We start from the raw sequence: 72,089 nt of genomic DNA, 5'->3' as shown, positions 1-72,089 counted from the left end.
TGCCTTGCTTTCATCCATTATGCCCAGGGGTACTCAGTGGTGTATGGGCCAAGTCTTTCTGTAGGGTGTCTTGAATTTAAACATTATTGAGGGCATGGATGGCATTGGATTTTGGTGATTTTTGTGTGTTATTTGACTTTTTGGGGTGTTGTTGGGGCCTGGCCATGTGGGTGGGGGCCATTTTGAGGCCTGGTCCAGGCAGGGCCTGGCCATGTGGCTGGGGGACAAGGGGCCATTTTGAAGCCAGGAAGTGTGCTCAGGCCTGCACCCACTTTGCCTTGCTTTCATCCATTATGCCCAGGGGTACTCAATGGTGCATGGACCCAGTCTTTCTGTGGGGTGTCTTGAACTTAAACATCATTGAGGGCATGGATGGCATTGGATTGTGGTGATTTTTGTGTTTTTTTTACTTTTTGTGGTGTTGTTGGGGCCTGGCCATGTGGGTGGTGGCGATTTGAGGCCTGGTCCATGCAGGGTCTGGCCATGTGGCTGGGGTCAAGGGGCCATTTTGAAGCAAGGCAGAGTGTTCAGATCTGCACCCAGTTTGCCTTGCTTTCATCCATTATGCCCAGGGTTACTCAGTGGTGCATGGGCCAAGTCTTTCTGTAGGGTGTTGTAGTGTAGTTCCTAGTTTCCCACTAGGCCCTGCGCATTGGAATAACATAAACAGTAGTATCGACGTGGAACTGCAGATATTCCAGGCCTCCACTGACTATGCTAAACTTAATTGGGTTGTGTTACCAACTAGCTCAGAGGTCACTGGAAACGTTCTTCTCTGCATAGGAAGTGATCAGCTTCCTTGGCACAGACAAGAAGGGATTCAGTTTTCCAACAACCGTGCAACCTGACAACTTTGCTCCTCAGATCAAGAGTCAATCTCTAGGGTCGTGTGAAACAATAGACATGTATTTCACTCAGTCAGTCTAGTGCAGTTTACTTTCACGAGATGTAGAGAATAGAGAGACGGGCGTGTATCAATAAAGGTTAACATTTATTGAACAGTCTTTCTTCTCGTACAAGAGAAATGTATTGCCACAATTGCAATAACTGTTATTATAAAAAGTACGTACAGTAAGATAAGTATTGCGAAATAGAACTGTAAAAGCATTGGTATGGTTTCTTAGCCATACAATGGTTTAAAAGTAATAAAACATATATACAGTCATATATACATTAGGCTAACATACTCAACTGGTGCTTCTAACTAAGCCTACCCCAGTGTGCCTGACCTAAGCCTAACACGTGAAAAGGGGAGTAAGTAAGTAGCTTAAGTTAAGTTGGTTTTGCCAAGGTTTGTTTCAAGAATTCTCGTCTAAGGGTTTAGTCAACACCATACCTCTGAATAGAATGATGGAGGATTGGTATCTCCTTCAGGGGTCTCTCTCGATATCCCAGTCACCCGCGAGGGTAAACCGGAAGCGCCGGGACTGGATTTCTCTGCACGAGAAAGGCAGCGGCTCTCTTCAGCGCGTCGAGGAAGGAGGCGGGGGACAGCGTCCGCGGGCAGCTGGAATCTGCTGGATGTCTTCGCAGAGGACGGCTGTTCAGCTCCTTAAGCGTACTGCACCATAGTTCGCGCTGTAGCGGCGATAATGGTAATCAGCAGCTTCACCACCACAGGATAGCAGGCTGCAGCGACAGAGTGCTAGATTTACCAACACAGGGTCATGCAGGCAGCCAGCATCAGCAACAGTAGCTTGTAGCTCACAGCTCACATTGCTTAAGGCAACGTTGGTAATATTTATACCTGACAGGTGCCGGGTTTGACGCAAGTTTGCTGGACATAAGACGTCAAGTAAAGATGTCACTAGGAAGTGACAGTTATCAGTTGCTCATTAGAGTTCCATTACTAATCAAAACATAGCAAGCGGGGATTTCCAGGTTTGCTAAGTTTTTATCTTGTTGAAGAACTCGGAGTGTTATCTAGGAATATCAGATAGTGACTGCTGCTCTGTCATTGCACTAATTGGTCGCAAAGGAAGTAGCAGAGAGTCATGCTGGAATGTGGCTCTGTTCGTGTGAGGCCAGAGATGACTTTTCAGAAAATCGCACTTGAACGGTTATGCCAATATAGGGAATAAATGGATTTTTAGCCGAATAGGGGCATAAGGTCACAGTATCGATCAGGAACCTAGATAAGCACGCAACACCCACTCCACGTTTTCATGTCCATCAAAATCACTAAAACTAAGCAATTAGATGCATGTGTAACATTGCCCACCCCAAAATACATAAATGCATTCGAAATAGGCGTACTTGTAATACATGGAATTTAGGTACTGTACGTTTTTTAAAGCATAGTAATCATTCAAAAATTATTGCATATGAAATCAATGAACGATTATGCATAGAGAATTACACATGAAGTATCTCTGACAGAAGAAATGCGAGATAAATCATCACATAAAAATGCATTGTAATAACATGTGTGCTAGAGGCTGGTGTTATGTTGTTATGTCTCTAGATGTGTTTAGAAATAGAAGTGTGAAGCTTCTGTTCTCTAAGAATAGTTTTTACGTTAAGCAAAGAATTGTTCGTGCCAAAAAAAGGGTCAATATTAGAAAAATTGTCCAATTCAAAGAAAATAGATTTCCAAAGCTCCTGGCAGTTTTTGTTGATCAAAACTGAAGGCCGAATTCAGAGTTCATGGGAACGCTGTGTGTCGGAAAGCTTCTAAAAGTTATTGTTTCTCTGTGGGTGAGAACATCGTATCAGACAGGCTCTCAAAGAGTTGGTCTACAAATTCAGGTGATAGTTCAACCAAATTAGATAGCGCTGTAACTTGGCATGTGTGAGAATGATTGCTGTCATCGAAGGCAGGACCAGCAATGCTCACAGCACGTTGTACCTGGATGATGTTGCTTTTGTCACTCGCTCCACTGTTACCACTTGGCTGTAGTACAGGAGTCTCCACAAATGCCGTCATCAGGATTGGTAGCCGCTGGGGACAACACAATGCGTGAGCCGTTATTGGACTGAGCAAAGTATCGACGTCCATTGGTACTGCTGATGGAAGTGAAAGACAGATGTCCAACACGCATTCATCTCCGCAAAGCATACACCGTAGCACAGGTAAAATGCAATTTTGCCATATCGGTCTGAATGAAAGGAACCAGGTCATGTTTAGATCTCTCAGCCTGGCCAATCCGAGGACGTCAGTTATCCTGTCCCTGTAGCGCATTGCTAGGATTGTCTCTTCCATTCCCATGGGAGCTATGTCTGAGCCGAGGCTTGCCATAACGTAGCAGGAGGGTCAAAAATAGAATCCCTGCAACGAGTCCCAAAAATAGTGGTATGCCGCCAAAAATGGAGTGCACAAAATTAGGAAAGATTCCCAAAATTGCCTGGAAGGGTGTTAGCAGTCCCGTAAAGACTGTCTTAAATATGCCTGGGATGCTTGTTGCACTAGACATGTTAAGGAGTTGGCTGAATATTTCTACGAAATGCACGGGGCAATTTGTTGATAAAAGGTCATGAACTTCAGTAGCCGTCCTTGCGACTAGAAGATCATACGTCTCTTTAGATGACGTTATAGGCACTGTTGTCTGTAAAAGCACAGATTTCATTTTGCTTAATGTATCAATTCGTATAGAATAGAGATTCAGACGAGGCCAGAGGGGAGTCACTATGTCTGGAGGCCCGCTCGGGAACAATGCTTGCATACAGCATTTGACCATGGACGTAACATGTACTAGATAACTTGTCCCTGGCGCGAGGCCACAACACCTGTGATCCGTTCTAAGAATGTAACTCCCGTTTGCGAGTTGCATAAAGAAGGGCTCTATCTGAGTTGCAGGTGTGACTAGCTGGTGGCATGAAAGGTTGTTTGAATTCCCATCACATGCTCCGTGTAAATTAATACCCTGACACAAAAGTATACCGCTTAGTAAATGTTTACAGTTCTCACCACTAAGAAATACATTTTTGTCGCTGTCACTATAGCAAGAATGAGTGTATGGTAATTTCCATTCGGATTTTACATATCCTTTACCCAATTGTTCATACTGGCCAGCAGGTATGTACTCAAGGCACTTTTTAAATCGGAAAGTTGTTATCGGAATTGTGATAATTCTGTGTATTATCCATTCAATGACAGGACTCTCTGACATTGTCAATGGTAATCTCTCGAGTCTTTCGATGCTCAGGATTGTATAGTCTGCTCCTTTCTGTGCCAAACTGATCTGTTTATCAGTAAGGTTAAAACTGGAAAATAATGACGTTGTGTTGATTAAACGCCAAGGCACATAGCCTGAACGAAGGTTTTGCAGCGTCCAGCCTAGTTCTATAATAGAGCGTAATTGAGACTGGCCATGTTGTAACATTAGCAAATCTCTGTCTATCACATCAAAGGCAGAGGATACAATATTGTCCAACGAATATATTCTGGAAGACAGAGTCGTTAACCCATTGTCTACCACAGAAAGTGATTTCTCCAAATTAATACGATCAATTTCTTGTATTTTTTCAGCAGTTTCAATTTGCTTTACTTTCCAAGCCTCGTTGTAAGCAGCATAGATACTGGTCGCTATGAAACGCTTTTGACGCTGTTTGCGTGGTCCAAGAATGAAATCGCGCAAATCAGCACCATCTTTTAGTAAAGACAAGTGTTGCTTAATTTCAGCCAATGTGGATGTTGTTAGCCATTCAAGGCAGAGCTTCCCTACACTGTATGTTGTTATAATCCCTGGATATTGTCTCTGGGAATATCTCGAGTCTAATCTGGTCATTTTTAACCTCTGTGTTTTATTCAGGAATCTATCTTGACAGCTGTTTGTGTCTGTAGGCCAGATTAACCACTTTTTCCAATCAGGATGTGTTCTGTTGAAATGTAAAATTTGTGATACGTCTAACTCAATATCTGCGGTTGCATTTTCAGGTATTGGCTTTGGTATAGACGGTGTTTTAAGGTCTTTGTTCTTAGCTAGGCCAAGACAAGATGTTTGGTGTATTGTGTCATTTAAAAATAACATTTGTTCTGGTATCATGCAGGTTCTAAAAAGTGCTTCTATGCCTTGCACCTGCCAATCTTTTGTACCCCAAATTGTTTTTGTTTCAATATTATTTTTCCAATAATTAAAACCAAATGTCATCATTTTGTCATAAAATGCTTCTGAATATATCAATTTAGAATTTGTCAGCATTGTTTTCATTCCTGTTTTCTCTAACAGTTTATAATAAAACGTTTCTGCATCACTGGTGTTGAACCCTGAGAAGTATTTGAATTTCTCAAAAAATGCTTTAGAACTGCTTTTAGGTGGTGTAGAACAATGTTCCCATTGATTGTACATAAAAACATTTCTAGGCTGTGCAGATTTATGCAAGTAATGATCCCCATAGTGGGTGTAACAGAATAATTGCTCATAACTAGATGAACCTTGTAAATAATCATGATCTATGAATCTAGCTGACATTACTAAATCAGACATCATGTCATTAATACTGTTAAAGTCCCAATCATCAGAGAATGTACTTGTCACAAAGTCACTTAAGGAAACCTTTAGTTGATGAGGATACTTCAGGATTTCGACCGGACCATAGATCTCATAGTCTGTTTTCTCCCATACTACCCCACCAGGTATTAGAATTGCTGTGACATTTACTGTTGACAGTTCTCTTTTCTTCACGTGGGATGATCTGTGTGGTTTCAGGACTAGGTTGATGTTCTGACTTGCTGTGTCCATTGTAATATATTTTCCTTCAATGAATTTTCCCAAACACAGTACCATGATAAGCCAAAGCAGGAGGAAAAATACACCCAGACCGAACCAGAACTCTAGCCAAGGGGAAACAAGGTAGATTTCCTTCAGTTGACGAACGAGTTCCGTTGCTTTTTCTTTAAAGGACTTTTTTGTTTCTGGCATCACTTCGGGGTCGTTCAGATCTTCAGAGAAGTTGTCGAAGTTGATGAAATAACCAGAGGCAGTTCTGTCAATTGATGGGATTGTTCTTTCAATCTGTCTCTCGGTAGCACTTTCTGATGCCACATCATTGTAGACTGGTGTTGTTTCTTGACGAACTGTTTCAATCTGTGTTTCAAGAGGCACGAGTTCCATGGCATTATTGCATAGTCCTTCATTGTGCACTGCAGGCTGATCGAATGTGATGAGTCTTTCAGTTTGAACCTCTTGGATTGTTGCAAGTTTGGGTATTCTGTTGTTTCTTGGGAGTCCACTGGGCCTACTGTTGATTATAGGCCACATGCTTGTGGTTTTACCAGATCGATAGACACGACTCTGTTCTCCTTTTTACCAGCAAGGGGCGGTAGCACAACTGATCTTGTTCCGGTGACTGCTAAGACAGGTACTGCTTTTCTGTAAGAAGGCCCAAATTCCTTCTTAACCGCGATCTTTTCTCTGACTAGATCCCCAATCTTTGGAATCCAGACAGGCCTTGCTGGGGCTGTTGCGGGTGGTGCCTCGTCAGTGGTACTTGGCTGTTGCTTTAACTTTATGTTGCTTAATGATTTTCTTGTTTCATTCAGTTCCTGTAAAACAGCCAAACGATCCTTTACATCAAAGTGCTTTGTTTCTTCTTGTACCACTGACATCTGACTATCGAGGTCCTGAACGCGCATTCTAATTCCGAACAATAGTTCGTATGGGCTGAAACCTTTTAGAGAATTTCTTGGCATGTTGTTAAGACTAGTCTGGACACTTATTAAATGTTTGACCCACCCAGCGCCTGAACCTAATACCTTCGCTGTTATAGATTGCTTTATGTCACGTTTTTTTCTTTCTACCACACTATTCCCTTCGGGATGCGACGGACAAGAATACCGCAACCCAATTCCCATGCTGGCCATGGCCTCCTTATAGGCTCGAGAGCTGAAAGCAGGACCCTGGTCAGAATGGAACGTGGTAATTGCGTATGTGCCGATAAAGACTCGCAAATCTTTTATAACAGTTCTAGGCGTCAGCCGAGTGCTGGAGGACTCATTTTTAAAGTGCTTTTCGTCTTAACTAATTAATAGGACGCAGGTTGGGGTGCAGGCAGCGTTACGCTCTTTCTGACTGGTAGCCGGTAGCAAGGTTCGCTACTGCGATCCCTATTGCAGTTTTCACAGTTGTTTGCATATATTTGGTGTTCTACACTCATTCCCGGCCACCAGTATGCTGATTGTAATTCAGTCAGAGAAACCTTAATTGTTTGGTGTCTCAGACCCAAACCCATATGTGCATCTGCTATTAAAAATATTCTCCTGTTCGTGTTTGGAATTACTCTATCCCCCACTCCAGGGATTCGAGCAAAAGGAACGGAGTTTGCATCGATTATGTATGCATAATTGAGTGGATAGTTTACGGGTAGTGCTGCACAGTCGCCTTTTACGGTCGTTTTTACTGCCAGCATGGTTTCCCCCTCTATGTATTTATCTGTACGCTTTTTTGTGGCTACGGAAGCCGGTTTAGTTGCTTCCGCGGTGGCTGTATTAGCCAATGAATTCCCTGCAACGTGAACGCCATCACGTTGAAGACTCTGTGCGTGAATCACGTGAGTCTTTTGTAGTTCTTTGTATAAAAGAGCTACCTCGTTCCAGAGCTTTTTATGCTTTATTGTGGCACCTGTGTCATCTTTGTAATTGTTTTCGATCCAACTCTGCAGTTTATTGTTGTAAGAGTTGACGCAAAAATGAGAATCGCACACTATAAGTGTGGGGAATTCGCGTTCTGCATTTTCGAGCGCCATCTTTAAACATCTGATTTCAGTTCTTTGAGCCGAACAGTACTTTACTGATTCAGTTTTTGTTATTTTCGGTTTGATTTTACCGCACAGCCAACGACATTTAATGATCGCACATGCTGCATCGTAGGATTTTCTCTCTACGTTGAAATGCTGTACAGAGCTATCTGTATAGATTATACAGGCATATAATGGGAGAGGCAGAATTTCGATTGGCAGAGGATATTCTTCTTCATACTCTAAATCATTCAGTTCTTCGTATTGCGGGCCGAAATAGTATTTCACGTCTTCCGCTCCTAGAGAATCTATGCACTGTATCCATTTTGGATCCAGTGACACTGTAGGCAGGTTTACTGGGCTGAATAGCGCTTCGAAGGCGGATTCCGCTGTGAGGATGTTAATCCTTTTGCCGTGTGCTAGTTCTCGTTCATTTGCTAATGCGATTTGCACTGCGTTCACAGTTATTTCTGTGTGACTGAATGTTTTTTCTGCTTGTGTGTACAAGTGAGATTTAATTGAAATTGGTACCTTTTCTCCCTCATTAGAGGTTAGGTATGTGAATCCGCATCTTCCTGGGATGACTCGGATTACAAGATCGATCGTGTTGTCACGTGTATCTAATTTTGTTTTTGCTAACATGTCTGTTTGCAGTGATCTCAAAATTTCTGTGTGTTTTTGAGTCCAATTGATTTTTTCAAAATCAGGTTTAATTAGTTCGTAGAGAGGTTTAACCCTCTCTGCGTAATTTAGGATGTAAGTTCTTCCGAAATTCAGAAAACCTAGAATGGATTGTAAATTCTTCAGCGTTTTTGGAGCTTGGAGTACAGCGCACTACTCTAAGAAGTTGTTCGCTAGGCTTTTTCCTTCACTTGATAATTCGTACCCTAAAAATAGTACTGTCAGATGGGCAATTCGGGACTTTTTAAAGTTGAATTTGTAACCCTCTGCTGCGAACCCAAGTATGATGGTGTTCACTCTTTTCAAGTGAGTATCCAAGTCGTCGTCTGTGAGATAAATATCATCTACGTAAGATAATGCTTCATCATCATAGATTTGTAGTAACTCTGTTACCCTAGCTGAGAATAGTCCTGGGCTGTTCTTGAACCCCTGTGGGAGTCGACAGAATTTTTTCTGCGACCCAAATGCGGAGAAAGCGGTCAAATATCTGCTTTCTGGTGCAATGTTTTGACAAAAGAAACCGTTAGATATGTCTAATGTCGTTTTATATTTTTTCCTAACTATGTTATTCATTAGGGCTGCACTATGCGAGTTTTGTACTGCAAAAGTTTTGCAACATGTATTAAGATGTCTGTAGTCCAAAACTAGACGATATGAATTGTCTGGCTTGGAGACAGGAAACAAAGGATTGTTCATTTGAGAGGTGCATGTTTCAATCACCCCCTGGTACTCAAGTTGATCTAAGATCTCCCGTACCTGTTTTTTAGCTTCTTGCTTTATGGGATACTGCCGTTGGGCAGTTGGTTCACTTTTTAGTTGGATTTTGTGAGGAGGAGAGTCCTCATCCCATCCTACATGATTTTTATATAATGCAGGTGCCTGGGCTACTGCCCATTTCCGTGCATATGTATATTTTTTATGAATCGGTATGTGATTCGAGAAGGCAGGCATAATTACTTCTTCGCCACGAGGGCACTCCCTGACAAACTCCGGGGGCCAATCTTTTTCAGCTAACAGAATATCATAGCCTTTTGAGAGCTTATCCCAAAATAGACCCTTAATTTTCCTAGTCTTATCACCCTCCATACGCAATGTTATTTCGTATATTTTATGGGGCTCGCTAAGTCTGGTGTCGGCAGTTTCAACCTGAATGTACTCATTCGTGTCCACTGTCTCCAGATGACTCATCAAGTTCTTGCGCGCTATACTGATTTCTGCTCCACTGTCCAACATTGTCAATGCCCACTCCCTGTTTTTCAACTGTGTCCTCAGTATTCTCGGCATGGTTGATTACTCTAATACTGGCTACCTTCTTTTTAGGAAATTGAGATTTTTTACTCTGAGCAGGTTCCTTGTCTTTGAACTTGGTGTGCTCTCCTGGGTCTGACCGTCCTCTTCTTTCCGAATTCTGTGGAAAAGATCGAGAGGGACGTGTATCAATACTTTGATATCTATCAGGTTTTTTCAGATTATCCCTATTTCTAAGGTTATATCTTTTCTCAGAGGGCTCCCTCTGGGGAGACTGGCGTTCTCGAGTCGGAGTTCTTTCCCTCCGTCGAGGAGACCTTCCTCTGGTCTGGAAAACTTTTTCCTTGGGAGTGGATTGTTTATTTCCATCCCAGCTCTTTTTAGGAGTGTTTAAATTATTTTTAATAAATAATTTTTCAGGATTTTCGAGCAGTTGGGGCTTAACTGGTTTTCCACCCAAGCTGTCTCTACCTAATTCTTCATAGCATTTTTCTATGATGTTTGCAAGCTCAACAGGATCTTTTATATCTGTTTCCCTCAACTTCTGGCGAATCGCCACAGATGCTGCTTCTCCCTTTATGTTGGCTAATAATATAGCCGTGACCTGCTTGAAGTCTTTCAGTAATTTCATACCTAGATTTAAAGCGGGCTCTGGACCGAATTCATTTTGAATCTGTTTTAGCACTTCTGGTATTACCGCCATAGACGGCACACCGTGTGTTTTTGTGTAAATGGAAGCAAAGACTGTACCCCAAGTGTCACAGTCCTCCACGTGTGGTGCGATTCCCATAGGAAGGCAGATGGTCAAGATTCTGTGTTTCTCAATAGGGGTAGTATCAGGAAATACTGCCTCTATTTGAGTGATTTTCTGTGCTAACCAGAAAGGAATTTGTTCCCGTTTTACGGGTGTTTTACCAAGACATGACTGTATGTTCTGTGGTGTAATTTTATTTGTGTTCCCCTGATGAGGGGTCAGCTGGTGTGAATTAACAGCTGGCTGGACTGTTGCAGTCCGCATTACATATTGGACTAATTGCCTATGTATTTTTATTAGTGTTTTGAGCTGTGCTAACAGCTCTTCCTTAGACATTCTTGCAATGTCAGGATGTGGTGTGTAGCTGGCTAGAACCGGCCACGTTGCTCCTGGTCTTCCTAGAGTACCGAGCCTAGTTATGTGATCATTGTGTTTTAGGGCGCCATTAAACCAGAGCAGATGCTCTTGAAATTTAAGTGGGATTTCAATCTCCTCGAAAGGAGCGTACTCCCCCGGAGGTTCCTCTATTTTGTAATAGTGAAACTCTTGTGTTCTAGCGTTTGCCGCTGGAAAGTTTATCCATGAATAGAATACCTCTGTCTGCCGATACTCGTGAGCCTCTATCACGAAAATTACTGTACCACCTTGAGGTGTCAGTCCGTTTTCTATAAGTTTTAAAGTTATAGATCTTCTTAAGTTGACCGGGATGATAATAGCATCCGGGTCTGCTTGTTCGGGACCTTGCTGAGTCGCATCTACTGCGGCCCCAGAGGTTCCGTTTTCTACTGACATTTTAAAAAATGCAGGTTTGCAGAGTAGGTCTCCAAGGAGACAAAGATTAGGTGCACAATATTTTGGAACACTGTATCCTTCAACGTTGAATAAACCGGAGCTTTACATAGGAATCTCTTCCTACTAAGGTCGGGCGGATTTTAACCTTTCACCCACTCCAGACGTCTATTGGAGTATTTACGGGAGAAAGGGGTCTGTGAAATATGCACGACTGAGTTACTCTATAAGTCTTACGTTAGTTTATCGCCTTACCAAACGTTGGGCGCCATGTAGTGTAGTTCCTAGTTTCCCACTAGGCCCTGCGCATTGGAATAACATAAACAGTAGTATCGACGTGGAACTGCAGATATTCCAGGCCTCCACTGACTATGCTAAACTTAATTGGGTTGTGTTACCAACTAGCTCAGAGGTCACTGGAAACTTTCTTCTCTGCATAGGAAGTGATCAGCTTCCTTGGCACAGACAAGAAGGGATTCAGTTTTCCAACAACCGTGCAACATGACAACTTTTCTCCTCAGATCAAGAGTCAATCTCTAGGGTCGTGTGAAACAATAGACATGTATTTCACTCAGTCAGTCTAGTGCAGTTTACTTTCACGAGATGTAGAGAATAGAGAGACGGGCGTGTATCAATAAAGGTTAACATTTATTGAACAGTCTTTCTTCTCGTACAAGAGAAATGTATTGCCACAATTGCAATAATTGTTATTATAAAAAGTACGTACAGTAAGACAAGTATTGCGAAATAGAACTGTAAAAGCATTGGTATGGTTTCTTAGCCATACAATGGTTTAAAAGTAATAAAACATATATACAGTCATATATACATTAGGCTAACATACTCAACTGGTGCTTCTAACTAAGCCTACCCCAGTGTGCCTGACCTAAGCCTAACACGTGAAAAGGGGAGTAAGTAAGTAGCTTAAGTTAAGTTGGTTTTGCCAAGGTTTGTTTCAAGAATTCTCGTCTAAGGGTTTAGTCAACACCATACCTCTGAATAGAATGATGGAGGATTGGTATCTCCTTCAGGGGTCTCTCTCGATATCCCAGTCACCCGCGAGGGTAAACCGGAAGCGCCGGGACTGGATTTCTCTGCACGAGAAAGGCAGCGGCTCTCTTCAGCGCGTCGAGGAAGGAGGCGGGGGACAGCGTCCGCGGGCAGCTGGAATCTGCTGGATGTCTTCGCAGAGGACGGCTGTTCAGCTCCTTAAGCGTACTGCACCATAGTTCGCGCTGTAGTGGCGATAATGGTAATCAGCAGCTTCACCACCACAGGATAGCAGGCTGCAGCGACAGAGTGCTAGATTTACCAACACAGGGTCATGCAGGCAGCCAGCATCAGCAACAGTAGCTTGTAGCTCACAGCTCACATTGCTTAAGGCAACGTTGGTAATATTTATACCTGACAGGTGCCGGGTTTGACGCAAGTTTGCTGGACATAAGACGTCAATTAAAGATGTCACTAGGAAGTGACAGTTATCAGTTGCTCATTAGAGTTCCATTACTAATCAAAACATAGCAAGCGGGGATTTCCAGGTTTGCTAAATTTTTATCTTGTTGAAGAACTCGGAGTGTTATCTAGGAATATCAGATAGTGACTGCTGCTCTGTCATTGCACTAATTGGTCGCAAAGGAAGTAGCAGAGAGTCATGCTGGAATGTGGCTCTGTTCGTGTGAGGCCAGAGATGACTTTTCAGAAAATCGCACTTGAACGGTTATGCCAATATAGGGAATAAATGGATTTATAGTCGAATAGGGGCATAAGGTCACAGTATCGATCAGGAACCTAGATAAGCACGCAACAGTGTCTTGAATTTAAACATCATTGAGGGCATGGATAGCATTGGATTGTGGTGATTTGTGTGTATTTTTGTACTTTTTAGGGTGTTGTTGGGGCCTGGCCATGTGAGTGGGGGCCATTTTGAGGCCTGGTCCAGGCAGGGCCTGGCCATGTGGCTGGGGGACAAGGGGCCATTTTGAAGCCAGGCAGTGTGCTCAGGCCTGCACCCACTTGCCTTGCTTTCATCCATTATGCCCAGGGGTACTCAGTGGTGCATGGGCCAAGTCTTTCTGTGGGGTGTCTTGAACTTAAACATCATTGAGGGCATGGATGGCATTGGATTGTGGTGATTTGTGTGTGTTTTATCACTTTTTGGGCTGTTCTTGGGCCTGGCCATGTGGGTGGTGGCGATTTGAGGCCTGGTCCAAGCAGGGTCTGGCCATGTGGCTGGGGGTCAAGGGGCCATTTTGAAGCCAGGCAGAGTATTCAGAACTGTACCCAGTTTGCCTTGCTTTCATCCATTATGCCCAGGGGTACTCAATGGTGCATGGACTAAGTCTTTCTGTGGGGTGTCTTTATGTTAAACATCATTGAGGCCATGAATGCCATTGGATTGTGGTGATTTTTGTGTGTTATTTGACTTTCTGGATTGTTGCTGGGGCCTGACCATGTGGGTGGGGCCCATTTTTAGGCCTGGTCCAGGCAGGGCCTGGCCATGTGGCTGGGGGACAAGGGGCCATTTTGAAGCCAGGCAGTGTGCTCAGGCCTGCACCCACTTTGCCTTGCTTTCATCCATTATGCCCAGGGGTACTCATTGGTGCATGGACCAAGTCTTTCTGTGGGGTGTCTTGAACTTAAACATCATTGAGGGCATGGATGGCATTGGATTGTGGTGATTTTTGTGTGTTTTTTGACTTTTTGGGCTGTTGTTGGGGCCTGGCTATGTGGGTGGGGGCGATTTGAGGCCTGTTCCAGGCAGGGTCTGGCCATGTGGCTGGGGGTCAAGGGGCCATTTTGAAGCCAGGCAGAGTGTTCAGACCTGCACCCAGTTTGCCTTGCTTTCATCCATTATGCCAAGGGGTACTCAGTGGTGCATGGACCAAGCCTTTCTGTGGGGTGTCTTGAACTTAAACCTCATTGAGGGCATGGATGGCATTGGATTGTGGTGATTTTTGTGTGTTTTTTGACTTTTTGGCGTGCTGTTGGGGCCTGGCCATGTGGGTGGTGGCGATTTGAGGCCTGGTCCAGGCAGGGTCTGGCCAAGTGGCCGGGGGTCAAGGGGCCATTTTGAAGCAAGGCAGAGTGTTCAGATCTGCACCCAGTTTGCCTTGCTTTCATCAATAATGCCCAGGGGTACTCAGTGGTGCATGGGCCAAGTCTTTCTGTAGGGTGTCTTGAATTTAAACATCATTGAGGGCTTGGATGGCATTGGATTGTGGTGATTTTTGTGTGTTTTTTTACTTTTTGGGGTGTTGTTGGGGCCTGGCCATGTGGGTGGGGGCCATTTTGAGGCCTGGTCCAGGCAGGGCCTGGCCATGTGGCTGGGTGACAAGGGGCCATTTTGAAGCCAGGCAGTGTGCTCAGGCCTGCATCCACTTGCCTTGCTTTCATCCATTATGCCCCGGGGTACTCAGTGGTGCATGGACCAAGTCTTTCTGTGGGGTGTCTTGAACTTAAACATCATTGAGGGCATGGATGGCATTGGATTGTGGTGATTTGTGTGTGTTTTTTCACTTTTTGGGCTGTTCTTGGGGCCTGGCCATGCGGGTGGTGGCGATTTGAGGCCTGGTCCAGGCAGGGCCTGGCCATGTGGCTGGGGGTCAAGGGGCCATTTTGAAGCCAGGCAGTGTGCTCAGGCCTGCACCCAGTTTGCCTTGCTTTCATCCATTATGCCCAGGGATACTCAGTGGTGCATGGACTAAGTCTTTCTGTGGGGTATCTTTAAGTTAAACATCATTGAGGGCATGAATGCCATTGGATTGTGGTGATTTTTGTGTGTTATTTGACTTTCTGGATTGTTGCTGGGGCCTGACCATGTGGGTGGGGCCCATTTTTAGGTCTGGTCCAGGCAGGGCCTGGCCATGTGGCTGGGGGTCAAGGGGCCATTTTGAAGCCAGGCAGTGTGCTCAGGCCTGCACCCAGTTTGCCTTGCTTTCATCCATTCTGCCCAGGGGTACTCAGTGGTGTATGGACCAAGTCTTTATGTGGGGTGTCTTGAATTTAAACATCATTGAGGGCATGGATGGCATTGGATTGTGGTGATTGTTGTGTGTTTTTTGACTTTTTGGGGTGTTGTTGGGGCCTGGCCATGAGGGCGGGGCCCATTTCGAGGCCTGGTCCAGGCAGGGCCTGGCCATGTGGCTGGGGGTCCAGGGGCCATTTTGAAGCCAGGCAGTCTGCTCAGGCCTGCACCCAGTTTGGCTTGCTTTCATCCATTATGCCCAGGGGTACTCAGTGGTGCATGGACCAAGTCTTTCTGTGGGATGTCTTGAATTTAAACATCATTGAGGCCATAGATGGCATTGGATTGTGGTGATTTTTGTGTGTTTTTCGACTTTTTCGGGTGTTGTTGGTTCCTGGCCATGTGGGTGGGGGCCATTTTGATGCCTGGTCAAGCCAGGGCCTGGCCATGTGGCTAGTGGTCACTGGGCTATTTTGCAGCCAGGCAGTGTGCTCAGGCCTGCACCCAGTTTGACTCGCTTTCATCCATTATGCCCACGGGTACTCAGTGCTGCATGAAACAACTTTCTCTGTGTGGTCTCTCTTCTGTTAATGTAAACATCAATTTTTGATTAGAATTGCAATTTTTATTTTGGATCTTTGGGTGTGTTGTAATAATAATAAATGCCTAGTTGCAAATATTAATTGAAGCACGACATATGCAACATTTATTTAACTGATCTTCCTCTGGCTTCCTTTGCTTATAGGTGCGCAAGAGAACCACATCAGTCATCGTTCATCATCAGTGCCAGGAAGAATTCCTGCAGCGGTGTGTGCAGCACAATGTCACGTGTGGCCACAGACATCTCTGCAACTCATGCAACTGCGGCCTGCTGTTCTGACATCTGAAGAAGATGGGCCAAAAGAAAGGTGGTCGTAGCTCCTCTACCAAAAAAGTTGCCACTGCCAGTAAGAAGGAGCAGAAGAAGCAAGTGGCACCACTTACCAAGGAGACTGGTGTGCCCACAGACACTTTTTTTGGGGGAAAAAAACTACGCCTGCAGCAGCGGGGTCCGCCGGTGACCAAGCTGGGAGCAGCACCTCCGCTTCATTGGGCTAAGTGCCACCACGCCAAGTTAGGCCCAAGGCAATCAGTGCCGCAGAGGCAGCCACTTTAAGTGCTCAATCACCATTGACCAGTGATGTTGGCGTTGACTCATCGCAATAAAGTAGCATCCAATCAACGCAGGGTGTAACTCATCTGACGAGTGTTCAACAACTACAGCCGCAACGACAACCACAGGTGCAACAAGTACATGCGCAAGTACATGCGCAAGGATATGCGCAAGGAGATCCGTAAGTAGAGGCGCAAGTAGAGGCGCAAGCAGAGGCGTATGGAGAGGAGAGGCGCATGGAGAGGCACAACTGCCCACAATGATTGTTCCTCCAGAAGTAGCGGCACATGAGGAAATCAAGATTCATGCGGAGGTATCAGCCGAGCAAGCCTCTCCTCCGAGTCCTGATGATGATCCATTGTCTTCCAGATCCCCAGCAAGGAAAAGCTCAAGGAGGGTTAGTACAAGTTCTTCTTCAAGCCCCCTTCCTTCTGATGATCTCGATCGTGATTGGCACCCACCAATGCAGTCTGAGAGAGAGGCACGCCATGCGCCGACAACGTTTGGTAAAAGGAAGGTTCCCGCAAGGCTTCCACTTATGGGTGATGACGAAGAAGAAGCAGAAGTGGTGTATTCTGTTGCTGATGAACAGTCTAACGATGACGACCAGTCATCACAGTCATCACTCCAGCCCCCGCGGGCATGCAGCAGACAAACATTTTTACTCTATCCCGAAAGGCTGCCCTGCAGGATGTGGGCAGCGAGGCACTGGTACCACCACCAACACAGGTACTAACTACTACACCAACACGACCTACAGCGGGCATAATTTCTCGTCAGAAGGACCGGCAGGGACCTCCATCCAGCTCGACCTCCATTACCTCAAGTAGTGGTGCTGTAAGTGCACAACAGAGTCAAATTCTGTCACGCCCATCCTCCACTTCATCTGGCATAGAAAGTAGCACCTCCACCACCCCCAGAAATCTCAACTCCCCAGTTTGGGACTTCTTTAGTATTAGCCAAAGGGCGTATAACCTAGTCATTTGTTCGATTTGTAAACAAGTAGTTAGTCATGTAAAGCTTGGTACCAACTATGGTACCGGAGGCCAGAGAGGTCATCTCCAAAAACACCACATTATTCAGTGGGAGGCACACCTAAGTAACATTTTGAAAAAAAAGCAAAAACCACAAATCCAAATGTATCCATTGATATTGTATCTGATGATGACGAGGAGCTGATTGTGCAGGGGGTAGGAGAAGAACCGGGAGACATGTTTTCTGGTACACACAGTCCCCCTGGCAGCAGCACTGCATTGGTAGCGCCCACACCCTCCTCTACCCCAGCAACATCTAGGAGGCACAGTAAGAGTCTGGTAGAGACACCAATGCGAAAAAGTACATCAATGACCCTAACTGGGTTGAAGAAGTCTGGATCATCATCACATATTAAAATGGTCCAGACCACCGTTAAAAGCATGTTTTGATCGGAGGAGCCATTTGAAAGCAACCACTATAACGCTAAGCTGGCTAAAATGCTAGTGCTGGACCTTCTCCCTTTTTCTTTCGTGCAAGGGGTGGGTTTTCTAGAATTTGTGGCAACAGTCTGCCCTAAATGGACGGTTCCTAGCCGGTCCTATTTTGCCAGAGTTGCGGTTCCAGCACTTCATGAAGATGTGCTGGAAGTGATTGGGTCCGCTTTGCAGAAGAGTGCTGTTCACACTATCTACCTGACAGCAGACATGTGGACCAGTTGCCAAGCCGTGGATTACATGTGCATCACTGCACACTGGGTCTCTTTTGCAGGGGTTAGAGAAAAGATGTCTGCAGGTGTTCACCCGGCCACAATTTTTCAAGCTAGTCGGAAACATGCAACAGTAGGCTTGTTTGCCATGGAGAAATCTCATACTGCAGTAAACATTTTGGCGGAGTTTAACAGTAAGGTTTCTAAATGGCTGGTCCCAAGAAGTCGCATGATTGGTTATGTTTCCACTGATAATGGCAGTAATATAGTTAAGGCCATGCATGATGGTGGCTACTTCAGAGTGCTGTGTTTGGCGCACAGCATTAACATTATTGTTCAAGATTTCTTGAAAAAAGAAAACACAGTCATCAAGTTACTTACCACCTGCCGAAGAATCTGCACACATTTCAGCCTTTCTTTTAAAGCCCGGAGCAGCTGAGGATCATTCAACATGGCCTTAGAGTGCCAGTCAAAGGACTCATCCAGGAGGTGGCAACACGTTAGAACTTAACCTTCTACATGCTTGAGCGTCTGTTTGAGCAGTACTTGGTAATCAATGAGTATGTCACTAGCATTAACATATGGTCTGCTGCTATTAAAGACATGAAGCTAGAGGCGGATGAATGGGACCTAGTTAAAAGCCTGACATACATTCTTCGTCCTTTTGAGGTCTTCACGCGTGAAGTCAGCAGGGAGGACTGTAGTTTGGGCAAAGCTATCCTATTGTTGTGCATGCTAGGGCAACAACTGAAGGCGGTGTCTTCAACGTTCCGAGCTGATGTTCACAAACAAGACGCATATCAGTTGGCGGAGAGATTATTAGGCCGCCTACTTGACAATGAAAGGCTTAAAAAAATACATTCAGAACAACATTACATTTTTGCCACTATTCTGGATCCACAGTACAAAAAGGCACTGACCAGCAAAGTATTCATTCCTTTTGATGAAGATGTTTCAAAGTACAAACATTGGCTAGCTCTGTCAGCCACTCGGTTTGAAAAAGAGCGGCAGGAAATTGAAGGAAACACCACAAGTACTACTGAAGCAGCATGCCATCCTGGGTCAAGGTCCACTTTTGTGGCCGAAGGCAGTCACTTTCCCTCACAGCTGTTACCGACAGCAGCAACAGTATCCTCATCATCACCTGCACCATGCCCAGCCATAATATTGCCGGAAGCGGATTGGATAACTCAGCAAGGGTTTGCTTGCTCCAGTGTTGATGCAAAGGCAACACATGGGACACAAAGTGTAGCACCCCTGGAGGGCCTTGAGTGGATGGTGCAGGCCTATCTGGATGACCCAACAGAGGTCTACATTGATTGTGACCCATTGGTGTTTTGGTATGCGGAAAGCCCTCACTGGCCACTGCTCTGCAGGCTAGCTATAAATGATTTGGCTTGCCCACTCGCAAGCATGTCTTCGGAACGCGTTTTCAGTGCTGCTGGTGCCATTGTCACTTCAGAAAGGACCCGCCTCTCGCCCAAAAATGTGGAGAGGTTAACAATGATCAAGATGAATCAGCACTTCCTACCACCATATTACAAAATACGTGAATCCACGCAGTAAGAAGAGGACACCAACTTAGTTGAATGAAGCTCTTCTCTGTTAGCTGACCTACTCCATGTTCAATTCACAGAGTTTAAGGACGAGCTCTACTTCCCTGACAACTAGGCTTGAAAAACTTACTTTTAGTTTTCTTCCGTCCTTATTGACTTTTATTTCTGTGTGCCTTTCTCTGATTTGCAACTTTTAGCACAACAAAACTTTAAACACAACAAATCCATCAGCAGCACTGTCTTCGTCTTATTTTCCATATTGAAGGTGCCGCTGTCTGCATTCCTGAAGTTCACAAGTTCACAACTCAGTCATGCTCCTCTATCCTCCTCCTCCAGACTCACCCTATCCAATTCCCTCAAGGCAGATGGCCGGATTACGCAGAATCTAGAAACTGTCACTTCAGTTCGTACACGAGTCCCCTCAAAAGAAGTGGGACTGGAATGACTCACTCTGCTGACTGCACCTTCTGAAATTGACACGAGAGGCTGCCTGTGGCCGTTTACTTAAGAATACGATGATGACAAGTGGAACAGGTAGTGAATGATGAGATGGCATGCAGTGGACAACACTGGCTGTCTGGCTCTGATGAAAGCAATTGTTGTTTGTTTGTTTTGCATGAAGTGAATCCTATCTATGTGTTCTGTTAAGATTATTTAATCTTTTACACTCTAAATGTAACTCTAGTGTACTCTTTTACCTTGTTTAATACAAATTGTACTTCTACTGCAGGGGCCAGCCAATTCGTTGCATTTTTCAATATGGAAACTTTCCTTGGACTCACGGTGTGTGTAGACTGTGACTGCATGAACAACATTGAGTTTGCCAATATACCATGATGATGATGATGATGAGTTTTGATGATCAAAGTTACATAATATCTTCATTCTTTACACAGTCACTCACTGGGATGGATGAATCATCCTCGTCAGTTTACGGAAGTACGATGGCCGTTTCGTGAGTGGCAAACAGGTAAACAAGTCAACAACAACCACAGCAGACCTACATGTCTGTCTAGTCGTGGTATGGAGTGGTCGAGCCAGTGTAGTGTTATGCCAGAGAGTCAGAGTAGAGACCAGACAGCAGTTCATGTAAAATTGCGGCTATGTGGCTTGCTGCATAAAGTTAGATATGCTTTGTCTGTCTGTGTCAATGAGGTATGCTACATCATCAGGTTGGTTCACTCAGTGGTGCCTGCCTTGACCGTCTGCATGGCCCTGGCCTGCTGTGTGCTAATTACTATCCTTGAAAAGGAGACTCAGAGTACGCACTTCAACCCTTTCCGTGCTGCGAACGTCCAACGGTCGTCGCGTGCACTACCTCGCTGGTGCTGCGCACGACCGTTGGACGTCCGAATCCCGTTAGCGCGATCGAACGTCCGCACTGGGGCGGAATGTTCGACGCGCTAAACGGGTTAAAAATGATGCTTGATTGTAATACTGTTGTCTCTGAAACTGAAGTTGTTATTTTTGCACTAAACACCGTACCTTATATTTTTTTCTCTGTGGTGTTTTAATATCAATTCCTGTTTTTCCATCAACAATTACAGGCCAGCGGTTACCTTGTGCGATGATGAAAAATGATTAACCCAGGCTTACCATTAGCGATCCGCAATTCTGCTTCCACCAGGCAGGCAGTGGACAGTGTGTCTGGTCACCAAGATTGATCGACGGAGTGTCAAATGGAATGGAGGAGTACCTCGAATAAGAAGAATGGCTGGATGCATGCAACATGCAACTTCCCAAATTGAACAGGAGTCAGGGCAACTACAACATACAGTTACAGTATCCTCTTCACTTCTCCTTATCTTTTAAATAATGTTATTGTTGTGTACTTCTATGAGTGTGACTCTGTGCGTTAGTTTGCTCTCTGCTTGAAATTCATCCCTCCAGCTGTTTGATAAGTTTCTTTGCCATTTTTAAAACTGATTTAATGTACTAATAAGTGTTTATTCTCTCTGAGGACAGATAAGCAAGTAAAATTGCGTACTTACTGCAGCCCTGCACTGTCACATTGTTTCTTCATAGTTAATAAGTTGTAGTAAGTCCCTACTGCTTGGAAACAGGCTAAGCTTTTACCTCTCCTAAAGAAACCTGGCCTAGACTGGTCGGCCCCCGGGAACTATAGACCTATTTCCCTTTTACCGGCACTCACTAAAATCTGCGAGAAGGTGGCATTTCGACAACTAGAGAGGTTTGTTGAAACTTCCAATGCCCTCCACTCGGCCCAATCGGGCTTCAGGGCTGCTTACAGCACCGAGACAGCCCTCTTGGAGATGAGCGAGGCCATCCGGGACTGTTTAGACGGGGGCGGCAGAGCAGTCCTAATTCTATTGGACCTCTCTGCCGCGTTCGACACCGTCCCCCATGAGCTCCTCCTTAGCCGGTTAGCGGATATAGGTATCGGAGGGGTGGTGTTAGACTGGCTGTCTTCCTTCCTGTCGGATAGGACCCAGCAGGTCTGGTTGCCTCCCTATGCCTCTGAGCCTGAACCTCTGCTTACAGGTGTCCCGCAGGGCTCCACTCTTAGCCCCCTTCTGTTCAATGTCTACATTACACCTTTGATCTATTTAGCTGAACAGTTCGGGGCCAAGATTATTGGGTATGCAGACGATACCCAACTGTTGTTCACCTGGCCTGATGATAATCTGGATACCTCTACAGTTCATTTGTGTTTGTCCTCGGTATTTCGCTGGTTGACGAAGGCCCAGCTGAAATGCAACGAGGACAAATCTGAGGTTCTTTTTTATGGCTCCTTTCCCTCCTCGTTTATGAGCACTCTTTGGCCCTCTGACATTCCAGGCCCGAAAGAGATGGGGAGACCTGCCAAAAACTTGGGCATCTGGTTTGACGAGGACTTAAGATTTAAACATCACATTAAAAAACTGACTGGCACCTGTTTTGCGACTCTAAAAATGCTTCGCAAATTCTTTCCCTTGCTCCCTAGAGAAGCAAAGGAGTCTGTTGCGCGAGCACTTATATTGTCCAGGCTGGACTATGCTAATGCATTATTCAGTGGAATTCCTTCCTACCTGGTCAAGCGCCTGCAACTCATCCAGAACGCGACAGTCCGTCTTTTATTTAATATACCTAGATGGAAGAGCGTTCGTGCGGAGATGCGTACACTTCACTGGCTGCCGGTTGCACAGCGCATCAGGTTTAAGTCACTGGTTCTGGCATTTCGTGCTATTCATGATCAAGGCCCCCAGTACCTGAGAAAAAGATTTATTAGCTACATTCCCGCACGGACTTTGAGATCCTCCACCATGTTTCAACTGTCCCTTCCCCGTTTCAAGCGTGCCAGACTTGGTGGTCAGTCGATTGCGGTGGTTGTGGCTCGCGCCTGGAATGCTCTTCCTTTTCACCTGCGCTCCACACCCACTGTAGCCGCATTTAAAAAACTTCTGAAAACATATTTGTTTAACAGTGCTATTTAAGAGTTCATCTACCTCTGTGAGGGTCTGCTTTCTGCCTCTTTTATTTCCCCCGCGCCAGGATACTCCCCAGTAGCAGAGCGCGCTATAAAATGGTTTATAATTATAATTATAATTATAAGTACTACTTTTCAGTAACCTAACCATCCATTTAGCAAACAACTTCATGCATGCAGTAGTGCATGCACTTCCTTTATGTCCCTTAAAAGATGTATGGATATCTTCCTATCCAAAGATTTGTTGTTCTTCATTTGTTGTTTGTCCATGCTGTGTTTTTTTTCCTCTCTCCACAAAACTTTCCCAAAAAAAAACATTTCCATCCAAAAATGGTGTTCATTGAGATGTGACTAAATGACAACAATAATTCCACACACTTGCTGGGGAGGATAAGGTGCAAGCAACCTCCTCAAATCAATTTTAAGGCAGCTAGATAAATCCTAGGATATTGTAATTCTGCTTAAAAAACACCAATGAGTATTTTAAATCAATTCTGAATTTCATGCCCACCATCGATTGGATCCATCGTCAACAGCATCCTCCTACATGTCAAGAAATGTTACGCTGCTGTGTCACTGTTCTTGTTGTAGCCATAATCATCCATGCAAATATTGTTTGCCCATACTTATCTTCAGCATTGCTTAGGCTACAAATATACTGTTTCTTCTAATACTCCTCTCAGGCCACTCAATGTCTCATTTCATTTTTCTTTCATAAGCTGCTACTGTGGTACCACTCCTACTACCACCACAACAATGGAATTTCTGTCCTGGATGGATTTCATGGAAGACCGTATTCGCCATTTGCCATGCAGCCAGCGCTATGCCTAGCTCTATTCTCAAACACAAATCACAGGTAAGATAAGCATTTGGGGAGGTAGAATAATGGGCTAGGACTCGGAGGGGAGGAGAGACTGACAGTAGTACTAGTAAAGTACTAGTAGGCCAATTGAATTCACTAACTCTGTTAGTGGCACTTTTGTACATTTTTGGATGTTTTAGATAATCCATGCTGGTAAGTTTGCGGAAACCAAATGTGCAATAACCCCCGCCCACCGCCCCACAAAATAATATGAATTTGTACACTATGTTGATGTATGTAAAATAAATATTCATATTTTCCCTAACTAAAATAAACTAGTCAGAAGACCCAACCCACCCCCTCCCTACCCCAACAAATGTCCATATGAATGTCCAATTCCCACCCCCAACAGTCTATAAAAAAGGGGCAAGTGACAGTCACTTCCGGCGGTGTCCTGTGGACAGGTGCTCCCGCATCTCTTTGCGGAGGTCCTGGAGCTGGCGCTTCAGCTTCTCCACTGTGCGCTCCAGGTAGTCCACTCTCCTGCGTGGACGGCACTGACGTGCCATCCAGGCTCTGGGGGGCAGCTGGTGTTTTACTTGCTTCTGCGCGACGGTGGCGGGAGACTGTCGGACTACAACGCCGTAAAACTGGAGGCTGCTAGCTTGTGGCCCCGGGGGCACTGGAGGAGGATGCAGTTGTTGCCTCCTCCTCCTCCTTCTCCCAAGCCCACAGCCGCCGATATTCAGCGCAAATGGCCTCCAGCTTCTGGGCCCTGGCCCGGACAGCCATCTCCTTTCTGGTGCTCTTTTGTGGAGCATCTATATGAAGAAAGAAAGAAAAATACTGTAACCAATACTCTTTAACATTATCACAAAATAATTCAACAGAAAGTTGTCTCACATTAACAATAGCAACTTGCAAGCACAGTATAACATTTTGGCATGTATCTTTTCGCCGTTTTTGTAGGCCTGTAACATTAGTGGGAGTTTCAGGAATTCTACTAGCAGCACTATGGACTCACTACATAGTCAAAGCGTCAGGAAGTACACCAGTCTTTTTCTTGTTTTCTCTTGTTTTGCAAAAGAAAATACTTGTACGTGAACTTGTGGTAGCCGGCATAATGCCAGCTCACTCAGCTTGCACCCAAGAAAAACAGACACAAGCCATGATGATGCAGACTTGCATTACTTTAAGCAGTACATGCAGGTGGGGATAGGGAAGCTCTTACTTTTCTATAGGGGTAGCACTGGCCATACTCGGTTACATCAAGGGCTACTGCTCAATGTAATTTATATTTCGCACTGCCCCCCCCTGCCTTGACTACTACGAAAGGAAAATTAAGATTATTCTTTTCTGATCATATATCCTGCCGATCATATGATCTTTGCTTATATGATGGATGACTTTAGGTGCTTTATTTTGATAGATTGAGTGAACAACAGCGATAGTCCACCCATGATTGACACAGCTGAAAGAACATTATTAACATAGGGAGTGAGTGCGGTACCCATAATTGCCGGAGGAAGGGACTTGACTTGATATAATGTCAACTATACAATACATACACAATATATGCTGTGCTTGCAAAGTAAACTACTGTACTGTGCGTCAAGGGAGTATTTCTGAACAATCACAACTTCTAGTATTTGGATTTCCTCTGCTTTTGCTACTCTGGCACAGACATACTGTTCAAAGTAACACTCTTCATCCACTGAGCGTCTGCTCTACATACACCTCTGCTATCTATGAGGAAGAAGATACCATCCAGGCTTCTAAAGTAAACGTCTATCATTCTTCTTAATGTCTCTACTGTACCAACTTTACTTTTTATCAACAACCAACTAACACCATTTTCATTTTATTTGGTAAACCACCGTCTTGACTTGCATTTGAGTTTCACCCAAATGATATATTTCAATGCACACCACACATGCGTTTTCTGATTCACCCACACAGGCAGTCATCTTTTCTTTCTCCTCCGACCATCCTTGCTTCAAGCAGCCATGCCTCTCATTCCTTCCTATCAGCCACCTCTGCATGCATTCAAAAACGCGTATCATTCTTTACATTCATAAATGTTACAACTCGCTTGTCCTTCCTTACACCCTTCTTTCCCTTTTAGTTCATCACATACCTCAAGTTCATCTGATCTGACTTAGCTTCACGATAAAAGTTTCACAGCTGAGTTGAAGTCCAATAGAGGGGGCCATTACTTACTCGAGAACTACCGCCGCTAATGCTATTACTAAGTCAAGGGTGACTGTCTTGTCCGTGATTGGCAAAAAATATATAGTTCTACATTAGTAACTGTTCTTAACAGTACAGTGTACGTGTACTAGTGTACTGTCTACTGTACAGTACATCATACACCCCTTTGCAAACCTACTCTAAAATGTCAATAAGTAAGGACTTTAATAACTTACCACAGACTGCCGCTGCTGAGCCATCCCCCACAGCAGCTCCTCCTGGTGGCACTTGTGGCACCGCCTCATCAGCCCCTGGAGTAGTGGACGCCTCCGCGCAGCTGGCCCCGGCACTGGTGGTGGAAGGTGCCGCTTCCGATGTTGTGATGACGCCTAGAAAAAACATGTCATATTTTTAGATGCCATACATCACCCCCTATTTCGTCTCGTAATGGAAGAAAATGTTAATACATAAACAATTTCTAGTTATTGGGACTGAAAAAAAGTCACGGTTTTGGGGAGGGTGTTAACTTATATGCTTAGCCATAACATGCAACATTTTTTGGCACAACTGATTTTTCTAATCACAGACAGAAGATTCCATTGCCCTTCTGCCAACAAGAGCTTTTCAATTTTCACCACCTATTCCTCATCACCACAAGTACTTGAAGTTCCAACAAGGTGAGGGCTCCCGCACAGTTACTATAATAATTAGATGTGTTAAGTTGAAGTAGCAGCGCCGGGGATGCCTGGCTTCACCTTGGGGGTGCCCTCTCACAGGAAAAGCGGGGACGGGATCCCCAGCGGTATACAGCGCCAGGACGCCACGTAACGAGGTTACAGTGCGCTTTACAAGTATACATACATTATATTACATTATATTCTAGGGAAGGGTGTTTAAAGTTTAACGTCATCTATCACCACTGCTTGCTGGGAATACTGCGCTATTAAAAATAAAGAAATAGTTTTTTTATTTCTTATTTGAAAATAAAACTTTAAAACTAAAAAACACTGTGTGGTTTTTGTTCACAAGTGAGTGAGCGGAAGGGTTTGCAGTTGCACTACTGCCCTTTGCAAGCATGCTTCCATGACTCTGATAGGTCGGGACTCGGTAGTCTTCTTCTGTTCATCTGGGGCATAGAATCATTGGTCAGACACACTAGATAGTCGGTCAGGGGATTGGGGGTTCAACTTCTGTTCTGCCTGAGGTATGTGGAAAGTCAAACTGCACCTTTCATCAACAATGTCCTATTTATCTTGTTCATACTTCTGTATGTGCAGAATAGTCTCTGAAACACTAGTGGTATGGTATGTGCTCCTATCAAATCAAAAAGCCAACTACCAGCTTATTCTTGGTGGACATTGACATTTTGTTGTTGAGAATTGTCAAAGCACTAATATTAAGAAGACTGGAATAGACAGCAAGGGCAACCTAGAGGACTGCTCTCAGTGCCTAGAGCTATTGCTTGATCAGAGTTTTATTTAACACTGTTTGCCGACTGGGCAAGCTTAGCTACCTACACAGACCGACTCATAATAATAGTAAATAGTAGTAGTACAGAGAGTGATGGTAGAGAGGCAGGATAAGAATGTAGAAACAGTCTACAAGAAGATCAAAGACTATTTTGTAAAAAAAAGAATTAGGAAACAGTTTGGAAAGAATAGGTGCTGTAAAAGTTAGGGAAGTATAATTATTAATATTAACAACAGAACAACTTACTGGGGCCAGCAGAAGAGACCGCAGAGGACCGATCCTGCCCACCTTGTTCCGCTGGCGTCTCTGTCATGGTCTTCTTGCCCCTGGGAGGTGCTGATGATCATGAAAGCAACCCTTCTTACCCAACCACGTTTCAGATTGGCGACAGTGGGTGGTCACGCCATCTCTAATAACCTCCCAGCAGTCTGGAATAATCTATCGGCGGATTTGCGTAAGGAACCTAATCTGCTGTCCTTCCGGAGGAAGTTGAAAACTGTTCTTTTCCAGAAGGCCTGGTGTGGGCTATAATCCCTGGGAAGGGTCCTTTCAGGATTTCGGCGGTGTTTACCGGACAAGCGCTTAGAGACCCCTGGGTTATAACGCGCTATATAAATCGAAAGAAATAAAATAAATAAACACAAACATGGATGATTGCTTTTTTGAAATATTTGATTTCTTTGACCACAATCTAAAATTATCTCCGGGAAACAAATTACCAACAATTACACTATATGATCTGGTCAACTAGGATAGATATCACAGTATTGCTGGATTCGCAGACCGTCTACTTGGAAAGTTATGTAAATCACTAACTAAACCAACAACAAAAAGGTTCTACTATGACTGCCAGCACTCAGCAGCACGCGACGTGACAGACACAGTCCGTCATCATGTTTGCAGACCACTAAAAAATGTCCTACTACTAAATAACAAGTCATAATATACTCAACCTATCAATCCACAAATATCTCTTCTTAGTGGCAGCAGGAGTACAAAGGAAGGACTAGACTTGAGTCTCTAGTCTCTCTAGCATTACGCAGTTCTGTAAAGTACTACACTCATACATAATCAATCAGGCTAAACTAGCACAAAGTTGCCAACAAGTAAGAATAGTAGCAACGCCACTGAGCAGGCGAGCACCTGCAATCACAGAAGCTATTTAAACATTAATTTACCTGCAATGTAATCGAATCGGCAGCATTCTTGTTCTTCGGGAAAAACACATATTAGCAATATAACACAGAGCAGAAGAAAACAAAGTAGTTAATAAATAGCTACTCACCAAGGCAAGGGATCTATACGCCTAGCAGGGGGAGCAGGTCCTGCTCCCGTTCAAGGACGTCCAACCACCGGTGCGTCACCTCTTTGTAAGTGCGCCGGACCCCCGACTCCCTACACATGGCCAGAGCTGGCGATGGCTTCAGAGGCCTGCCCTTAACCCTGCCTGCCCCCTGCTCCAATGATCTTCGGGATGTGGCGCTGCACATAGAAGATAAGTGAGGCCACCTCCACCGCACTAAAGATCTCCCTGGCTTGCGTGTCCTCCGCCCTTAAGCGGGTGCAGGACCCTTCCCCTTAGACTTGCCGGCTCCCTTTGCCATGGTCCTGGGTGGAAGAAGAAAAGAATAGAGGAAAACAGTAAGTAAAAGAAAGGAGAGAGCTAAACAAACAAAACTAGTTATTAAAGTAACAAAAAGTTGAAAAAAAACACAAAATATAGATGTAGAAAAAGAGAGGGATAGATAATGAGTAAAAAGTTCAAAAAAAGTTCAAACAAACAAAGGATGGCAAAGATTAAAGCAGGATAGAAAAAGCATGCCCAGAACCATAGCAATGAATGAAAAACAAGATGGCCGCGCCCATTGAGGACCGCATGGGAAAGTTTGCACGATATTTCCCCCGCGAACACGCAAAAACGGACATGAACATGTAATTGCGGCCCGCACGTAGGAAATGCACAACGCGAGCATGCAACTGGCGCCCGGAAAGGGAAATACGCAACGAACACGCAAAGCGCCCCGCGAACGCACAAAAATAAAAAAAATCTGCAAATTCACACAAATTCTCATGAATTTGCGTACCGCGAATTCGCAAATTTCGCCCATACTTAATATTACTAAGTCCGGTTTACCATTAACAATTGAAAATTCTTTGGGATCCGAAGTCCGGTTGCTGAAGGAATCTGCTTTTTTCATACCAGATTTCTATCTCTGGGCTTGTTGTGGGTGCAGTGTCTGCTTCAAACTGGATTTTATTGTTAGATGTGGGAGAACACTGTAATTACCAAAGTACACACTCCACACACACCCCATCACTCAGAGCCTAAGTTAAGTGTCATTGAAGGCTTTCGACATCTTGAAAATGCCCTGTCACATGCTATTTTGGGCCTGTTTCAGTAGAGAAAACAACAACTCCTGTACTGTAAAAGGAGTTTCTACCAACTAGCTAGTACCAGACATAAATGTGGCATCATCAGAATGCTTTCTGGACCTACAAAAGATCATATGAAGAATGACCCTGCTGCCTGTGACCTGTGAGGACCTCTGAAAGACTGGACCTGATCCCGCTTGTGCCCGGTGCTAAGAAGTGAACTTCAATAATCATTTTGCTGACTTCTTGACTGTCTGCATAGAGACAAAAAGCTGCAAGAGGCCTTTTCCTATAAATACCTAGTAAGTCTCCAGGTGGCTCTCCGGAGTTGCTAGGGCCTTAGAAGTGTACTCTGGTGGTTGGTGTGGGTGTAAAAGATGAAGTTAGAAGGTAAACTCTTTCACTAGGAGAAAAACCTGGCTAGTACATCCGAGCCTTGGTCCATTGAAGTCAGCCTCAAATCTCATCTATGTCATGGTCCACCACAACTATTAACTGGGTTAGTTTTATTTTATTTATACTCAATATTAGAAAAACCCAGCATGGGGAAGGGGCTAGAAGGAGGCAAACTCTCCACCACCATGCACATTGTAGAACAACATAGTGTTTCTTAGAAAACCGTCACCCACCAGGATTGCCCCTTGGTGGCATGCTTCCTCATTGGGGTTCCTCCCGATCCGCTGCGGATCGAGGCATGCTGTGACCAAGCAAAAACACGGGAGCACTTGTAGATAAAGTCTATGATATAGACAGTGTTTGTGAGGGGTCTGGAATGCAAATGCTATCATGATAAAAATACCTGACTAGCAGGGCCCCTACTTTATTCCTGCCTCTAGTCGGTATAGTTAAATCAGGGGTTTTGATAGGAAGAAATAGGTAACAATTAGTTTATCTTAATTCGGTCAACATGTTTCAAGCCTTGCCCCTACTGGCTCTTCATCAGGACCTACAGGACACAAATTCCTATTGGTGTCACTCCTTAATGTTCCTGTATAGGAACACAATAATTGGCATGCCATCCAGATTCACATGCCATACGATAGGTTGATGTTAAAAGAAAGCTGTAACGTCACTGCATATCTGGAACAAGAAAAATAGAGTGGAGAGTTTAAAAATACTATCAGCCCTAGGCTGACATACATTGATGCTCATGAAAAAAGTAATCATGTGAACACAATAGTGTAGAAGTGCTTGTAAAACAAATAGATCAGGTGATCATGCTGTGTAAAAAAAGACATGGTCTAACACTCCATTCTGTTTTTCTTTTTCCAGATACGCAGTGAACTTCAATCTGGTGCAACCTGTCCTCCATTGGCCTCCCCCGTAATATCAGTCAAAGTATCCACCATGTCATGACAACAGTGAGGGTTCCATCAGAGGTCTTGAGCATGGGCAGGACTAACTTATTCAATACGACTCTGGGTCTTCATTCTGTTGCCTGTGTTGCATTGAAGGGATTTCTTTGATGCTTCAACCTGACTGTAGCAACTGGTCTATGTTGCTGTGTATTTACCTTCATTCCTTTTAATCCTCCATCATTAAGCACCAAACCCCTAGCTAGACATTAAAGACACAGACCCATCATAGATGAAGTCGTGTAAACGAATATTTATTCATTTATTCAACGTGCAATATAAGGCAGGTGTATCTTGTCTTTCTATAATTGAGTTATAGCTGTAGACGAAAGCATGCTTATTGCTGGATTACACTGCACATTATCATTGTAGAGATGAACCATTGACCTGACCTCTTGTATTTTGACCTCATCAACACATCTGTGCGAGATATTCTCCATTACTTTATGTTAGAAGAGGTATTCAGCTCTAAAACCAAGAAGCAGAAGAAAAACAGGAATAGTTGTTCATGGCTACTAATGAAGTCAGCATTAATAGCACATCAGGAAAAGCTCCTTCTTCAACCATGAGACAGTATTGATGGGTGATTGCAGGGCAGGGCTTGGACCACTCAATGCATGAATCTGAGATAAACCTCTGAGATGCCCAGGTGCTTAAGATGGCTGAATAGAGAAGCTGTTGTTTAAAAGCATGTCAGCCTGGATTGTACAGAGCACATTGTACACTGTGTCTCAGAGAGGCTTACATGAGTTCATATGATTCCTCATCACAAGACCAGAAACTGCATTCCACATACTTGTAGAGCCTTAGGAATGTGTAAACCAACAATTACTAAGCTGGAGTAGGAGTGCCTATGGGGTATGAACGAAGGTTTCAAGCTTTCAGGGCAGGGGCACACTTTAAACCATAATCGTAGACTTGCGATCCTGCCAGGTTGAAAACTCCAAGTTTGCAGAAATCTTGCGAAGCGCATCCTTTGAAGGTATACTCTCTCCCAGATTCACCTGTTGAAAAACACAAACAATAATCAGTCATTAACATTGCTGTTAGATCAATATTTTATGCATTTAGGAAGGAAATCACTTCCATCCCAGTGCCCAAGGACTCTGATTGGCTGCCGACCCACAACAGTAATTGTTGGAGGCCACCTGGGCCAGGTTCCAGGGCCTGGGGTTTATTGTTGAATTGTAAGCGTTACAAATGGTCCATACATGTCCTCATGGTGATAATTAAGAGCTCTGCATGGGACAAGGACACTGTCAGCCTGACTGGTACGTAATAGTCTCATATTATTTGATAGAGATTATGTGAGAAATCATGTTATGTTATACCGTTACTGGACTCCTTTTTTACTTTTTTACTTTGCAAAGAATATTAGACACTTCGCACATTTCATTCAACTGAAAACCAAGACTATTCAGTTGTTATTAATTAAAATGCAGCCATGAGGTTTACTACCTTCATGGCAGAAAGTATGATTTATTTTTATTTATTATCTCTGTGTGCAAACTCTTATGGTGGACTTAATTCCAGCTTACAACTAAAAATACCTGTGTACTTCAGTGGTGTGTTAATGAGTGTGAGTTCTCTCAAATAGCTTGGACTTGTACACATGCCAAGAGGCAGGTGTGTCATGGCTGGGTCTGACACCAGCAGCGAATTACTGAGCATTTACATTATGGGTATTTGAGACAGAGTGGCAAATGTTGTAATGTTGGATTAGCACCTTTCTAGTCACTTGACCCTCACTAACTTCCATATCTTCTCATTATTTCAGAGGGTATTATGAAGGGCTCCCTGGGGATGACCTGTATGATGGTCATGTAGTCACAGCAGAAAGGTAAGAATTGCAGAGAATGAGGGGATGGTATTGTTTGACATCTACAAATATATCCTATCATCTCTTCCCCCAACAGGCAGGACAACCAAATGTCAAATGAAAAGGAATCTTGTGGATGTAGTGTGCTTAGATTTTGTAGTTATAGGGTTGTACATCAACTGGCATTTTGGAGCTTTGGGAAAATCATATCAAACACAGTAATGGATCTCTTTACATGACAAGGATTTGTGTTCTAGTTCTAAATTTGGCATGAATGTGATGCCCTCTCTTGGTTGTAAACAGTGTTTGGCAGCTGCACCTATTGTATTCACATTTTCACCTTCAGTTCTGCAGATCATGGCATTGGATAAATACATTATGAGTAGGGCTGTGTAGACTTATTTTTCCAATCAATGGAATTAGTCATTACCTTTTTCTTATATCAATACTTGTGATACAATATAAAATGCCCTGAAATTCACTTGTGGAGGGATAACTCATTCATGGAAATTTTACAAATGGGTTTCTAACTTTTTAAAATGGGCTCACATTTTTTACTACCTTTACTTATGACAACCATGATAGTAATATTTTCAAATCCAGTAGACACTCTCCTGGGAATGATACACTCCAGTACTAATGAAATCATAAACATGTTTTTGTCTCACTCCAGTTGAATTAGTCATATGCATGATTTTGCTCATTTAGATTATCTGAAGTTATGACATTTATTATCACCTTTATGTCATTTGAAGGTTTGCCATCTATCGTCAAGAAGTGGAACCACCCTTCTACCCACCATCTTCATGTTAGCAAAGCACACCTGACATTTGGGTCTCAAATGGAAGCCTTGGTTGTGATTGTTCACCCCATCAGCCTCATGCTTCCTTAGATAGCAAAGTGCAGACCAAGCTCTGCTCAATTGGCTCTTATAGACCACAATGTTTCTTTCCAAGAATTGATAGGACTGGACACACTTTTTTCATCCTGGTCCTGAGAAATCTAACACAATATGTGTCCTGAACAGGCAGCTTGGCCAAAATGATTTACAATCTATAATTTGATTTGAAATGATTTCACTTGACTGTGTTTTTACTGACTTTGCTTAATCACATTAAATACATTTTCAAAGCCCAGGTTTAATTATCAGTAAGAAGTCATTAATGTGTGCATCTCATAACTCCCTGAACTGCATCATTCAGCCATGTCATGGTATATTATAACACGTAATGGAATGTAATTTGGATATTACACAAGCATGCTACAATAGTTGGCCTTCTGGCAGTAGCAACTGAGTTTTCCCAGTACAACAGGTGAATGACTTAGATTAAGACCTAAAGGACAAATGTTAGAGGAGCAAAGCTGACCGCTGGGATGTATAGATTACATTTTATCCTAAACAAGGGTTATCCATGTCCATTTAAATGCTTTATCAGCTATGCTCATAGTCTTTACTGGGAGACATTGACAAGCGCCATCCAATGCAGTGAAGGCCAAGCTGATGAAGGAGTCTGATGGAACTGTTGAAGTGCAGCGACTGCTATCAAGGGGTAGGATGGATGTAACAAGACACACACACCCCGGGAGCCTTAGACTTAATTTCACAAACACTGCTGTTCACAAAAAAACAAACATTTTTGAAAGGACATTGCCACCATATGATGACCGTCTGATCAGATACCAGGTTATAAACATAACCAAAAAAAACATAAGGTAGATCTACATGATGTGTGCTTTGTGTTTTGTAGAATATGATACTTGCTAAAGACATTCAGTGAGTTTCTATGAGTTGCAAATCACTTGCCTTGAATTACAATCTAAATTAATAGCTGGAATTCATGAAGAGTAGTGCTGCAGGATATATAACACTTAACTGCAAGAATTATTGAATCTCACCAGGCCTGGAGGCAGTTCCAGAGAAGCCGACACAGGCGTTCTGCTTCCCGGTGCACTGAACCACTCCAGTTGCTGTGCAAGGGTCCGCGGACTGGTCATTGAAACAATCTTCACACATGTATCCGTTAGGTGTGTTGTCTAAAGGAGGCACTGAAACATCCAAGTACAGGAATTGAGAAGCATATTTCTGTTCATTAAAATGGTGCTAAGTCATGTATCAATCACCATATTCTCACAATAATAGCTTTAGACACCCCACTTTGTATGCAATTACAGAAATGCTATATTTCTCTCTTGAGTCCCAGATTACTCAAATTAATGTTTGTCTATAAAAAGGATTTGTTATCAGTGAGTGCTGTAGAATTGTGATTGGTTTGAGTAGCTCACTAGCTTGATTTATGCTTCATGTATGTGAGTAGTATGGGCAACAATACACACACATATCAATGATGCGAAAATATGAAATGCACCCTTGCATTTTATGCTACTAAATCCAAATATAAATTGATTCTAAAAATATATAAAAAAATAGTAAGTCTAAAAAAAATAATTGTAAGAAGATTTAATACACTCATTTGTAACTTAGAAATTGAGGTAAAAATAAACTTAATGTATATTTATTTGCATTTTGAACATTCAATAATTGAATTAACATTATTTTCTATGGGGTTTTATCTCAATCTAATACATCCATTATTTTCTAATGGAAGGTGTTTCAGTAGCAATGATTGGCCCTGTGTGGTGCTGCACTTACTAATGTTTTAATATTTGTTTTTGATTAGTAACTTCCACTCAGATCTTGTGTCAGCCAAACGTTGCAAAGTTACTTAAAAGGTAATGTACCTTTGTGAATTGGGCTAATGAAGACTTACCCATCTAATGTTCCAATTTCATTGACGTTTTTTTAAATTTGTTTCACCATCTATGTCCTCTTACACACTCTCTACATTCTGCTCTACTTTGTGTCTTCCTTCCACCCCAGGGGTGGTTTCCACAATGTTCTAATTCTCCCCTCATTTCTACTTACTGGCAGATGCAGAGCAAGCCAGCCATGAAGCCGATGACACTTGACCCCTGCCTGGCTGGCACCTGGGCCCTTGAGGCCATCACATTTTGTGCCCAGCTCCAGTGTTGTTCAAGGCCCCACAGCTTATCCTCCTTTTCTTTCTCACCTTCTACTTCATCCTCCCTCTCACTCCCTTGCTCCCTATTGTTTCTCCACTCTCGTTGCCCTTTGCACCGCTATTTTCCTTATTTTCTAGACTATTTGACAGTTTCTCATAACACTCACCCTTTGCTGTCTACTTGCTCTGAGCTTTATCTCTCATTGTCACTTCTGCACTACTTTTCCTAGTCTCTCTTTTCCAACTCTTGCTGCTGCTGTCTGGTGCCTTCTTCCCACTAACACCCCCCCCCCCCCCAGCTGTGGGAGGATCTCACGGGCCTTCGGCTATTCCTTCTTTCCCATCAATTATGAAGACCACAACATTTCTGGCATTAGAACTGACTGCCACAGTTTATTCACATCATTAGTTGGTACACACTTGTCATCATGGTATTGGTCATAAACATGCTCAGTTCTGGCTTATTTTGGATTACAACGCAAGTCATCTCATAACAAGTTATACAGTGTACATCCTATACTTTATTCCATATTAATAACCATAACTTACCTATTCCTGCAATGCATCAACCTTAGAGTCATGATGTCCCTTCAAGGTTGTCATAAATTGCTTTCAATTGCTATGACAGCTCTACTTCTGTCACGTAGTCCACCCGGTTGCGGCTTCGGGGCTTCTACTTGCTACCAATTGTGTGGTGTTCATGTCCCTGTGGCCATGCCTAGGTGAAAAGTGCCTTGTCTGCCTAGCAGTGACCATTTCTTACTCTTTTGTGTGCCCTCAAGTATCTCTGCCATGAGGCATCCCAAGGTGTTGTCTGGGCGCGTTTCTCAAAAGTCCCTGCCTGGAGGCATGCCAAAGACGTTGTCTGGGCATGTATCTGAGTCCATGTGGTAATGCATCCAGAAGGACCTTGTCTGGATACTTTTCTCAAGAGTCCCAACTGTGAGGCATCCCAAGGACATTGTATGGGGACGTGACTCAAGAGTCACAGATATAAGGCATCCTAAATGACCTTGTCCGGGCACATGTCTCAAGAGAACCTGCAGTGAGGCATCCCAAGGACGTTGTCTGGGCACTTGTCTCAAGATTCACAGCAGTAAGGCATCCCAAGGAACTTGTCCAGGCACTTGTCTCAAGAGTATCAACTCTGAGGCATCCCAAGGACCTTGTCCAGGCACTTGTTTCAAGAGTCCCCACCGTGAGGCATCCCAAGGGCCTTGTCCGGTCACTTGTCTCAAGATTCCCTGTGGTAAGGCATCCAAAAGGACCTTGTAAGGGCACTTGAGTCTAGAGAACCTGCCGTGAGGCATCCCAGGGACATTGTCTGGGCACTTGTCTCAATAGTACCTTTAGTGAGGTATCCCAAGGACCTTTTACAGGCACTTGTACCAAGAGTCCCAGCCGTAAGGCATTCCACGCACCATATCCGGGCGCGTGTATCAAGTGTTACTGCCATGAGGCATCCTAGGACCTTGTCCGGGCACTTGTCTCTAGAGTCCCTGCTGTGAAGCATCCCAAGAACTGTGTACAGGCACTTGTCTCAAGAGTCCCCACCGTGAGGCATCCCAAGGGCCTTGTCCGGTCACTTTTCTCAAGATTGCCTGCCGTAAGGCATCCAAAAGGACCTTGTACGGGCACTTGAGTCTAGAGAACCTGCCGTGAGGCATCCCAAGGACATTGTCTGGGCACTTGTCTCTAGAGTCCCTGCTGTGAAGCATCCCAAGAACCGTGTACAGGCACTTGTCTCAAGAGTCCCTGCCATGAGGCCTCCCAAGGACCTTATTGGGGCACTTGTATCAAATGTCCATGCCCTTTAGCAATCCAAAGTCCTTGGTCCAGGTACCTATCTCAAGAGTCGCTGCCGTGGGGTATCCAAAGGACCTGTTCAGGGTACTTTTCTCAAGTGTCCCTGTCTTGAGGCATCTAACGGACCTTATCCGGGCATTTGTTTCAAGAGTTCCAACTGTGAGGCATACCAGGCACCTTGTCCAGACACTTGTCTAAAGAATCCCTGATGTAAGGCATCTTAAGGACCTTGTCTGGTCACTTATCTCAAGAGTCCCTACTGTGAGGCATCCCAAGGATCTTGTTTAGATACTTGTTTCAAGGGTCCTAGCAATGAGGCATCCTAAGGACCTTGTCTGGGCACTTGTCTCAAGAGTCCCTTTCATGAGGCCTTCCCAGGAGCCCTCGGCCAGTCATACGCTCTATACATCCCAAATAATAATAGTCCCAGGTGTGAGGGATCCCAAGGACCTTTTCTGGGCACTTGCCTCCAGAGTCCCTGCTGTGGGGCATTCCAAGAACCTTTTTTGTGTAATTCACTTGTCTCAAGAGTCCCTGCTGTAAGGCATACCAAGGACCTTGTCTGGGTACTTGTCTACAGAATCCCTGCAGTAAGTGTCAGGGCCAGTATTTTTCTCTATCTAAACCACACAGGAGCAGAATGACGTTAGTTCCAATGCCCTTCTCAGAAACTTTCCTCCTAGGCCTTTAACATTTCGTCACAGGTAAGTTCTAAGCGGTGCAAGGGGTTGGGGACAGAAAAGAGATAGCTTCCTGCGCTCTGCCTGTTCTGCAAGGTCTTCTTTTCTTCTTACTTGTTGCAGGCCTTTATAAAATACACATTTAGCATATACTCTAAACTTCCTTGTGATTCACTTCCCTTTTTACATTAGAAAAGGTATCTTACCAGGAGAATTTGGGAAGCCTACTGCTCTTCCTACTTCTCATATAGTCGTATAGTTGGTACGAGAAGATTTTCACTTAGCTCTTTTCTTTTCTTTTTCTGTTTCAGGAACGTCCTGCAGCAGTTCTTAGTTGGTGGCTATTTAGCAAGGGAAATTGTGGTAAGCACTTGCTTATTTATTGATTTAAGGGAGATTGTATTATTCTATCCATCATCTAACAGTACTCACTGTGATTGGACTTCCTTTTTGATTTTTTCTGTTAATTTAGAAACTGCTGCCATAAACCTTCTTTTCCACTGAATTAGCTGTGAAGCTCCACGCTAAGAATTATGGGGGATATCATCAAAGGAGATATTGCCGCTTTTTTGGCACATAGCGCCGAAAAAGCTGCGATTTGGTCATCACCCTATTTACAAGGACACACTAACAAGAGTTAGCGCTTATTTCCTTGCTACTTTGCATGTCAGCGATTAATATCGCTAATGACATGCAAAGTAGGCGTCCCCCACATAACATCATGTCATAACCTCGCAAACACGGCTTCGCTATATTTAAAAGAATGCCCCAGACCTGCGAAGCCATTGTTAAAGTCGTGCTAAGGCCGCTTTAATGCTGGATGTTAACTACTGCAAAAATTTCTACTTAGCTATCTGTAACATGGGAGGAGGATTGAAAGGCTAGGTCTACACCTGTCTATTATCAAGGTTTTCGTTTTTGCAGGATAATTATCGCAGATTTTTGCACACTAATGCTACTTCTCACCCTCTATCGCTGGACTTCACATCGCCTCGGTGAAAGGCATTGATAATACTACGCAAACCCGGGGCAGAAATCCAGCGATAGACTGCAATAATGCAAATCGCGCTGAGAGCAATTTGCGATAATTGTCGCATCTCCGTGCTAATATGCCCCTATATTGGGAAGATGAAAGGATTCTTTTGAACTTTGGTTGGGTAACTTTTATGGGTATTGCTCGGTGATGATACTGATTTCATTCGCCCGCTTGGTTAAAGCTTTGACCTCTTATTGTTTATTTGGCTTGAATTTTCTTTAACAAATTAACTCCAAACTGCATGGCGCTAGGGGCATTTGTGGTGAAATAAGGAACATAAACTGGTTAACCTTCAGTTTATCATGTGTTCTGTACTTCCCTGACAGTAGTGCAACTAAGAGTTTTAAATGCTTTTGTGTTTTCTGTGGAGAGCTAATTATCTTAACTCTCAATTTCCTAAGGGGCATGCATTATTTATTAATACACTGACCTTATTTCATGAAGTAAATGTATTCCGACGATCTAAACCCGATTTAAAACACAACTACCCTAACTGACTTTCGCGACACCTAAGGAACAGATGTTCACTCAGTAATTTCTTTAGTGAAGTGTGCTGTGGAATGTTGACGCATACTTCACCTGGCTTTCATTAATTCTAAAGACTAGACTGCTAAACTGTGATATGTTATCGCAGTTTTGGAATGTTGACGGCCATGTTGAAATTTCTGTGGTGCCAACTAGCGCTCCAGCTAAGGGGACAAACTGCCTTCTGCTGAAATTGTGAGGGAGAAATAGTAGCCAGAGTGAGATTAGGAGAAGGAAACCTACCGTGAGCCCTGACAGTACCCCCTCCCAACGGGGTTTTCTCCGGTCATGGTTTGGTAGGTAATTTGGCGTGGAAGGCTCTAATTAATCGAGGGGCATAGACATTAGTGCTTTTTTCCCAAGACCGCTCATCAGGTCCATAACCTTTCCAATCAATGAGGTAGAAGAGTTCATTACGAACGAATTGTGAATCAAAAATGCGTTTAACCTCATTCTCCACCTCACCATTAAGGATTAATAGATCCGGAGAGGAACTTCTACGCAAACCTGATTGAATGGGTTTGAGGAGAGAAATATGAAACCCTGGGTGAATTTTAGTAGTGCCTGGGAGGGATAATTGATAATTGACAGGGTTGATGACCTTCTCAATGGGATAGGGACCCATAAAATGAGACTGGAATTTACATGAACCCTTGAGTCTCAGATTTTTAGTGCTCAACTAAACCAAGTCTCCTACCTGAAGATCAGGTTATTTTTTACGTTTACGATCAGCGAAGTGTTTATAACTATCCTTCGCAATCAACAAGATCTGGATTACAGAGTGGTAGATTTTAGTCATCTGTTGAGCAATATCTTAGACAGCTGGGACATATATCCTATCAAAATTAGCATGAGATTTAGGATGTCTACCTGTGTTTACAAAGAAAGGAGAGGGACCAGTAGATACATTTAGAGCGTTATTGTAGGAGTACCCCACTGGTCAGGCCAATCACCCTCCTCATATAACACATAAAGCTGTAGTTGTGGTTCTAGTTCTTGATTAATGCGCTCAGTCTGGCCATCAGTATCTAGGTGAAAACTGGAAGAATAACGATGGTCTATATTAAGGCCTTTGATGTAGTCCTTCCCAAATTTGGATAGAAACTGGGATACCCTGTCTGGAATGAGTACCTTTGGAATACCATGTAGGCGAATGATATGCTGATTGAAAAGTTGGGAATGTTGTTTAGCACTGGGTGTGCCCTTGAAAGGTACAAAGTGTGCCACCTTTCTAAAAGTGTCCACTACCACAAGAATTGTATTATAACCATAATGTTAGAAATCATCCTGCTAGTCCATCGTGCCTTAGTCCTGTCTCTGTGCTTATGCATGGGTTGGTTTCCTTGATTACTGTTGCCCTTTAAATAGGAGCCGATAGCACTAGTGAGGTGCTTGGTTTCTTTACTTGTTTTGTATCACCTACCCGGATTGGCTGCTGTTCTGGACCCTTTCCTTTTCATGTGTCTTGGATCCTTGAGGACATCGTCTCTGGCCAGGAGTTGGGATACATGCTTTTGCTCCGCGTTGTTTGCCGGTTCTTGGGACTGTGCGGGCACTATTTGGAAGGAGAGAAGAAGGAGGCGGCAAGGAACCTTGATGCAGGCTTCTGTGTGGCCTGAGCGGAGGACTTTCGGTGTACGCGCGGCAACGTATACACCCTAGGGGTATTTTCGGGTTTTGTGTTTTTTCTCTTCATCGTTATGTGGAGTTCGGGCAGAAACGCGGGACGGTCTATCGGATGATAGCGTCCTGGTTTTCTCCGGGCATACTGCAATTTGGTGGCCACTACTTTTGTTTTTGTTCGTTTCCTAGTGGGAGGATTGGAGCTATTAATACTATATGTGGGTATTGAGGGGTTTTTATGCTAGAGGCTTTTTTCCCTCATACCACAATATTTACAATGGAGAGAGACAATGAATACCAGTGAAGAAACGGATGCTTAGGTCTTCTGCAACTATTGTTCCATAAACTGGTAAGACATCCTTTTCTTTGTCATTTGGTAATGGGCTTGCACATGTAAGGGCACAGAGACATTTTCTTCATATGTTGTTACTCTCCCATGTTGAGATTCATTGTTCTTGTGTTATAGGTGCAGCTTTGGGTTTCTTGTCCTTTGTATGGTTCCAGAAGAACTCGGACGTGGAGCTGTGTTCTCCTTTCCTCTTTCTCTCTCCCACCCTCTCCTGGTGCTCGTGTGGCAAGTTCGTTGTTTTTGTGAATCAGTGGTTGCTGCAGGGGTAGGAGGGGGGGACTGGGACTATCGTCGTTCCTGCAGGGTTGGGCATAGCCGTATAGGTGAAATACTGACTCATAAGAAGAGGGCCAATCTACAATTAAGTCCAGGTAGACCATGTGCCAAGGATGTGGGGGGGTTTGCATGGGTTGTAGGAGACCTTTTGGAGCCTGCCTGTCTGGTTTTTCCTGTGCACAATTTTCACCACTCAGAGCATATTGATGGATGTCTCAGCACATGTATGGCCACCAGAAACTACGTCTAAGTAACTCTTCGGTTTTGGAGACACCTTTGTAGCCTGCCAGAGGGTTGTTGTGGCATTCTTGCATTGCCTTCAACTGGAGTTCCTTAGTAGGTAAATATGATCTGGACGCCGCCTGACACCGCCGCCATGCCGCCTTTGGGAGTTGGGGTCCCTCAGGGCTCCATATTGAGCCCAACCCTTTTCAACATCTTTATGACCCCCTTGGCGGCGGTGGTGGAGTCGTTTGGCGCCCGGATCGTGTCGTATGCCGACGACACCCAGCTCCTCTTTTCTTGTGAGAGAGGGGCTGACTTTGACGGGGAGAGTATCCGGAATTGCCTTGGGGCGGTGTTCACATGGTTCCAACTGAACAGCCTCAAGTGCAATTCCGATAAATCGGAGGTACTCTTTTTCGGGTGCGATACGGAGCCGAGCTGGCAGGCCTGGTGGCCCATCGATATGTTCCCTCCGTCCGGTTCTTCCCCTATGGCTAAAAACTTGGGGGTTAAGATGGACAAGGGGCTGACGATGAAAGCCCAGATCCTTGGAGTGACCGGCACCTGCTTCGGCCTATTAAAGATGTTGCGGAGGTTCTTGCCTCTTCTGTCGGAGGAGCACAGGAAGCTGACTGTACAGGCCCTGATAGGTTCCAGGTTGGATTATGCCAACATTCTTTACCTGGGCCTACCAGAGTACCTGTTGCAGCGTCTTCAAGTTGCGCAGAACGCAGCTGCCAGGGCCATCTTTGGTCTAAACAGACGTGCCAGCGCCTCGGGCCTGTTGTCGACTCTGCACTGGCTACCCATCCGTAAACGATCGCCTTTAAGGCTCTGACTCTGGCATATAAGGCTCTCAATGCGGTGGGAGCAAGGTATCTTCAAAAGAGACTGGCTTTTTACCATCCTGCTTGTTCTCTGAGATCAGAATCTTTGCTCTTGGCGGCTGTTCCTCGTGTTAAGAGAGCGCGCCTGGGTGGCCGTTCCTTCAGCCTGCTGGCCCCACAGATGTGGAATTCGCTCCCGCTCCCTCTTAGGGGGGCTTCAAGTCTGCTTGAGTTTAGGAGAGGTCTTAAGACCTGGTTGTTCACTCAGTAGTCCTGTAGCAGTCCCCTCTTCTGTCTTGTGTGCTTTCTGTTGTTTTTAATGTGTTATGTTATTGTGAATCAGTTCTCCTTACCCAAAGCGCCGGGACACTCTTTTTGAGTAACCGTTGCGCTATACAAAAGTATAAATAACATAACATAACATAACATAACATAACGTATGATTTGTTGGGTTTTAATGACAGGAGTTTGATTTTTGGGGCCAAAACGAGAGACTACATCAGCCTTTCCATTCTTAGATCCTGGACGAAAGATGATTACGAAATCGAAGTCTGCAAAATATAGAGACCAACGAAGTTGATGTGGCATGAGTGTACAGGTGGATCGCAGAAAGTTCAGATTGCGGTGATCCGTAAACACTGTTACGGTATGTTTAGCTCCCATTAAATAGTGACTCCAATCTTTGAAGGCATCTTTGATTGCCAAGAGTTGTTTCTCTGTAATTGTATAATTACATTCCATAGGATTGAGCATACGGGAGCGATACGCCACTGGGTGTAACTGTTCCATCTCTTTGTTCTTTTGTGAATGTATTAGTCCGATGGCCAGATACGAAGCATCTGTCTCCAGATAGAAAGGCTCAGAGGGATCTGCATGAAGTAAAACGGGTGCTGTGGTGAAGCTGTCCTTCATCAATTTAAAGGCATATTCAGCTTCTACGGACCGTTTGAACTGAACTTCTATCTTTAGATGACGAGTTAAAGGAAGAATATTCTGGGAGAATCCTTGAATGAATCAGCGGTAAAAGTTGGAAAATCCAATAAAGCTATGACCTCCTTGACACTAGTAGGTAATTTCCACTCTGTTATAGCCTTCACCTTCTTCTTGTCCATTCTCACATCTGCAGGTGATTATATGAAGCCCAGGAATTCCACTATATCGTTGTTGAACAATCATTTCTCCAGTTTAATGTATAGGGAGTTTTCTCGTAAACGTTGTAAAACAGCTCAGACCTGGTTTTGGTGATCTTCGACTGAGTCAAAAAAATTAGAATGTTGTTGATGTAAACTTTGACGCATGGATCAATAAATTTGCCTAGGACATCATTGATGAAGTACTGGAAGGCTGCTTGCACGTTGCAAAGACTGTACAGCATAATGTCAGAACGTGAAATAATTACTCTTACCGGTCACTTGCACAGGAACAGAAGATGCTAGCTCCCGACTCCCTCTCTAGGATTCCTCGGAGACAGAATTTTATCATGCCTCCAATTAACCCCAAAGGGGGAAGGGGAAATGGATAAAATAATAAAGAATAAACAGAAGAGACTGGTTCTGAACCTTCAGATTTTCTATCAGGCTCTTTCTGTTGATCAACCTGGTGACTTACTCGCCGAAGATACCTTACTTAACACCCTATCAACTCTACACTAACTCTATTGATATGTGTTATCTATTATTTTTTAACATACCCCTAGTCTTTTCTTGAACCTGCCCCTCTTCTCTTTTCTGATGTCTTTTTCTGATTTTTTCTTTGACTGGAAATGTTACAACTGCAAAACATTTAACACCTTAAGAATGTATCTATGTGTTATTATCCTATTTATTAATTACTTTCTGATAACTCACCTACCAGTTTGTTTTTAAAGATTGCCTTCTATTTATTCCTCTAAGTACTTTTCTTTAGGATAACATAATTCCTATTTGTCCTTAAACCTTTTTTGTAGGTTGCTTTTTATTGTCTGTCTTCTTATTATTGTAAATAACTCCACAACTTAAATGGTCTTTTTATTTTCCTTAGAACTAAATAAAAATATATACAGTTTGCTGTTGTGTTACTTTTGACAAGATAAGTTTTCAAATATTATTTTTTCATTTGCTTATTAAAAATTCTTTCACTTTTTAAAACACAAACAATAGTCTTTCACTTAGCTCTGAATTTAGACTTTTCTTTGCTGTCTGCCGTTTTCTGCTCTTCAGGGATTAACTGAAGCTGAGGAGCTAGAACCGGGAGAAATCACGAAGTCACAGAGTCAGGAAGTCACCAAGAAATAACGCTTACACAGCCCTCGGAACTTACACTCCAAACTTTACTGCGAACGGTGAATAAGGTATTATTTATTATTCTTCCAGGTTCTGGGAATGATAGTATAATTCTATAGGCATTACAGACTCTGAACGCCAAAGTCAACGGAGGTACAGAATTACCGAACCTCTTAGGATTTTACTTTAGTGAAGTGCGCACTCGTTAAGGAGCGCGCACCTCACCACATTTCCAAACAGGTGCCCTCCAATCACTGGACCGCTACCACATCAATACAGCGGCAGCCATCTTGAAATTCCGCATCTGCCACAACTCGCCCCAAGTGTGGTCTTTATTGAGATTCTCTCTTCCTTTAGCCCAACGGGAGTTCATTAAAGAACAAATTGATCCTGCCACACGTGTTGGGTGTTATATTTAACAAAGAGGGGAGGTAGAGTATCAAGTAGGATTCCTACTCCACGGGCACTGTTACATAAACAAGAAGAATCCTACCACTTATTGGGAAGAGAGGTGAAGAAAGAAAGGGGGACACTCAGTGTTGTGTAAAATACCCCTCACACACCAACAGGCCCCTTGGTGTCATGCTTCATCATCGGGGTCTTCGCACCCTGCTAAGGGGATGCGGCACGCTACGACCTACGACTACGCGGGAGCGTTGACAGTTCAGTCTATGTGTGGTGTGTGTTGAGTGCAAGTGAAAGGAATAGGATGTGAGTGGGAAGTGTAGTGAGAAAAATTAAAAAGGACCTGGCCAGTGGGTAAAAAGAAAAAACTTTATTCTGTACCTCTGGCTGGTACTATTAAAAAAAGTGCTAGATGGCGAGAAACCTGACATTTTCAAGCTCAATGTAGAATTACAAGACTTTTTCAGGAAACTGAAACTACAGGCTTTCTTTAAGGATAAACCTTTACCCGAAGACAAGACGGACACAGGTCTGAGACTAAAGTCTACTTTTACCCCTCCTGACTCAGGTATCCCCATGGAGATTCTAACCTTTGAGAAGGCAGTGATAACGGAGGTCAACAAACTGAACTCACTAGGGAGGAATGTCTTCCACAATACCAGTGGAGAAGAACAACAAGCACTCCGGGAATTAACGGCTAACAGCGAATTAGTCATCAAACCAGCTGACAAGGGGGGAGCAATAGTACTGCAATCCCTTGAGAAATATGACGGAGAATGCCAACGTCTACTATCCGACGAACGGAACTACAAAAGATTGGAGAGTGATCCAACAGAACGACTAAGAACACGGATTGGGGGAATGGTGGAGGAAGGACTTGCCCACGACTGGATCAGCAAAAAGGAAGCTGAATTCCTACAACAACCGACCCCTAGGATACCGTATTTTTATTGTATTCCCAAAATACACAAGAACATTGACAACCCACCTGGAAGACCAATAGTCTCCGGCATTGGATCCATCCTGGAACCCCTATCGAAATTCTCAGATGCCTTTTTAAGACCGATGGTACAGGCTACAGATACGTACCTGAAGGACACCAAATCGGTATTACAACTGCTGGAAAATACCACCTTTGATCCAACCGCGCAACTAATGATAAGCTTAGACGTGGAAAGCTTATACACAAGCCTGCCCCATGAAGAGACATTAGAGATCATCGAAGAAGTACTCTTCAGCAACACTTGGAAATACCAAACACCGAGAAGTCTGGTCCTAGAGTGCATCACCATGGCCCTCAAAGACAATTTTTTCCAGTACAAGGAGGTACTTTACCTACAAACCCATGGAACGAGCATGGGTAGTACTTTTGCTCCGAGCCTAGCCGGACTTTACGTCTATCACTTAGAGGAACACAAGATCCTCCATGAAAGTAACCCCTACCGCCCCCAGATTGTCACCTGGAAACGATACATCGATGACATTTTCATCATCTGGAACGGCGATGTCAACAGTGCAATGAATTTTGTAACCTGGTTGAATACCCAGAATGATTATCTAAAATTCACAAGCACCTTCTCAAATACATCAATGGTTTTTCTCGACTTGAATGTCTACAGTGAGGATGGAAGGTTAAAAAGCACCACACATTTCAAACCGACCTCCAGAAACTGTCTGTTACGTTACGACAGTTTCCACCCAAGACACCTAAGGGAGAATCTACCCTATGGGCAATTCCTGAGACTCCGGAGAAACTGTACAGAGTTGAGTGAATTCAACCGACAAGCGAAAGATCTCAAAACCAAACTTGTACAAAGAAAATACCCCACAAGAACAATCGACAAAGCGATGAAGCGCGCTAAAAACAATCATAGGGAGGCACTCATAGAAGATAATCCTCATGAAAAAGAAGCGAACAAGAGGCCGATCTGTGTAACAACCTATTCCACCATATCAAATCAGGTGTCAAAAGTCATTGATAAACACTGGGGCATATTGAACTGTGGAGGTCTATCATTTGAGAAACCGATGCATGCGCACCGAAGGGGCAGAAACATAAAGGACATTGTGGTCCATACCAGACCACGGACAAACCAGATGGAAAGACCCAATGTAACTGCTGTACAAGGTCACTTCCCTTGCGGGGATTGCAGTTGTTGCCACCAAACTCAAAAAAGTAAAAACCTAAACTTCAGAAATGGCACAACATGGGAGCAACGCCACTTTACTAACTGCAACACAAAGAATGTGATTTACCTAGTCACCTGCCCATGCGGACTAGAATATGTAGGCATGACCACCCGCCCCGTCAAGATAAGGATAGGGGAACACAAAAGTAATATACGCTGTAAGAAGACAACAACTAAGATGGCAACACATTTTCTGTCACACCAGCACTGCGTCAACGACCTCCGCTGGACCGTAATAGAACGACTACCCTCCGAGACAGGTCTGTTCCAAAAGGAACAACGTTGGGTGTTCCGCCTGGCAACCCATGTCACCGGACTTAATGATGACATACCATGGAGCCAAGTCTCCTAAAAGACCCCCAGATATAAATAAGGGATAACAATTAGTTGGCATAGGAACTAGCCCGGCATTTGGTACCAACATTTGAATAAATGAATCATGATGGTATGATCAAATCACACCATAATATCACTACAAACGGTACCTCCGTGGCTATGTCAAAAGGAGATGAACCAAAAACTCCAGTGACCCATTTGGTCCCTTCCACAACGCAATATGGAGAATAACAGTGAGTGAATAAACGGGCAAAATAGCGGTGCTATCCCCAACATTGGGTACCACCACCTGTAAGAATGACATAAGAAGGCATGGTCAACTATACCAAATTATCACTAGAAACTGTATGGTACGACCTCCGTGATGAAATCAACAAGAGCAGATCCACATGATCAAACTCCATCTGGTTACTTTTTCAAAGTGCACTACCCACAATAATAAGAATGATTTAACCGGGCGAAATAGCAAACACGCATGCGCAACACCACACTAGACCAATGCGCATGCGCATTGGAACGCCGAAGTCTCGCCTGCGCGCATGCGCAAAGGTACTTTTCGAAGACCCGACAACGCACATGCGCGAGGAATAGAACGGAGGCTGCATCACACGGGCTCCCTCCAACGCGAGCAAAAATAACGGAGTGTGAATGGCTAACAAGCGGAAAGTCCATATTTGGACAGGTTAAAACCCGGTAATTAACGAATGATAATGATATGCATGGTACATGTGACAAATCACATGCATGGAAGGGGCGTCAACAGGGATATCACCCTGGTGTGGTCATGAGCCTTTCCACTAATTAACCAATGAGAACGCGCTGCATCCGCCTATAAATACCATCAAGCTCAGCCATACATCATTTACGACGGAGCAACACAGGGTGGAGGAAAGAGGCCGACTAAGGCGGATTTCGTGAGTATTCACTGAAACGGAGTCTAAACTCCGTGGGCACATTACAGAGTCCAAAAAGTGAGTAGAGATAACAACATTGATTCCACCCTTCTATTCCTATAGATTGTGGATCCACCTACCTACCCACCCTGATGTTCTGAAATTGCCCATGAGGCTTTAACCAGCTTATACAATAAGTATGTTTGAAAACACTGAACCCTAAGTCTGTCATAAGTGTGTGTGAGTTTGTGTGTTATGTGTTCTGTGTGTCTCTTTTTCCTTTACAGGTTAAAACAACCGTTTTGGGGCTCCAGGTGACTGCACCTGTATGAGCCAGCCTATATGGTAACCAAACCTAACGCTCTTTTTTCTTTTTTCAGGACATGTAACTACATGTTCAAGTAAAACCGCTGTAGGCACATTGTATTTGTCTTCAGTAAATATAATCACTTTTTTAGGAAAGTTAGAACAATAATCTTGTTCTGTAGAGAAACGTGAGTAGGGTTGGGAGTTGTGCCCCGTCCTGAAGAAGGTACTTTTTGTACCGAAACATGTCGACGCACACCAGAGGTTCTGTCCCTTACTAAGACACAAAACCTCGCCATCTAGCACTTTTTTTAATAGTACCAGCCAGAGGTACAGAATAAAGTTTTTTCTTTTTACCCACTGGCCAGGTCCTTTTTAATTTTTCTCACTACACTTCCCACTCACATCCTATTCCTTTCACTTGCACTCAACACACACCACACATAGACTGAACTGTCAACGCTCCCGCGTAGTCGTAGGTCGTAGCGTGCCGCATCCCCTTAGCAGGGTGCGAAGACCCCGATGATGAAGCATGACACCAAGGGGCCTGTTGGTGTGTGAGGGGTATTTTACACAACACTGAGTGTCCCCCTTTCTTTCTTCACCTCTCTTCCCAATAAGTGGTAGGATTCTTCTTGTTTATGTACACGTGTTGGGTGACCAGCGGTCCTGACACATGACCAGATACTCGTAAAGGCCATATTTAGTCCTGAATGCCGTCTTCCACTCGCTGCCTTCCCGGAGCCTGATCAAATGATATGCTCCTCATAGATCTAGATGGTTGTAAACCTTCACTTCCTTCACTTGATCAATCAGTACGGAAATAAGAGGCAATGGGTAACGGTTCTTAATTGTTATCCTGTTAATTGCCCTAAGGTCAATACAAGTCCTGAGAATACCCCCTTTCTTTGGTACAAAAAGGGGGGGAGACATGTGACTGAGATGGTCTGATAAACCCATTCTCAAAATTTTTGGCAAGGTAATCCTTTAAGTCAATGTTCTCCTTCTCCGTCAAGTTGTAGACCCTGCTACATGGCAAGTTAGCCCCAGGTTCAAGGTTGGTTTTACAATCGTAGAGTCTATGAGGCGGTAGCATCTAAGCCTTCACCTCATCAAAAACATCTGCAAGGTCTTGATACTCTTCTGGTACAATAGTAGTTTGTATAACACACACCAATCCTCCATGTTCACATTACTGGGCGACTGCACTAGGTTGAGAGAGATTTGCTGAGCAATCAAAACAATTTCTCGTGCAATACTCCAAAATTTAGTTAAATAGTTTGAGCTCCGCAATCAATTTGTGAGTTGTGCTATGTTAACCACGGCAAACCTAGAATCAATTGGAATTGGGGGGCATCTATTAAGTTGAATTGCAAGTTTTCTCAATGTCCTTTGACTGTAATCATGTGCACCAATTCGGTATGACTAGTTTTGGGCCCTGTAGTTAAATCGGTACCATCCACCTCTCTGACCTTCTCAATGTTCTCCTTTTTGATTGCCTGTAGTCCAATTTGGCTAGCAAATTTATGATCGCAGTAATTTCTTGATGCTCCAGAATTTACCATAACCATAATTCCTGCCAAAACTATATCCCTGAATCTTAATGTCACAGTCATAACCAAATGGGGTGAGGAGAATTGTAGAGTTTTTGCCAACTGATGATTCTGTGGAGTTGTTCCTTAATTCACATCCATCAGTCCAACTCTGGTGGTGCAACTAGTTTTCCTTCTCCTTCGCGGGCAATTTAGATCTCTTTATACAATTCTCGACAAAATATCCACTTCCACCGCAATACATGCAGAACTTATTCTGTCTTCTCCTGTCTTTCTCCTCTTCCGAGAGTGGACCTCTAGCAACACTGAGCTGCATGGCTTCTGGATCTCTCCAGAGCCCCTGTGGACTTGATTTTTTCCTGATCAAAATGGGGAACTCCTTTCCGCTCGCTTTGTCGATAATCAATCTCTAGGGTTAAGGCCACTAATTCCGAGATGTCAGTAGGATAATTTGGAATTTGAGGCAAAATGTCTTTCAGTTCCTCCCGCAATCCTCTATAAAATACAGCTGCTCTTTTTTATTCAGGCCAGTTGATCTCAACCACCAGTTTGTTAGATTGGCCAAGTATGACACAAGATCTAAAATTCCTTGTTTTAGCTCCAACAGCTCGTTGCCCGAAGCCTGTGATGCCTTTCTCCTATCAAAAATTCAGTGAAATTATTTCTTGATGTTGTCAAGATTGTACAAAATTGGATCATCCTTGGTAACAAGTGGCATAGACCAGAAAGAGGCATCCCCATTTAAATAGGAGAGGATGAAAGATACCTGGGATTGAGCATTGGGGAAAATCGTTGGGCGGCACATAAAATGCAGAGAGCATTTTGTTAAAAAAGAATTGTGCTTTGTGCGGGTCTCCATTAAACCTCTCTGGAGGGGCAAGATGAATTACTGGGGATAATGAGTGGATAACTTGTGTGGGGGCTACGGATGTAGGACTTATACAGGACTTGTGTTAGGCTCTTTGGTGAGTAAGAACAGAAGGAGGAAACCTACTGTGAGCTCTGACAGAAAGGCATCCCAAGGACCATATCTGGGCACTTGTCTCAAGAGTCCCAGTTGTGAGGCATCCCAAAGACCTTGTCCGGGCACTTTTTTCAACTGTACCAGCTGTAAGGCATCCCAAGGGCATTGTCTGGGCACCTCTCTCAAGAGTCCCTGCCGAAACACATCCCAAGGACCTTGTTCAGGCATTTGTCTCAATAGTCCTAGCCATGAGGAATCCCAAGGACTTAGTCCAGATACTTCTCTCAAGAGTCCAAGCGGTATGCATCCCTAGGACCTTGTCCGGGCACTTGTCACAAGTGTCTCTGCCGTAAGGCATACCAAAGACTTTGTTTGGGAATTTGCCTCAAGCATCCCTGCCAGTAGGCATTCCAAGGTCCTTGTTCAGGCAATTGTCTCAAGATTCCCTTCTGTGAGGCATCCCAAGGTCCTTGTCATGGCACTTGTCTCAAGAGGCCCTCTAGAGGTCATCGGGAAATCCAACGCACCTCAACCCAGCTGCTCGTCCCTGAGTTATGGCCAAGGCTCACCAGACAACACCATAGGGTCTTTCTCCTGTATCTCTTGTACCCTTTGACTTCCTCTGCATGCACCACATGCAACACACACAGCAAACACTAAACTCCCGACCAAACTCACACAAGCCCCACTGCTCCCCTATCCTGCATCCTCAACACATCCTCAATCACCTTTACAGATTGTACTTACCCTGCACTTCCCTCTGTTACTGAACCTATTCTACTACTCCCTCTGCTGTAGAAGTCAGGGGGGCAAAGTATAATCATCCTCCACTTGCCCTCTGTTACAGATGGTGTCACAGACTGTTTGTTCCCTGCACATCCCTCCTGTTACAGATGTCAGAGTCACAGACTGGACGTAACCCTGCACATCCCCTCTGTTACAAATGTGGGAGTCAAAGAATGCCCATACCCTACACTTCTCCTATCTTACCGATGTCGCACTGCATGTAGCCTGCACATACCCTGTGTTACAGTTTTCAGAGTCACAAACTGTATGTACCAAAGGAATTACAGTCCGTGTAATGGCCTGTATGAATGGTCATAGAGAATAAAAGAGACGCCAGTATTGACGGGTAATCCTGTAGCGATAAATAGCGGCTAAATTCTTACACCTTGAATATGGTAAAGCAAGGCGATAATACTGTGGAGCAGGATTCGTCTCTTTTATTCTCTATGAGCATTCATACAGGCCATTACACGGACTGTAGTTCCTTTGACTCACCAATAACTTGTTTACCTTTCCGGGTTGGAATTATCACCGGAATTGGGCCACTCTGACTTTGGATACAGCAAATAAGCCCTGAGGAGTTGTAGAACACAGTTTTTTCTACAATGAAACACGTGTCGGCTGGCTGTGTGTAACCTGTACCTGATGACCAATTAAAAGGGAGAACACATACTCCAGAATTTACTACAACGTTGAATGGTTTCTTCAGAAAATTGACTTACACATTGTGTGCTGTGACTTTGAGTGCGCAGGACTTTTGGGAATTATCCTACTGACTTATCGATGCCTGATTTGCAAACTTGCTTGGCTACAGAATCCAGATTTTCATTTGACACTGTTTACCACACATCTAAAAAGCCCTCGAAGATTTCTGTTTTGGCAATACTATTTAAAAAGCATTTTTTGATTCCCCCTTGGACTTATATTTGGATGGTTCTTTTTTCGATTTACCTTTTAATGACAATTGGTTTTGTGTTTTATTTTTTCTGTCTCGTCAATGGACACTATGTCGAGGAGAGAACTAGCATTCGACATATCAATGGAACTTTGGCTCACCATTCCTCATCACACAGAGTGCAGAGAGACTTGGCTTTTGTTAAAATCACTGCTTGGCCAGTCTTAGATGAGATTGTATGGGATGCTGTTAGATTTCAAATTCATGGGCCCACTGAGGTTATAAATGTCCCTAATGTGCTTAGAGTGTCCATGGGGGATGTAGTTAAACAAAATATACGTTCTGATGATTGGGATGTTCAGGCCGTTGAATCATTGTTTTCCGATTTGAAATATTATGCTGCCTTTGATGCTGAAGATTTGTACTTGGAGTCTGCTAATTACGGTGATTTGTATTGTTATCAACATTTTGGCAATCACTACCTGCATAAAGCTAATGCCAGGAGGCTCACTGTAAATTACACCCAGTGGGAACACTGTCCAGCTCCTATACAAGGCAGTTCTGCTACCTTTTTGAAATTGTTCTCTTACTGTACAGATTTTAATCAATCTAATCCAAATGCCTTTTATTTTAAAATGGGTGATAAATCCATATCCAAAGTTAGACTTACCAATACTAAATTATTGTATTCGAAGTCCTTTCTAGACGAGTTGGCTGTTGGGGGCTACGAGTTGTGGAAGGATACAATTGACCTTAAATCAGTTTGGGGTTCTAAAAGCTGGCAAGTGCAAGGCACTGAGGCTTTGCACTGTGCATGCCTCATCCCGAAGCATATGTTGTTTTTGAATTCTACTATTTCACAGACAACATGCTTTGGATTGGCTACTCCTAAAAAATTAAATGCTCCTTCGTTTCCTGATTTAGAGGAATATTCCGGTTGGGGTAATATTGCTAAATTTTCCATGAGAGAGTTACAAACTATATTTTTGAATTACTCCTCTAACATATCCAGTTTGGATCCCGAAGGCTGGTTGTTCTGGCACAGAAGTGCTGCAATTGTTCCCACATTCACGTGGCTGGCAAACAGGAGTTATTTACTTTTTAAACAATGAGGATTGTTGTGGGTTAATAAAAGGGATTGCTTATGTTGTTACAGTCAGTGAACCTGTAGTTTGTTGCAAGAATGTAATGTATCCACCCCGCATGGGAAACTTGATGTTTCCATCCGGCCTAAGATTCCGACCTTGAAAGCAGAGTTCAATAAGATGAGTCGCATAAGAGCTCTATTGTCGCAAAAAGAAGTTGCCCTCACATCTGCTCGTGAAACATTTGTCCTTCACGTGGCTAACACCCGCACAGAAGTGCATACCTTATTAAATACTGATTTGCCCTTGCACTTCAGTGAGTTAATTCACACTATCTTCAATGCGTCCTCCACTTCGGGGCTGGCTCACTTTTTTTAAAGTTGTAAGCAGTGGCTTAGTGACTTCCTTCCAAAAGATTTTCGGAGTCATTCCAGCTTTCTTCCATTCTATTTTCTATAGCCTGTTTGGTGGATTTCCCTTGCTACTGGCTCTTGCTGCTGGCGTGCTATTACTGTTCTGTCTATTTCAAAATGGATGCACATCCTGTGTTACAAGACGGGCTGTCTCGGCTAGGGCTCCTTCGCGCCGGATGCTTGAGTACTATGGTGCGCTGCCTCTTGCTACACTGAGTGCAGCTTATGGATTATCATTTCGATTTTCCTACTTTACATGCGTTCAGCCTGTTTTCCATTGCCTGAGTTGCGACTTCGAATGTGCCCGGAATTTGTGTCTCTGCAATACGGTGTCTCCCGATGCGGATTATAATCAACTTATGAGTCCCTTAGTTACTCATGAATTGCTTTGTTCTGATGGAGGGATTATGGCCTTTGCAGCGATGAATGGTATACTGGGTCGTTGGAATGTGTTCGCTGCGGCGCAAGATTTCTTGGCTCGCAGTTTCCTCGAGATCCCACCGAGTTGTCCTCTGATGGTGCAAGAGGCTCCCGTAATCGAAGAGCATGTATGTTCTTTCCCTTTGTTAAATCGGGTGGCTGATCTATTTTTGGATGATAACAGTGACTTCCTGTTGGAGGCTGTTGCTGCATACTTTGAATATTCATTATTAGGATGAACTATGTTTGCAGTTTCGTTTTTTTGACCTAAACATCTCGTTGGATTTTTTTTGGACTCTCAGAATTTTTTGTAAGGCTTGCCTATTGACTTTATCAATCTCCTATACTGAGTTTGTTCACAACTATTATATTTTTTTTCTCTTAGATTTTTTAAGTGCCAAATAGAGACTTGTGTTTGAACTATCGAACTTGAACTCTGCGTTCCTAAATTTGTCCCTTCATACTTGTCCTATCAGTGCTCGGATAAAAGGGAGGGTGTCTTGTGTATTGGTTTCATCTTTGCACTGTGTTAAGTTAGCATTTGCTAGTTAGAAATGTAAACGCCATTTTTCCTTTTTTGCTGCCTCTGCACATGACACATTTTTGTTATTACAGCTTTTCGCCTTGTTAGGCATTTTGCTTTACACGAGAATAACATGTTTGCTTATAATATCAGCTTTTCGTGTTAAGGTATGTCTGTACAGTGAGTGCAGAGGCCTTCAAGGTTGTTTCAACAAAACGCTTATTGTTTGGATTGATCAGCGCACAGAGTAGACATAATATGGATGCAGCTGAGGCCAACTTTGGTTTTAAGCGTGATTAATAATGCACTGCGCAAAGCAGGAGACACACACTTGATGAATATCCTTATGAAGAGAGTTGGTGCAGGAGATGATGTGATCTGTTTCTGCAGAACCCAAAGGTATGGGCCCACCCTTTTAATCCCAAAGAGACCTTCTGTAGATATAATATAATATACTAGCTAGGGAGGGTAAACTGAGGTTCTATTTAAACCTTTTTTCCTTTAGCATTTTAACATGCTTTACCCTTTGTATTTTATGGAATAGTAACCATGCTGTTAACCTTGTTCTTTATAATATGTTTGCTTATATTACCTAAGATACAGCATTTGAGAACACTGCATTAGAAATAAACATTTCAAACTCGCACATGTCCTCATTGACTCCTCGTTCTGGATTGATATGTTAGTATAACGAAAGAGTGTTCATGTGTTCCACGTTACCTGAGGTGTTCTAAGTCCATGTTCTGGGTTGTCTAATCATTGGTGGTCGATAAGAACCATAGAGACACTGATAGCTAGTCTGGTAGGGGATTTTGGATACTGAGGTGAGTTTTGGCACATTCTAATTCACTGAGGTGCCAAGTTTCTATGCACAGTTCTATATAGGAGCAGAAATCCCTGCTACAACAGTTTACAGAGTCAAAATCTTTACGGTCCATACACATCTCATCTGTTATAGATATCAGAGTCCCAGACTGTTTGTACCTTACATATACCTCTGTTACTGTGCCTACAATGCACATTCTCACTGCTACATATTTCAGAGTCACAGACTACATGTACCTTGCACATCTCCTGTGATACCGATACCAGAGTCACAGGTTGCACCTACCCTGCACACACCCACTGTTACAAAGGTGGAGGTCACAGATGGCACGTACCCTGAACATCCCTTCTGTTACTGATATTGGAGTCGCAGACTGCACATACCCTACGCATCTCCTGCATTACTGATGTGGGAGTCACAGATTGCATGTACCATGTCCATCCCTGTGTTACAGTTTTCAGAGTCACGAACTGTACATACCCGGCACATCCCCGCTATTGCAAAAATCAGAGTCACAGCACACTCTGCTTGACCATTGAAAGGACACTGAGGTTTTGATGAAGAACTCTCTGCCACAGGCTGCTTTCTGAGAAGGATCCAGACAGTCCTTGAACGCAGTTAGAACAATATCACTCCCTGTTGAAAAAAAATGCATACTTTGATGTAACATAAAACAGATCTGAGCATATGCTGCAGCACATACATGGTCATCTTGAAGGAGTCTGGTGATTTATCAGTGGTGAAAAAGGTATAGCCACTACTTGCTCATCTTTAAAGTGTTAGAGCAAGAGTTCATGTGTTATATCTTTTTTAAAAACATAGGTCTATGTTATTCATCACATGACAATTTTAATTAGACAATACATTTTTCTGAACATTTTATGAATCAGGTGTCACACTTCCCTCCACTCACAATGCTGCTAACTCCATGGCATTCTGCCACTGAGATTTACGTCATGTCCTTTTATATCCATTTCCACAATTCTGCCCTTCCTGAGCTTGTTTTCTTCCATAGATTGTTCGAAAATTATGAGTTTGAAATCAGGCAAGAAAGAGCTCTGTGGAATTTAGACCAGCCAGCACATATTAGCCAAACAGAATTTGGTTCCCTGTGGACACAAGTGTGGGGCATTCTGTAGGTCAAACAGGAAGCTTTCAGGCACCTTCATCAATGGCCACAATGCTTCCAATGGGGTCCCGTGTTACAAATACGTGAAACGTTGCACTCACCCACTGTGGTGTTCTCTAGGCCTACGACGCAGTGATTGAGATCAGGAGGGCACTGTGTGATGATACCCGAGCAGCTGCTGGTGTGGATAGCGAAGCACTGCTCGCATAATAGGCAATCTGCAGGAAAGAGAAATTCACATTGAACAATTGAGCGCTGCGAATCATCTTTCTCTCTGATTGCTGCTATTTCTTTTTAAATATGTTTTATACTTTTAGCCCACTCTGTGTTATGCTTTACTGATGCAAGACAGTACATGACTTTAATTGAAACGGGGGAGAGTTTAAGGGAGAGCTGATTTGCTGGGGCTTTTGAAGTTCACCTTACCTTTTGTTGCCGCTGGAGATTGCACAGCGTTACCTGTGCCCCCCCCCCCCCGGGTCCACCGCAGTCAGGAGCGAAATGTTTGAGTGGAGGGAGGTCACAGGGGAACCCGGCACTCGATTACTACCCACTTCCGGGTTGTGCCATTCGCGGCCGCTCTAGTCTTTGCGTTCCCTTCCCAAGGCGGGCCCTTTAAAGGGAGACTTTGTGGCTAGCGCGCTGGAAATCACATTGAACAATTGAGTGCTACAAGTCATCTTTCTCTCTGATTGCTTCTATTTCTTTTTAAATAATTAATTTTTATACTTTTAGCCCACTCTGTGTTATGCTTTACTGATGCAAGACTGTACATGCATTTAATTGAAACAGGGGTGAGTTTAAGGGAGAGCTGATTTGCTGGGTATTTTGAAGTTCACCTTAACTTGTGTTGCCGCTGGAGATTGCACGGCGTTACCTGTGTTCTCTCCCCAAACATCAGGCAGACAAGTTTGACCTTCTAATGGACCTACAACTGGATGCATATTCCTAACGGAGACATGGCTTACCAACTGTTCTGGGCCTGACTTGGCCAGAGCCCTTCCCACTAACTATGCCATTGTGAGGAAGGACAGAGTAGTCAGGGTGGGAGGCAGGATCGCTACTATCTTTAAAAACACATTTTGCTGCTAATTCGATGCACTCCTGTCTCCAGATTGTGAAGCTGCTGTTTTCAAACTTACGCTGACTCCGCACTTCACCTTTTCTGGTATACTAGTGTACCGTCCCCCAGGGCCGGCAGGCTCATGGGTAACAAAGTTTCCTGATTTTGTTTCCCCTCTGCTGCTTCAAGCAGCTAATTTCACTATCCTTTGAGACCTAAACCTTCTTCTTGAGGACACCAGCTGTAATATTGCCAGCACTTTGGTCTCCGATTTGGCTGCTATGAATATTCTTCTTTTAAATAGTGGGCCACACATAACGCAGGTCATCTTCTTGATCCCTTTTTTCCAACTTATCTTCATTACATTGTAGTATGTCCGTCCCTCTTTGTTGGACGGATCACTTCCTGGTAGGTTTCATTTTTTAAATCCCCCGCCTTGCACTTACCAACTGCAACATTTCTGTTACACCTTCCAGGAATTGGACAAAGCTTGACATGACTAAGTTTAACTCACTGTTATCCTTAAACCCTCCCACCTTCAATAATAATGTTGTCTCTTATCTAGTTGCATATCTAGGATGGATTCTATCAGCCCTTGACATCTGTCTCCCCATCTCTGTTAGAAAGTTTAACAACCACCGCCCCCCGCCCCTTGGTTCTCCGATGAGCTAAAGAAAGAGAAAACTAAATGTAAAAATTTGGAGCGTCGGTGGCGCAAGAACTATACAGCGGAAGCAAAACTGCTCTACAATACTAGCAAATGGGCCTATCACTCCCTTTGATGGGCGCCACAAGCTAACTATGTTTCTGCATCTATTCTACAGGCAAAAAACTGCCCTAAAACCTTGTTCAATATGGTCAAGGACTTATCCGGCTCAACCGCCACACAACCATCTCCCAAACTTAATTCTATACATTGCAAAGATCTCGTGCAATTTTTTGTAAACAAAGTGGAGACTATTTATTCTTCACTGGCTAACTCTAACCCTGCTCATTTGCTTCCTCTCCCAGTATCTGCTGACCGCCCTGATATATTTTCTGAAAATTGCATGGATCCGACAAATGTGCCCACCCTTGAAACTTGGCCCCTCTTGGATATTAATACACTCACACACCATCTTGGTCATATTAAATCAGGATCCCCCTGTGACACACTGCCCATTTCAGTTTTGCAACAAATTGACCCACCTTCTCTCTCTCACGTTCTTCAATTGCTTAAGACTTCTTTAAAGACGTCCACCGTTCCTTTAAGTTGGAAGCACGCAATGGTGGTCCCATTGTTAAAAAAAACTAACGCTGATCCTGCCCTTCTTTCCAATTTTCGCCCTATTTCCCTTTTACCTGCTCTCTCTAAGATTCTTGAGAGACACAATAATGGACACTTATCCAAATTTATTGAGACTAATGGGCGGCTCCACCCTACCCAATCCGGCTTCAGGACCGGTTATTCTACTGAGTCTACTCTGCTAGGAGTTACAGAAGCACTCCGTCATAACATCGATGAGGGAAAGACCATGGCCTTAGTGCTACTTGACCTGAGTGCGGCCTTTGATACAGTCTCTCATACCATACTCATGAAGGCTCTCCAATGCTCGGGTGTCACGGGGACTGCCTTGAGCTGGCTGAGCTCGTTCCTCTCGGACCGCACCCTGCAGGTCTTTTCATCTACCTCCAAATCCAAATCGCATGCCTTGCCCTTCGGAGTCCCCCAGGGCTCAATTTTCAGCCCTCTGCTGTTCAATATTTATATCAGACCACTGGCAGCTCTAGTAGGGGAATCAGGGTTGTCGTTTTTTTCATACGCTGATGACACCCTGATCCTATTCTCTCTGTCAGCCGACAAACAGTCTGAGCCCTCGGCACTTAGTTCCGGCCTCAGTAAAGTTATGGTTTGTATGAACGCCAACTTTTTGAAACTCAATGGCGACAAAACTGAGGTTTTGATCCTTGGCAAGGATCGCCGTCTATGGGGCCCCCAACATTGGCCTCCAGAAATGGGTACACTACCTCAGCCTGCCACTCAGGTACGCAATCTTGGCTTTATTATAGATGACTCTCTTTCCATGTGGCAGCAAGCCACCAAGGTTGCTGCTACCTGTTTTACCATTTTGAAATGGTTAAGGAAGATTGTGTGGATGCTTCCATTTCATACCCAGCGTACCATGGTTCAGGCGCTGTTGACTTCCAGGCTGGACTACGGGAATATCCTTTATCTGGGTGTCACCAAAGAAATAACACGTAAACTGCAGCGAGTACAAAACTCTGCTGCGAGATTACTCTGTTGAGTTCCCAAAACTGTTTCAACGTCCAGGTTATTGTTCGATATCCACTGGCTTTCAGTGGAGAATTGAATCAAGTTCAAGGCCCTCACGTACATGTATTAAGCTTGCTAAGGCCCCCGACTATGTAAAACAGCTGTCTGTTCCCTATGTCCCCTACGGCACTCTCAGATCCTCTACTCAAGAGAAATTCCAAGTCCCAAGAGTGAAACTGTCTCGTATGGGAGGGCGTTATTTCTCTCACCTTGGCCTTACCTTGTGGAATGCACTTCCACTAACCCAACGCCTAGACTTTGACCTTCTGTCTTTCCGCAGATCCCTTATAACGTGGCTTTTCGGCCAATAGTCCCATCCTTCCTCTGTTGTTCTCTGTCGGCGCCGGGAAAACATTTGGGGTAGCTGCGTGCTGTTATATAAACTTAAATAAATTAATAAATAAAAATAAATAGAAAGTTCTGTATAGCACATTGTTTTTTATTTAAAAAACAAACAATACAGGTGTAAAAATGTGTCTGGGTGCATGGAGTAGGGGACATTCACCCTTTGGGTTGAAATTTTGTGAGGATAAGGAGAAGATAAGAAAGTTCTGGTGCACAGTATATTGCGAAAATAAATACAAAACAAATGCACCAGTAACTAGCGGTGAGAGGATGGAAATTGAATGTAGCAGAGAGTACCATTCTTCGGGGCGAAGAAAAGAGATGGAGCGTAAACCCCAAATGGCACATGAGGAAGAGACGAAGACTAGAGACAAGCAAAAACTGAGGCAGAATGAAGAATACAACATAAAGAAAGTGTCAGGCAGATACAGAGAAATGAGTAGGCAGAGGCAGATAGCAAGAGATACAAATACACAGAGACAAAGACAGACAAACTTAGAGACAGGTAAAGACTAGGGATAGAATTACTAACATTTGACTCAACAAAGAGCAGCAACCAAAGTTGATGTGCTGCTTTGGTCCAAGGGACAGAGCAGAAGAGGGCCATATCTACTAAGATATGATTAATGGCGTGTGGAGCACGCAGAGTTCCATTCTGGAATTGGGCAGAGACACATAAACTCTGCAAGATTCCTCTGAGTTCCGCGAGTTGGCAGAATTTGGCACGTTGCACTGCTTGCACTGATTTTTAGCACCAGAGCTTGTTCAGCACTTTAAAATTAGCATGAATGGCACCATGCTGTGCACCAGATGGCGCTGTTTCTTTCTGCTGTTCAAGTAGATTTCCTACTCAAGAGGCAGCTTTCTCAACACCAACGGTTGCGACCTACAGAGACTCCCAACCAGGTGGTGTTTTAGCCTCAGAAATCACGCTAGGGGACACAAGTCTAGCTTGCACTAGAACATTTTAAATTGGCGAAATGCATGTGAAAAAAACTGTGCCACAACTCCACTCTGAATCACAAGTGTATCGCAGAGAAGGCAAAACTCTGCTGGTGGATAGAATTTCTGCCCGCCCTTTGATATGATCTACCCCCCAACCACTTTTGTACATTGGGCTGCATGTGTTTAAGAACCTCAAACGTTCTACCAAAATAAACAGAAAGAAACCTGAAAAGCAACTGAATAAACAAAATGAAATACTATAATTATAAAGTGTTTATGATAGCTTAGAATGATTTCTTAACTAAACAATTAGTGATTGTCTTTTTGCATATTCTGGATTATCATAACCTCATGACAAATTTACAGAACAGAAGAATATGCTATGAATGTGCATTTGATAGAATAACAGTTCACCCCTTGCTGCACTTTCAATAACCCATGTTTCCATGCTGAAATGAAAGGCCTCTCAGCTTTGGAAGAGGCCACGCCTGGACTCGCTACTGGGCGTTTCATTCTAAATAAACAAGAGAAAAACACACTTTAAATCTATTTGTTGTTGCAATGTTTATTTAAAAGCGTTGCAAGAGGGTACATGGCCCACAGAACACCAGCTAGTAAACCTGCCCTTACAGCAGTGAAAGCAGCCCCCACCCTGCAGCCCACTGAAGCACCTGGTAGCCGTCCTGTCCTGTAAGACATAGGATCACGACAGAACTTCAGACCTCTTCTGTGGGTCAGACCTACTCATCAATCAACAGTTGTACAGTCTGTACCTAATCAGCAATGAACCAAATCTAGTTTATCATCCTACTTTTCTAAGTAAACTGTTGGTGTGATGGTAAAACATGTGACACCTAAACTGTAACTTGCTGTTAGAGATATATGCTTTCTGGAGAAGGGATGCCAAAACTGTTTTCAAAATAAAATCCTGATTTAGGCTTTTAATTTTTACATTTTGGTAACATGTCCCATAAAAGTGAATTTGCTGGTCTGGTTTAACAAAAAAAGTTGCCTTGGATGGCAAAAATTGTGAGTATGTTTGGCTTTGAATAGTTTTCACATACTCTTTGAAGGTGAGTTTGGACACAAGCCTTATACATTTTGCAATCAATCAATAAATCTTTATTTGGTTCAAAACGATCCATAAAAGAGTCACACAGATAAAACTAACAAAGAGCCCAATAAAAACATTCCTTATTAAAATTCGTAAAAGTTAGTTAAAGCACATGAACAACGTAAAGGGCTTAATCATGAGTCCCTTGCAACACTTTTGCAGCGCTGTTGCATAACTTTTTTTGATACAGTGGCATTGTTAATAATGTGCCATGTTGCACCCTATTTACAAAGTGCAGATGTATCACTTTGTAAACCTTTGGATACATTATACCTGTGTCAGGAATAATCTATGCATGGTGGGCGTTCAAACTCAAGAAAGCCTCGTAGAAGTGACATTTCACTGCACCACTTCTAGGACGCCACTGCGTCAAAACCTTATGTCTGCCTCACAGCAGGCGTAGGGGTGATGCAGTGAAATACAGATAGGCCTCCCCCATGTTTTGCTGGAGTTCCGTCAAGCTTATGGCACAACTCCAGCATTACGTGGGTTTTGAGTCAACAGATATGTCAGGATTCCTGACGCATCTGTCAATCGTTGCCACATGGATCACCGTACAGTAAATTTGGCTCATCCATGGTGTCGCAAGGAGGACGCACTGAAAAGTGTTGCATCTTCTGTTTCCCCCAGCGATGGAACACTTTTCATACATAAGGCCCTGAATATGCAAAAAAGATAGAGCACAAGATACCAACCTAGGCATCAGCTCAATAGCCAACAAGCATAAAAAGAATCAATCAATCAATCAATCAAAGACATTTATAGAGCGCACTACTTACCCGTAGGGTCTCAAGGCGCTTAGGGGGGGTGCCGTTACTGCTCGAACAGCCAGGTCTTGAGCTTCTTCCTGAAGGAGAGGTGGTCTTGGGTCAGGCGCAGGTCGGCCGGGAGGGAGTTCCAGGTCTTGGCGGCCAGGTAGGAGAAGGACCTTCCTCCTGTTGTCGCTCTCCGGGTGCGTGGGACGGCGGCGAGGGCGTGGCTGGCTGATCGGAGGTGGCGTTTGGGAGCATAGAAGTTGATTCGGTTGTTGAGGTAGCTCGGGCCTTGATCGTGTAGGGCTTTGTGTGCGTGGGTGAGGAGACGGAAGGTGATTCTTTTGTTGACGGGGAGCCAATGCAGGTCTCTCAGGTGTCTGGAGATGTGGCTGTTTCGTGGGATGTCGAGGATGAGTCTGGCTGAGGTGTTCTGGATCCGCTGGAGTCTCTTCTGGAGCTTGGCAGTGGTTCCGGCGTAGAGGGCGTTGCCGTAGTCCAGTCGGCTGGTGACGAGGGCCTGGGTGACGGTCTTCCTGGTCTCCGTGGGGATCCACCAGAAGATCTTCCGTAGCATGCGCAGGATGTTGAAGCACGACGAGGAGACGGCGTTGACTTGTCTGGTCATGGAGAGGGAAGAGTCCAGGATGAAGCCCAGGTTGCGTGCGTGGTTTGTCGGTTTGGTTGCGGTGCCCAGGGCGGGGGGCCACCAGGAGTCGTCCCAGGCTGTGGGCGAGGAGCCCAGGATGAGGACCTCCGTCTTGTCTGAGTTCAGTTTCAGGCGGCTGGTCGTCATCCACTCGGCTACATCCTTCATCCCTTCGTGCAGGTTGGCTCTGGCGGTGGCGGGGTCGTTGGTCAGGGAGAGAATCAGCTGGGTGTCGTCGGCGTAGGAGATTATGTTGAGGTTGTGTTGGCGTGCGATGGCCGCGAGGGGGCTCATGTAGACGTTGAAGAGGGTAGGGCTCAGCGAGGATCCTTGAGGGACGCCGCAGATGACTTCGGTGGCCTCTGACTTGTACGGTGGTAGGCGGACTCTCTGTGTTCTTCCGTCGAGGAAGGAGACGATCCATTCCAGTGCCTTCTCCTGGATTCCGACGTTGCTGAGGCGCTGCACTAGGGTGCGGTGGCAGACAGTTTCAAAGGCCGCGGAGAGGTCTAGGAGGATGAGGGCCACTGTTTCTCCGTTGTCCATCAGGGCTCGGATGTCGTCGGTGGCGGCGATGAGGGCGGTCTCGGTGCTGTGGTTGGCTCGGAAGCCGGACTGTGAGGGGTCGAGGGATCCGTTTGTCTCGAGGAAGGCGGCCAGCTGTTTGTTGACGGTCTTCTCGATGACTTTGGCTGGAAACTGAAGTAGCGAGATGGGGCGGTAATTCTTGAGTTCGGTGGGGTCTGCTGTAGGTTTCTTGAGTAGAGAGCTGAGTTCGGCGTGCTTCCAGCTCTCGGGGAAGGTGGCGGTGTCGAAGGAGGTATTGATAATGTCCCGCAGGTGGGGTGCGATGACAGCGTCGGCCTTGTAGAAGACGTGGTGGGGGCAGGGGTCGGTCGGAGATCCGGAGTGGACGGAGTTCATCATGCGGACGGTGTCTTCGGTGCTGATCGGAGTCCAGGCTCTGAGGGTGGTGGTGGGCGGCGTTGCTGTGGTCGTGGCGTGCGTCGGTTGAGTGCTGAAGCTGTTGTGTATGTCCGCGATCTTGTTGTGGAAGTAGGAGGCGAGGGAGTTGCAGAGGTCTTGCGAAGGGGTGATGTCGTTGTTTCCGGCATTGGGGTTGGAGAGCTCTTTCACGATGTTGAAGAGTTCCTTGCAGTTGTGTGCGTTGTTGTCCAGCCGGTCCTTGAATGCAGTTTTCTTGGCGGCGCGGATCAGTTGGTGGTGCTTCCGGGTGGCGAGTTTGAGTGTGGTCATGTTGTCCGGTGTAGGTTCCTTTCTCCAGACTTTCTCGAGGGCTCGGCAGTTCTTCTTGGAGCTCTTGAGTTCGTCGGTGAACCATGGGGCTTTCTTGCTGCCGGGTCTGCTGGGCGGGGTCCTCAGAGGGGCGAGTTCGTCCGCGCAGTTGCTGATCCACTTCGTGAGGTTGTCGGCGGCCTGGCTGGGGTTCGCTGAGCTGGCAGGAGGGTGCTGGCTCAGGGAAGCGGCGAGCTGGTCGACTGTGATCTTGTTCCAGCTTCTACGGGCAGCCTGTTGCTGGTGGTGGTGGATCGTCGTTCTTCTGAAGGTGAAGTGGACACAGCTGTGGTCCGTCCAGTGGAGTTCTGTGGCGTGGCTGAAGGCGATTTCTTTGCTGGATGAGAAGACGGCGTCGAGTGTGTGTCCGGCGAGGTGGGTGGGGGTGCTCACCAGTTGCTTGAGTTCAAGGTTGGCGAGGTTGTCGAGCAGGGTGCTGGTGTTGCTGTCGTTGTTGTTCTCCAGGTGGAAGTTGAGGTCTCCCAGGAGGATGTAGTCAGCGGAGGGGAGGGCATGCGGGCTGACGAAGTCGGCGATGTCCTCGCTGAATTGAGTGCGTGGTCCCGGGGGTCGGTAGATCAGGGTGCCTCTGAGGGTGGTCTTCGGGTCGGTGTGGATCTGGAAATACAGGTGTTCGGCGGTGGTTAGGGTGTTGTCGGTGCTAGTCGTGATACGGATGGTGTTCCTGTGGATGATGGCGATGCCTCCTCCCATCTGGTTTGCGGTGCAGTCCCTCCGGGTGATCTTGTAGCCCTCTGGGATGGCGATAGCGATGTCGGGCGCTGAAGAGGCATTCATCCAGGTCTCCGTGAGGAAGGCAACGTCAGGGGCTGTGGTGTCTAGGAGGTTCCAGAGTTCGATGGCGTGTCTGTGGACGGAGCAGGTGTTGAGCAGGATGCACTTGAGGATGTTGCTGCTGGTGTTCGGCTTGGCAGGTGCTGGTGCCGGGCAGGTCCGGATGCAGGTGAACTTGCAGGCGTGGCAGCTGAAGGGTCCGTGGGAGCGTCGTGGGGTGGCTCGGTAGCATCCTGGGATTCGGCCGGTGTTGAGTGCGTTGAGGGTGGCGGCGGTGTACGTCAGGCGGGTCGGCCGGGGTCCTCGTGGGCCAGGGGTCCTGGCACTGGGCGCGGTCCAGGCGCGGATGGGCGTAGACGGGCTTACCTTTGGCGCGCCTTCGGCGCACAATCGGCGCGCCCGCTGCACGGGACCGCTGCGCGTGACCGCTGCGCGTTCGCACGGTCGCCATATATGGCGAAGTGCGCGGGGGGGCGGAGCAGCTACGAGGCGGGAGCGGGGAGGGTACAGAAGGCAAAAAGGGGCGGGGTTAGCGGCGGTGGCGGGAAGCGGGGAGCGGGGAGGGAGGACGAAGGGGCCAAAAAAACAAGCAATACAGAAGGCAAAAACAAATTACAGGGAAACAGGCAACACTAAATACAGTTCTAAACAGCAATGACGACGGGGGCAGGTCAGGCGGGCACGGACCACGCCGCTTGAAGGCAGGGGGCGTGGTCACGCGGCGGCAGCTTGGGCAGCGAGGCAGAAGGCGGGGAAGACATACGCAGCAGCTGGTGGCCATGCGGCGCGGGGGTGTCCTAGAACTAGGTCACACTCACCTGCGTCGCACGGTCGCCATATATGGCGAAGTGCGCGGGGGGCGGAGCAGCTGGGAGGCGGGAGCGGGGAGGGTACAGAAGGCCAAAAGGGACGGGGTTAGCGGCGGTGGCGGGAAGCGGGGAGCGGGGAGGGAGGACGAAGGGGCCTAAAAAAACAAGCAATACAGAAGGCAAAAACAAATAACAGGGAAACAGGCAACACTAAATACAGTTCTAAACAGCAATGACGACAGGGCAGGTCAGGCGGGCACGGACCACGCCGCTTGAAGGCAGGGAGCGTGGTCAAAGAGTCCAAGGATGTATAATTCTGGGTATTGGAACAAATTATGTTTCAAACTTCATGAGAGTAACTGGGCCATCGTAGAGAGTAGCTTTGTTATTTGAAGAGCCAAACTCAGGAACACAATTTCACCAACTCACTACTGGGCTAATTGAGACAAAAGGATGTATTTTACCAGAAACACACTGAGTCAAACTGATGCAGATTCGGTGTGGAAAAGCCTGACAATTGTAATTCTTTTCCATTCAACGTTATCAGCAATGGCTGACTGGTTATACCGCTTAAAATGTGACCCACCCTAGCATAGAACTACCTGGGACAGATGGAGACGTTACTGATTCATATACGCCTGACAGAGGACTGTGGAAACAGTTGTTTGCACCTGTGTCTTGACCCTGAGGGGATAGTGATCCTATCCCTTGGCTAGTTGCTAGATAATAAAAGCTCCTGAAGAAGCTGTGGTCACCAGATGAGAACTAGTTCACCAGTGGATAGTAGATAATGTTTTTTCTCATGAACATACATAAGCATGTATAGCTTCTGATGTCAAATTGGAATGTAAAAACTGATTTCTCTGAATCATATGAATGTCACATGTTCATACCAGTATTGTTGGAAACGTTTGTCAATTTGTGTACATTAGAAATCTACACAAATGCAGCTACTATGTTTAATGTCTTAATAAATCAGGCTCACTGTTTTAAAATGAAAAGCTAATGGAAGGTATACAAAAATGAAATAAAGACAAACTGGTTGTTTATTCCAAGACAGCAGTGTGGAAATGCAGCATCTCACTTGTTTTGACCATTTACTAATCACTTTAGGTCCATTCTAAAAGTTAAAATACCCAACAATTTACGCTGAGCATACTGTCCTTCCTAAGTACAGCATGTTTACTCTGCTTCTAAGAGTGCACTGTAAAAGAGCATGATGCAGGAATAAGTTGTTGTGAAACTTCAGGATCTGTTGTGTCTCTGCTGGCAGCAGCCATCCTCCATCTTACAGTCAACTTTCATGCAAAACTGTGTTAGTGATCATCTAATGGTCACCATGGCAACTGGTTCCCAGAAAGGGATTGTGATCATTCTTCCATTGCACCTATTGCAATGTTTAGGATCGTAAATGAAAACACAATCCAAATTGTGTTAATGATGATTTACATTCATTAACAGTGCTCAGTTCTATGAGGTCACTAGACTCTAATGTCACATAGAGATACAGGAATAGTCCCCGGGTACAGTTACTGCAACTCAAAGTCTCAGCAAGGTGTAACCGGGCAGAACCTCTGTAAAGTGGGACATCCTTTGAGGACTACAAGTCATTGAGACAAGGTTGAGTCATAACCTACTCCAGAGTGCATCAAGGGTGAGCCTAGAGAACATAAACATTTAAGTTTGGAGACATCCATTGCAATTAAAGAGTATTTAAAACTGAGCTAAAGAAGACAAATACAGGGAAATACAGGGGGGAAGAGGAAATGGAAATAATGTGATAGTAGTAAGATTTAGCTTGAACCATTTCACTTGACAGCAGTTTTCTGGAGAGAGGAAAGCCCTGTCCTGAGCACTACCTTCTTCATTTCAATATGCACCTTTGCGCGTTGACACACTTCAATAATACAGAAGGTTATGGCCATCTTACCCCCAGTGATCAGTGCCTGGAGCATGACGACAACTGCAAGTATGGTCCTCATGGTGCTAGGAGAGTAAGGAGTAGGGTGATGGAGTCTTTGTGCCTGATCACCTTCCTGTGTCTTTTGTACGTCTCATGCCCTGGGCATGTCTTTTATACTGTCACAGAAGAGGTGGGGAACAGGATACCTGAGCTCTGTACACAGGAAAAAACTTAATGTGGCTAAAATTTTCATTTGTGACTGCCTTGTAAACGGATGCACTTAGAGATATACTAAAAAAATCTCATGATATGATGTAATGTGAATTTTTTTCATACCAAATTGTAACGAAGCCACAATAAAAATGTGTGCAAGAACCATAATTATGGGCAACATTCATTGTCATCCTAGGGTATGGACCCAGGGACGGAATTGGCTGCATAGGATAATGACCTCATCTCTGACAGTTTTCCTCTGACACATTTTGAATGGTCAATGAAGCTGAAATTTATCAGAGAAAATTCCAAGAGAATAAGCAAAACATGAAGATTTTGTAGTGGTAAATACTGCATCCACATGATTTCCCACATAGCCAGGGCCAATCCTACTCCCAATACTAAAATTGAAAGCCTAGGTGTTTGGCTGGACAAATCTTTTAAATTTGACCACCAAGCTGTGATGCTGGCAGGGGCCTGCTATGGTATTCTCATACTCCTGCGGAAAATCGTACCCCTCCTTCCCATGATAGCAAGAAGAATCACTGTCCGGGCCTTAGTACTCTCTCGATTGGTCTACTGGAACTCCCTTTATTTGACATCTCCTAACTAAAAGATAAGGCAACTTCAAGTTATTCAGAACTGTACCTCTCGGCTACTACTTAGTACATCCAAAACTCAGTCGGCTAAGCCAGGATTGAAGACCTTACATTGGTTTCCAATCTCAATAAGTCTCTCATCAACTTCTATCACCCCATGAAATGTCTACGCTTGGCTAATTTAAATTTGGCCATAAACCCCAAAGTTGGAGAGATGTGGAGGACAGTCTTTCACATACAACATAGCCAGACTCTGGAATACTCTTCCTGTACATCTCGGTCAGAGTCCCACCACCTCCCTTTTGGAAATCTCCTGAAGACATGGCTGTTCCACAACACTTCTATTTAAAGTACTTAGCTCATCTCTGTCTTGCTGCTAGTGCTGGGTTGCCTTAGGGTAGCTAGGCCCTGAACAAATGCTGTTTAATAATAAGAATAAGAATCATAAGAGGTATTTACACAGCCTAGAAAATACCTCATCTCATTACTGGGTACTCTAAATACCTCATCCCACTACGTCCGCCTATGTGTTTTAATTCCTGCCAGATTTGTTGTAGATGTTCATTGCCTTTTGTGCATTATCTCATTCATACATTATTAACGTCTTCATCTTTTTTTAACAAGGCAGTGCCAGTTATAGAGCATAGCTCCAATGGGAGTTTATTCTAAACCAATGGTCCAAGATAGGAGAAGGTCCTTCCACCCATTCTCACAAATTGAATCTTAGGGATGCTTGCCAGGAGGCAATAGGCAGATCGCAATTTTCTGGTGTGGGCGTAGAAATTTATTCTAGCCCCAAGAACACTTGCACCAGAATGGTGCAGCGCTCTAAGGACTAAGACTAATATTTTTAATAGAATTATTTTCTTCATCAGAAGCCAGTGGAAAGAATGTGGAGACAAGTGTGTTCTTGAGGCAGGCTAAGTAAAATGTGGGCTCCAATATTTTGGGCCACTTGAAGTTTGTTAAGCAGATAATCATCCTAGATACAGGGCATTGACATAG

The 72,089-nt window shown here is 44.5% G+C and overlaps 1 protein-coding gene across 1 annotated transcript; it reads right to left on the bottom strand.

Annotated features, from left to right (window-relative positions):
* Positions 1-31,990: 31,990 nt before the first annotated feature.
* Positions 31,991-70,378, bottom strand: LOC147718147 (phospholipase A2 inhibitor and Ly6/PLAUR domain-containing protein-like). Its single transcript, XM_086919222.1, has 5 exons — positions 70,300-70,378; positions 58,389-58,505; positions 57,639-57,794; positions 34,833-34,982; positions 31,991-32,121 (listed from the first exon to the last, which is right to left on the bottom strand). The coding sequence occupies exons 1-5, from the start codon at positions 70,349-70,351 to the stop codon at positions 31,991-31,993; spliced, it is 606 nt and encodes a 201-aa protein (XP_086775348.1). The 5' UTR covers positions 70,352-70,378.
* Positions 70,379-72,089: the final 1,711 nt, after the last annotated feature.

The sequence above is a fragment of the Lissotriton vulgaris genome, chromosome 4_2, assembly GCF_964263255.1.
Source record: "Lissotriton vulgaris chromosome 4_2, aLisVul1.2, whole genome shotgun sequence".
Taxonomy (NCBI): Eukaryota; Metazoa; Chordata; class Amphibia; order Caudata; family Salamandridae; genus Lissotriton; species Lissotriton vulgaris.
Note: the sequence above shows the minus strand (reverse complement) of the source record. Positions and strands in the feature narration are given on the sequence as shown.

What these genes read in the sequence shown, in the direction of transcription:
- LOC147718147 (XM_086919222.1), bottom strand. Translation starts at nt 70,351, where the DNA reads ATGAGGACCATACTTGCAGTTGTCGTCATGCTCCAGGCACTGATCACT. An exon ending in CCAGGCACTGATCACTGGGG is followed by an intron (nt 58,506 to 70,299) that starts GTAAGATGGCCA and finishes TCTTTCCTGCAG; the next exon opens with ATTGCCTATTATGCGAGCAG. An exon ending in TGGAACTGCCTCCAGGCCTG is followed by an intron (nt 32,122 to 34,832) that starts GTGAGATTCAAT and finishes GTTTTTCAACAG; the next exon opens with GTGAATCTGGGAGAGAGTAT.